The 72,089-nt window shown below is 39.4% G+C and overlaps 4 protein-coding genes across 7 annotated transcripts in view; 1 reads left to right on the forward strand and 3 right to left on the reverse strand.

The window, feature by feature from the left end:
* The window catches only part of U11/U12-31K (RNA recognition motif and CCHC-type zinc finger domains containing protein), a 13,304-nt gene extending 9,603 nt beyond the window's left edge, over positions 1–3,701 (forward strand). Inside the window, exon 3 of one of the 2 annotated variants that reach the window (XM_089152750.1) lies at positions 2,537–3,701. In XM_089152750.1, coding sequence (XP_089008876.1) covers positions 2,601–3,365 — 765 coding nt within the window. In that variant the 5' untranslated portion in view covers positions 2,537–2,600 and the 3' untranslated portion in view covers positions 3,366–3,701. The remainder of the gene's footprint in view (positions 1–2,536) is intronic. The other variant, XM_089152749.1, reaches the window with a different exon arrangement.
* Positions 3,702–10,817: 7,116 nt separating this feature from the next.
* On the reverse strand, positions 10,818–28,998 carry LOC149018551 (FAD-binding protein). 3 transcript variants are annotated; one of them, XM_089152754.1, is made up of 9 exons: positions 28,825–28,914; positions 24,511–24,568; positions 24,278–24,351; positions 24,003–24,070; positions 23,767–23,907; positions 22,859–22,900; positions 12,901–13,037; positions 11,238–11,339; positions 10,819–11,140 (listed from the first exon to the last, which is right to left on the reverse strand). In XM_089152754.1, exons 3-9 carry the CDS (start codon positions 24,349–24,351, stop codon positions 10,988–10,990), a joined length of 717 nt encoding a protein of 238 aa, XP_089008880.1. In that variant the 5' UTR covers positions 24,511–24,568; positions 28,825–28,914; the 3' UTR covers positions 10,819–10,987. The 3 variants fall into 3 exon arrangements, with proteins under 3 accessions (XP_089008877.1, XP_089008880.1, XP_089008878.1); XM_089152752.1 differs by having other exon boundaries at positions 24,511–24,611; positions 28,825–28,913; XM_089152751.1 differs by lacking the exons at positions 24,278–24,351; positions 24,511–24,568 and having other exon boundaries at positions 10,818–11,140; positions 28,825–28,998.
* Positions 28,999–38,800: 9,802 nt separating this feature from the next.
* On the reverse strand, positions 38,801–46,704 carry LOC149018552 (zinc finger CCCH domain-containing protein 1-like). The gene is made up of 4 exons (XM_089154382.1): positions 46,546–46,704; positions 39,934–40,699; positions 39,386–39,555; positions 38,801–39,256 (listed from the first exon to the last, which is right to left on the reverse strand). The coding sequence occupies exons 2-3, from the start codon at positions 40,648–40,650 to the stop codon at positions 39,517–39,519; spliced, it is 756 nt and encodes a 251-aa protein (XP_089010508.1). The 5' UTR covers positions 40,651–40,699; positions 46,546–46,704; the 3' UTR covers positions 38,801–39,256; positions 39,386–39,516.
* A 10,440-nt stretch (positions 46,705–57,144) lies between these two features.
* Positions 57,145–58,443, reverse strand: LOC149018553 (uncharacterized). The gene has a single exon (XM_089153911.1). It carries the CDS (start codon positions 58,441–58,443, stop codon positions 57,145–57,147), a length of 1,299 nt encoding a protein of 432 aa, XP_089010037.1.
* Between the last annotated feature and the right edge of the window lie 13,646 nt (positions 58,444–72,089).

A 72,089-nucleotide genomic window follows, 5' to 3' on the forward strand; every position in this document is an offset into this window, starting at 1 on the left:
TTCTACAGCTCCCTTCAAATCAGATCTAAATCTATGCTTCCTAAACTAATTACATAGGAAATCTGGAGATAAATCGGTGCCAAATCTAACAAGTAAAATCAAATTTGTCCCACGTGTATCTTTCCTAAAATAACCACAAGACTGTTGACCAACATAAGATCCATGAATATTTTGCAATATTTTGCAATATCTTGCTGACCAAGCAACAGTATAATATTGTTCTAACTCCATCTTTAACAGTGTGGATGTGAGATGTGGCCCTTAAATTATGCAATCCTAGAATGTGTGGTGTGCCAGTGTAGCGTACTACTCATTACGTTGAATCTATGTACTTTAGGTGGGGTGGAAGATTGCTGAAATTGAAGTAACATCAAACTAGGGTTTGGTTCCTAGGTTTTTGGGAAGAAGAATTAAGGAAGAATGGTCAGAACGGGCTGCAGATCAAATTTCCCTTATGGTGAAAAAGAGAATCTAATCCTAAAAGGAGAATTTATGATGTCTGGTTTGGTCTGTGGATGGTGTCCAGAAATTGAAGCATGTTAGGGTTTATGGTCTATAGAATTAGAAGAATGGTTGGGGTTATGAATGATTCAACTTATCGTTGTTGAAGATCCTCTTGAACTTCCACTTGATTGATTGTAGTTGTTATTGAGCTGTGGTTGAAGCTGGCTAACAGCTAGAAGACAATTTGAGAGACCAATTATGGAAGACTTGGGGGTTGCTTGAAGAATTTAGAAGGGTATAGGAAATAGAATAGCTCTCTCAAGACTAAACGATGCTCAAAACAGAAGTCTTATTCAAAGTCTAATTGAGACTCCCAAAAATGTTGAGATCCCAAAATTAGAGGGTAGACTCTAAACTAGCATTCCTAATTAAATCCCCGTTATGATTACCACTCCAAATAAAAATTCACCCTAAACTACCATGATTTTCCTGCTGGTATTGGGGGAGTTCCTACTCTTATTCCAGTGCTGGTTCTGGGCAGCCATATTACTAAGTGGATAGGGTGGGCAGCATGAGTGGGTTGCAGGAATCAGCTGCGTGTTAGTTTTCAGAATGTTGGTTTCCGCTTTATTCATGTTTTCTGTGACAGTTACACCTTTTTCTGTCTCTGTGATTTTCTTAGCATTTCAGATTGCTGTTTTCTTCTTTCCCACATGCACTAATCCCCCCCCCCCCCCAAAAAAAAAAAAATAAATAAATAAATACACAGTGGATTCTCAGCTGAGAAGCAATACTGCATCTTATCTTTGTTGCTCAAGAGAGTTTTGTCTCTTGACTCCTATGTCTAATTTCATGACAGTGCAATTATATGGAGATGTTTAGCTGAGGGTGCAATACTCTCAGTTTTTTCATTTAAGTTCTTGTTCTTATTACCAATTACCTGGATCCTTCAGAAACTTGGACCTGTTAATTCCTGTATCACTTTACAACTTCTCCCCTCATGGGCCATGGCACATCACATCATGAATCAGTTTTAGTGGTTTACTCCGCTGTTTATTTCTAGATGGGGTCAGTAGGTGATGTTGTAGTTGCGGCAGGGAGGGAACAGGTAGGGCAGTCAGGGGCAGTGGTGTGGCGAAGTCTGGTGAATGGTCTGGGCAGGGTGAGTCGGTTGCAGTGGCTGGTATTGTTGCTCTGATGGAAATCAATAATAAAATGTTGGGGGCATTTCAAGTTACTTATTCAATTGTTTTTGATAGGTTGTACACAACATAGGTTTTTTAAAAAAACCTATTCTACGTAAAAAATTGGTAGATGTCAAAACAGACTGACTTACAGAGTTACAGTTGGGTTCTATATCTTTTTTATGTCAAAGTAAATCTATGCAATTGTCCCCACTTCTGATGGGTTGCTTTGAGTTCCCTTTCCATATTGCAGAAATTGTTGTTTAAGAGTATTTCATGTCACTAATGTTGACTTTCTTTTTCCCCCTTCTTGCTGTTTTTCCTAAAAATGCTGTCATTCTATTCTGTTCCCCTCTTGCTAGAAGACATTGCAAGAATTCAGTCTGAAACATTTCTATGATGCCTTTTTCTCTAGAAGTCCCAAGGGTTCATCAGGTTAATTGGCTAAAAATTCTCACAGAAAACCCAGATCATGAGACAAGGTTTTGGAGGTTCAATTGATTCTTCCCATTCACCTAAATGGATTTTTATTTGTATGTAATTTTAATAAATAAATGTACAAAAATATCTTGATACTGAAGGATATAAAACACAATACATCAACTATGTACGTAAATAAACAGAAAATGACTAAATTATCCCTCATCTGTACACATTGCATTATTTAGTAATATGTGCATAGCTTAATAACAGCATTAGGTTAATTTCTGCTTCATCATCTTTGCATGATACTAGTGAAATGGTGCCCAGGATGCTAAGATGGTTCTTTTTTTGTGGATTTATTCTTTGGGATACACTGAACATTTGTTAAGTTGATGGATGATTTGCTTATTTTCTCTATTCTAGCCACACTAAATGTTCATTGGGAATTGATGATAAAGAGTTTCCTCCTTGTTTGACTTCCACAGGCTAAGAGCCTCTTAGCTTACAAAGAAAGAACTACAGTTGAAAGGAAAGCAAATCATAAGAGAGATGGTACACGATGACAGTGATGAAGATGAGACGTTTTACTACCGCTACTCTTCTGCTACTCCCTCTTCTTCCGGTGCAGAACATCACTCCTCCAACCCTGCAAAGAAATCTGGTGGCAGTGGCGGCTTAGCCCCATCGAAATCAACAGTTTATGTGGGCAATCTAGACTACAGCCTTACTAACTCGGACCTTTTCACCATCTTTTCTACCTTTGGCAAGGTTGCAAAAGTCACTGTCCTCAAAAACCGTGTCAGCCGCCAAAGTCGTGGTGTCGCCTTTGTCCTCTTTGTCTCACAAGATGATGCTCGCAAAGCTGTTCAAGGGATGCAAGGAAAGATCTTGAACAAAAGAACTATCACCGTCTCAATAGCTGCAGACAATGGCCGGGCCCCTGAGTTCATACGGAGAAAGGTATACAAGGATAAATCTAGGTGCTATGAGTGTGGTGAGGGTGGCCATTTATCCTATGAGTGTCCTCGTAATCAGCTTGGGCCACGGGAAAGGCCTGTGCCGAAGAAGGTAAGGACCGCTCAGACAGGCAAGGGAGCAAGGCAGGGGCAGAGAGATGGTGATGATGACTATGATGATGGTAGTGATGAGTCGGATGGTGCAGCGCGCTTTGAAGATGATAACTGGGCATCCGTTGTTGACACTAGAGGGGCCAGTGATAGGATGGTGAAAGAAGCTGAGGCAATTGGTGAGAAGAAGATGAAGCAGCAGAAGAAATCTAGTTATTTCAGTGATGAGAGTGGTGATGATGACTGACTCTTTTCCATTTCGTGTAAATTTATATTGACAAGATGTTAATAGAAGAACCATCTTTTTCTCTTTGTTTCCTCTTGATTTTTCATTTTGGTTAAATTTAGGTGATCAAATTTGAAGAGTAAAGTGATCTTAATTTGATTCTTGATTATGTCTGCTTGCACCTTAACTTGAATTACATGGAATTTATGAATGAGTTGAGTTGGTAATCACATCAGAATTCAAACCCTAATTTGGAGCACTTGATGAAAAAAGAGAAACACATCATACGCAACAATTGAATTCTCACACCATCTATAGTCACAGACAAGCCCAATTAATATTTACATATAAGCAAAGCAAAAAAATAAAATAAATGAAGAAAGCCACAAAAGTTGTATGGTCATGAACTCTATTTCAAAGAGAAAAGGAGAGTTCCGAGCCACTTCCTTTGGATGATACTCTTAAATAAAGATTTTAAGTAATGAACTTCAATGATTTTGATCTTCAGACTTCAATCCGGCGGAAGTATATTCTTACTTTTTTATTCTTAATATAAGTCAAGCATTTGTCCATTTGTAATAAGAAAAAAAAAGTTTGGGCATAGGAGGATTATCACCACAAGAAAAATCACATCTAATGGGGTTTACTGTCACTAATTAAAGCAAAATCCAAATAGTTGCGGCATATGTAATATCCCCTATTTTTTTATATATAAAAAACATCTTTGTACCCAAAAAAAAGTAGTGGCAGTTTTTTAGACTGTCACTAAATCGTCACCAAAGCTCTCTCCATGGTGAGCTGATGGGTCTAGTCTAAGGGTGTAAACTGGTCTGATTTGGATTGGATAGTGGTAAAGACCATATCCACACCGAGTATATTTGGACAGATTCGGATAATATTATGTTGGTTTTCTGACGGATTCAGATGATAATTGGATAATTAATTTTCTAAGTAAATTCTTCTAAATATGTATGAATACAAATCAAATTCAAGTTTTTGATTACCTATTAACATCTTTACCATTTTGTCTGTGAGGGCTTGGTTTGAAATTTAAGAATTTTAGCAACATTTGAAGTTAGTCTAGTCAAAAATTAGAAAAATAGTCACATATCTCAAGTAAAAAAATGTGTAAAAATAAGAAAAACAAATCAAAGTAAGTAATTTAATCGAATAATTTTATCGGATGGATAATCACTAGAAAAGAAGTATATCATATCCACATCGTATTAAATTGGGGGACCCCCAAAGAGGGGGGGGGAATTGGGGGCAATTTCAATATCCCCCTTCCAAACCCCCAAAAAAAAAAGTCTCCAAAACCCCCCCCCACTCTCCCCCCCCCCCCCCCCCCCCCCCCCCCCCCCCCCCCCCCCCCCCCCCCCCCCCCCCCCCCCCCCCCCCCCCCCCCCCCCCCCCCCCCCCCCCCCCCCCCCCCCCCCCCCCCCCCCTTTGTGAGTAAAAAATTATATTTTGAACATTGAAAATGATTACTTTTTAAGTAATATAAATGTTGTATGATGATAGAAAAAACATATGTGGAACTCCGTGAGCCGATCTACAGACTCACAAAGTCAAAATATTTTTTCACCCAATAAATAAATATTTTATTTTTCAAAAATATTAAAATATTAATAAAAATATCAATAATTATAAAAAATAGAAAAAATATGGGGAAAAATGTTTTGAAATTTATGGAATAACTATGCAAGTATTTCTCAAGTGTTGGCTGTGTTGCCCATGTGGCTTCATCGCCGATTTTGATATGGGCACAAGGCCTATTTTTTTTGTTGAGAAAATTGTAAAAATTCATTTTATATTTAAAAATAAGATGAAGAATTGTTAGTTAATACTTAATACCTTGTAGTTAATAGTTATATACTTATACAATTATACTTAGGTACATCATTACATATTTACATCATACATGATTGTTTATTTGTGTAGAGAAAATAATTTTAGAGTTGTTAAGTGACTTATGCCATCATTTTGAATGCAACAGTCATCATGTCTGCTAGTGGGAGTTGAAGGGAGTTGGTTCTTCCCAGGGTGGACGGGGACAGCCATGGGGATAGCCTGAGAGACCAACGGTAGGAGGGAGGACTAACCCAACATGGCAACTACTGTGTGGCTATTGATGGAGATAAAAATAAAACACAATGTAATTTTTGTGCGAAGAGAATCTACTCAGGTGGCATCAGCAAGTTCAGGGTCACATCACCGGGAGTTCAATGGATGTGACGACATGCACAGAGGCCCATTCAGATGTAGTGAAGGCACTTAGGGATTTACAGAAAGCAAAGGGGAAGAAGAAATGATCGGAGGAGAGTCAACAAAGCACTAGATGATGCAGTGCGGGGACCGTCGTCATAGGGAGATGATTCAGATGATCAGGATGTTGATCTTGTTGATGTGGTGAGAGATCAAAAGGAGAGGGACATGCAGCGGGCCATGGCTAAGAGCAAATGATTGCACCATCGGGGAGCGAGGATATGGCCGAGCTAGAGCTTTATGGAGCTAGTCCCGGGGGGGCGCCGGGGGCTAGACCTTCTGAATCTGGGGGGAAGGGGTGGTGTATTTGGCATGTTTCGGTAGATCATAGAGTCTATGGGGCCCTCATACATCAGGTCCAGCACCATTTGATTATCCACGCCATGGGGACCCGATCATGGAGCAGGATCCTGATATATTCAGGAAGAAGGGGGCCAAATAGCTCAAGATTTCTAGTGCATGGAAAGGTATGGCCAAGAAGGTTAAAAAAAGCAATATCAAAGTGGACCCAGCAAACACAACGCAGGGTCCATAGTACAGGCACATGATTGATACTATTGCAGATCCAAGCCTAGATATGAGGGTCCCAACCCTACAGTGTTGATGACCACCTTCCTTCAGGAGGAGAAGGAAGAGTTGCAGCAGTATATAGACAGTATGAAACCCTTCTAGGATACAAGGACTAGAAGCAAAAAAAGCGTGGATCCCAACAGAGTACACCAGATGTGAGAAAAGACGTAGATGAGTTTTGGCTGGTACAACCACTCTATTGTCCTTATGAATGCACCATCATGTCTGGTGGATGGACCCGATTCAACGAGAAAGTTCATCATCAACTTTATGGTATAATTGTGACAGGAGAACCATTTTTTTGAAATCAGTGGATGCTACTCTGGTCATATAAAAGACCATAAATATATCATGGGTCTCCTACAAGATGTGATAGATGAGATTGGTAGGACGAATGTGGTGCAAATTGTCATTGACAATGGCTCCAACTTCAAGAAGGCCGGTGAAATGTTGATGAGTTCACTAGACCATCATCTTTTTTGAACACTTTGTGGAGCTTATTCTATTGACCTAATTTTGAAGGACATTGGAAAAATTAGCATTGTCCACAACACAGTTGAAAGGGCTAGACAAGTAACCAACTTCATCTACAATCATAACACTACTTTGGCCATGATGAGGAGATCATGTGGAGGTGAGTTGGTGTGACCTGGTTCGGACAAGATTTGCGACAAATTTCGTCACCTTGAGCAGTATGCAAGAGAAAAAGTCGGGCCTCAAATCCATGTTTGCATCCTAGAAGTGGTTTGATTGAGTTGGATCCAAGTAAGATAACTATCTACTATTTCTTCTTATAAATTATTATACTATGAGTCTACAATTATCTTGTATATTTAGTTATCTACTGTCTATTGACTTAATGAGTTTGTGATAATTCAGCACGACCAACGGGTGCAAGGCACATAATACAATATCATCTGATGACTTTTGGAAAAGTGTTACTGTGGTGTTGCAAACCTTAGAGCCTATTATAAAGGTCTTGTGTATGGTGGACTCTTCCTTGAGGGGACCCACTATGCCCCAATTGTATGCATCCCTTGAGCGTATGAAGGTTGCTATCTAGGTAGCAAACCTTAGAGGGCACCGGGTTTTCTTGGATATTGTGGATGCACGATGGACAAGTCATCCGATGCATACCTTGCATAGGGCCGATAAGTAAATATCGTAGGTTGTTGACTTGTAGTTGTAGCCTTGTAGGTATTGGTAATTCATTCAATCCTAGCTCTAAGCCTCTAAGTACTAACTGTAAGCTTTTTTAATTGTGCATCCTATTTTCTAAACTTTAAATATCAATATAGTGAACATTTGGGGTTGGACACAAATCTATTGGATGCCCTGTTACAGGTGATTTCGAGGTTGGAGCCAAATCCGATGCTCCAATCATTTTGCCACAATGAGGTGAGACATTGGGAATTTCAAACGATTAGAATTTGTATTTACTTTTAAAGAATTTAGCTAACCAATCAATACAAATGATTGTATTATTGGAGATCAAGTTGTTTAGGGACGCATTTGGGTCTTTTAGTGGAGATGTTGTTGTACGGGGTAGAGAAACCAGTGATCTAGGTTAGATACTTAGATAGTTAGATCCTTAGATACATAAATGCATTATTATTATTATTATTATTATTATTATTATTATTATTATTATTATTATTATTATTATTTATAGATAAGTTGATTTGATGTTAAGTATTAAAGTTATGAGTTTCTAACTTAATGTTTTTGTGATAATGCAACTAAGTGGTGGTATCTCTATGGCAACAATGCATCAAACCTTCAAAGATTGGCAATTAGGATCTGTCTCAGACTTGCTTTGCCTCTGGATGAAGAGGAATTGGAGTACATTCAACATGATCCACTCCAAGAGGAGGAACCGGTTGGGAAGCCAGCATCTAAATGATTTAGTGTTTTATCACTACATTATGAGGTTGAAAATACAATAAGTCAAGGGGCATGCTGAGAATAGTAGGCAATACATTGATCTCGATGATATATTTGAGTTGGGCGCAGATGACCAAGATCCCCTCACTCAGTGGATGTTGGACGGGGGTGAGCTGGTGTTAGACCAACCTAGAGGGTGGCCTGACCTAGAGCTAGCTCGAGCTGCAGGGGTTGATGTGGATGAGTTTATGGCCTCTCGAGATGGTCAGGCACATGCAAAGGTAGCTACTCCTATTGATGAGGATTGGATGATGGCACCAGGCATGCAGGAGCGGCAAGATGACGATCCAAATGACACACTTGCTCCTAGTCAGACTGCGAGGGATGATGTGATGATGGTGGTGGTGGTGGTGGTGGTGGAGGAGGCCTTGAAGAGCGTTTGCATGTTTCACTACCAGAGACACAACAGCCCCCACTCAGATACACGGGGAGAGTCATTTCACACATGCCACCCAAGATTATAATCATGGTGGTGATCAACATCATGGACGTGAATATCCTGATACGAGGCCGAGCCACTACCGGAAGGGGAAGAGCCATGGGGACCAGCAATAGCACAGAGGTGGTTATTATGATGTCACCCTCCCGCATGGATCTTATGGTTTTTACAACTATGGATCCTATGGTTCTTATGTTAATCCTTTGGATCCGGCGGACAACTTAATAGGAGTGATGGGGTCCATGAGCTTGGATGAGTCTGTAGGCTCCACATATGGTTATGGGCCTACCGGTATTTATGGTGTCCCTCCTTCACATGAACAATATGGTATGGGTATGAGTATCCCCTCTGGTACTTTTGTATTATGGGCACTCGCAGGGCGATAGTTACTATGACCTTGGTCTCTCAAGGCCAATGTCTATTGAGGAGTCCATAACTTTATAGTCATTGGCACCAGAAGTAGCATCATTAGGCATGTAGCACCTTCCTTGGCCCTATTCTCACTTCCCTTCCATGGGAGTTCTCTTGGAGGCAAAAGATGACCGCTATAAAGCTACAATTGATGATTATTTGGAACACTATCAATATCGTATGAGATAAGATCAGTATGTAAGTTTGTTGGGGGATCATTGGAAATAACACAATCAAATGGAGTTCGATCCTCCAAGGCACAGTACTTGGAATTGAGAGTTGGAGATTTTAGATGATTGGATGACTCTATGTACTTGTATAATGAATTGTAGACTTTAGATGATTTGGTTTATATGAGTTCCAGACTTCTAGTTTCAAGGCTTTTACCCGCATACAGTCGGACATGGGTCGATTAAGAACATTGGTTTAAGTGATGTTTTAGGTCAAAATAGCACTCCCAATATGCTTATTGGCCTCAAATTAGGCTCCATGTCAAATATTAGACAAAAATGACCCCAAATGCCCGATTTTTCATCAAACCCCCTCAAAAAATCACCCAACGTGTCGACCTATGCGCTATGTCGGTGGTGTCGCCAGCCACCGACACGGCGACACCAGTTGACATGTCGGGCCTTGCTACTAACCCATATTTTTTTGTTTTGTTTTAATGGCGGGTTGGGCTTAAAAGACCTTCAAGGGGTATGAGTTTAGTGTTTAGGCCCCAATGTTGGGTTTAAATTGGCCCATTGACACCCCTACATCTAATTATATTACGAACAACCGGAGATTAGTGGGATATTTTTTTTTTTGGGGGCAATCATGAAAATTTGTCAAATATTAAGAAAGAATGAGTGAATGTCATCTTCAGTATCCATTTGAGTAAACTATTTCAAGCACTATTTTGAAAAAACCCCAAAAAAAGAAAAAAAAGCAAAAACCCCCAAAAAAACAACCCCTTAGATTATAGCTAGGTCCGGGCTGAAATCGGGCCAAAGAGAACACGGCACCCGGACTTGCCCACCACCAAGACTCTAGCGAGAGAATAGGACTAAGTGATGCACGGGACCGCCAGCATCCTCCAGCATTAAATGTCCGACAAGGCTCCAGCGAAGCAAAGGCCTCAAAGGCATTAAATGCCCTGTGACAAAAGAGTCCACAGGTGGCCCAAACGCTAGAGATGCACCACCCGTACATCAACCAGGGCAGGCACACAAGGCAAAGGGAGTGACTCACGCCACCAACAAATACAGCGATGTAAAGATCACCAAACAAACCACACGAAGCCACTCCACCCTCCATCTCACAACAACACCAAGGGCAGAAACATACAATCTAAGGAGCCAGTATATAATCTCTCATCAGCCAACGGGGAGCCACACACCTCCAGCCACCATCTCGAGTTTCTAACCCTCAGAGGATGATCTCATCATCTCTTGGGGTCTTGACCCTCAACGGAGTCCCTTATATGCGGCTTGAGCTAACTAGATCGCGGAGGTGGCTTCCCGTCCTCAGAGGCGGCCCATTTTCACATTGCTTTAGTCTCAAGAACAAGGGCTGGATTTGGAGCAAACCAAAGAGCCAAGATAACATTTCTTGCACCAACAAACAGTTATATTGAATTGTGTCGAAAACCATTAGGCAAAATAGTTTTTCCAGATTTGATTGAATTGTTCATGCCAATATACAGGTAGTACTTCCAGAATTTATTTATTTGGTTTAACCATATAAAGGAATTAATCACTGATGAATAAAGAGGTGTCTTGCATGAGTTCTTTGAAAATTATTATACTAGTTCTATTCCTGTATGTTTTGAAGACTTCGTAAGCTATTGAAGAAATTCATTACTAGCCTTTGTCTAAAAGAGAATGATATCAGGCATTTATTCAAAACATTTGTTACAAAGTCCCAAATGTTACAAAGTTCATCACTAACATTTTGAAAGCAACGACCAACACAAGAAGAAAGAAATTGGGCAAAACAAATGTTGATTTCCAATTGTTAACTTGGTAAGTGATCAATTTGAACATGCCAAGGGTCTTTGTGGAACTAGTTTCCATGCTTGATTTATAATGTCATCATGTATGAAAGGCCTCAAAGACCACATGAGGCAGTAACTCTGTAGCTCTGCTGATGATGACTTTAGACTTAAAGAACAGATGATCTTTTCCTGCAACAAAAAATTGATTTACATTCTAAAATTATTTTTCCTGTCAACATCATAAAAAAAGGATGGAGGCAAATTCAGATCCAAAGGCAGAGCTCACCTGCATCATGTAATCTTGTTTCACCATACTGTAAATAGTCCCCATTATAGAAGCATAATCTGTAAATTCAAGTTTATGAATGCTTTGCAATTCCACTTCCTCCTGAAACATAGAGAAAAGTTTGCTATGAGTCCAACAACAAACATATTGGGTTACATAAACCAGAAACAAAAGGTTGCATTTATCTATTTTTCCATTAGTTACAGAAAGAAAAAAAGAACTGAGAAAATCAGACAGGTTGACACCCCTTTTTTTTTTTTGGGTTGCCTAGTAAAGTAAAAAGAGAGGGTAACACAAATGTTATTTTTTTTTATGATTAGAAAGGCTATCCTAACATAGCTCACACCAAAGTTCCAATTAAAGCAATTGTCATGAACACCAAAGCAAGCCATGTTGGCTCCTAGGAGCCCATAGAACAGTCAGGCAAGTTCAAGGAACCCTAGCTGAGCACCATACTTACCAGAAAATATGCTCCATTCCTTTTAGGTTTTTTTTTGTTTCCTTATTATAAATTTCCCTTTTATTCCATTTCCTCCTTTGTGTTTCCCATTCTAACCCCTTGTCAAATTGTTTTGACCTTTTCTATTGTGGGAATAAAGCTGGTGAGTGATTTGCTGGCTATGCAATGCCTTGAAAACTGTGTCAATCATGAAACCTATTAATCTAAAATTGATTCCAATCAGATGAACAACAATAACCTAGCGGTCCGTGCATGAACAACATTACTGCAGCATTTGATATTCACCTACAATATCAATTTGAAAGTCAGCAAGCAACATAGTGGGTGATTACCTCCAGTTCGTCGGACTGTTTCTAAATGTACAGGAACAGGATTAAGAAGAGAATTATTTGAATGCCCTTCATCAGACACACAGAACAAAACAAAGAAAAGGAAGAAAGCCAAAGCAGGACCGAACAATGATAGCTTGTGTAAAATTTCCTTCAAGTACAGATGGTGCTTCTTTCCTTTCTCTCACCCACCGTCCCAGCTTTTTCATTTACTTTGCATTTCATCATGATGGTTTAGATAAGCCAAATGCCAAATTTGCAACTCAAACTCAACCGTATACCTCATGCATTGGCATTAAGCCGCACATGAGTTCAAGCACATGTGCTGTACTCTTTGATCTTTGTGCTTTCCCTTATCCTGAACTTTTTGAAGACCTTTTTTCTCAATTGCAAGCTGATTTTGTGCCGAAGCTTGACATGTGAACAAAGACCATCCGATGAGTAGCATTTGTGCCCCATTGAATATAAACATGGCTGGACCTAAGCAATCTACGGCAATATGTTCACAAAATGTACTCAAGAATTCTCTGTCCAATGAGTTTCCAAGCCAAAATAAACCATGTGTGCAATACAAATAAAGGCAGCTTTACTTTCTAAGGCAGCTTTACTTTCTTGTCTGCATTTATTATTGTTAATATACTCTTAAAATTGCACACAACTGAATGTTCATGCCTCAAGCAAGAAGATGCCATATTACCTGGGTGCACTGTTTCTTTAAAACTTTCAAATACCCCAGAAAAGTATAAAAACTCATAAACCATAAAATTTTCCAATAAATTAGGAAAATAAATTGTTAAATGGGTAAATGAAATGAGTGTTTATACTTTATATATCCAAAAAAAATGAAATGATAAGCAAAGAAAGGAATACTAACCTCTTCAAAAGATGTGCCTTGAAGTAACAGCCCACCATCAAAATGATCCGAAACATCTGATGAAATTTCATTTGAAGTTCGCAATACACTAATAATTTCATCTATGATGCAATTGAGTTCATTGAGCAGACCTTTTGCTGTCGCACAGAAAACAATTTTAACACCAGTACCTCATCCAAACAAAAGAAATACTCATTGAAAGATATAAAACCTTGCTGTGGGAGCAATCCAAGTCATTGAAGGGGCACCTGGCAACAAGGTGCCCTAGGCATGCAATATATGACTTATGTAATATAGGAATGATGATTTTATATAACTATACTTATATGCAAACCAACATAACAAACCAACATAACAAAGCAAGCATGGGATAAAACACAAGTAAGTTCATCACAAAAACAAAATAATAACAAATCAATGTAAACTGTAAAGTCATGAGTCAACAAAGGAGAGTTGCCACCTTGGATCCAGAAAAGAGTTTGGATGCCTAGATAACACCTCGACAAATATGCTACTAACTAAAACATCTCCCAAGAAGTAAACTAACAAGGTGTTGCAAAAAGGGTTCATTAATTGACTAGTTAAAGTGAGACTAAAGAATGGAGGAAATATCCCAATGTTATTCCAGATATAATATAAGGCTTGCCTGAAAGCCTAACACTGATATAACTATAAAGCAGTTGATTGTGCATTGGATAAAGTTGCAAGACTAGTAGAGCTGGGGCTAGCCTGCTCCTGCACATCTGAAGATGTTTATACAAAGACTGGATGCCAAAAGATTGAGAACCCTGGGATTCAGAAAGAATCAAGTATGAGAAAGGGTGTGCATGAATCCTTTTGTGTAAGTTCTTTCAAACCAGAAATGCTTGTTGAGTATATCAGAGCATTAACTATGTTTCCAAATGCTGGAGTTGATAGGCTAGAACTTGTCATACTCAGGTGCAACTACTGGCTGTCCATCGATCAAGGGGGATCTTCTTTGCCAACATTCCAACTGTGTGGCAGTTTGTTGGAGAATGAAGCTGACAGTTCAACCTTTGCAGAAAGAGAGAATTCAAACACAGCTGCTGAAGATTCTGCACCAATACCTGAGAATGATGATGTACAATCTGGGGAAGTTAAATTTAAGAGTCGTGGTGGCTCTTTCCATAAGTGTAAGCACATCTCAGAGGATGGTGTATGTCCTTTCAAAAGAGAGAAGCTTGTCAGAGTCGATGGCTGGGAAAAAGGTTACATTAGCCAATGATGGTAATGAATTGGTCGACAGGAAGTCAGTTTCCTTGTTGCTGGGGAAAAAATGTAAATCTGGTGATTTCATTACTGATGATTCAGTGATTCAAAATAGGCAAAGAAGTATTTCCTTATCAGGAGCTGCTGATACTGACTCTGCTCGGCCCAAGGAGTCTTTAAAAATTGGTGAATCCATCTGTAGAGTAGCAAATAACTGACTGGATCCTCTCCAATCCTTGAGTGTAGTTGTGAAAGGCTATATAAAGCTGCAGTTAAGGGGGATCAGAACAGAGATACTTGAGATGGTGATGCTGTATCTCCAAGAATTCCTGAACAAAGAAGACAGGTAATCCTTCCAATGGAGCACTCATCCCCAGAAGAGATGCTGTCCTAACTTCGCTTGGCTGCCGGGACCCATGAAAGGCTATAGTTTTCTGACTACCATAACAAGTTTCTTCTATGAATTTCAGGAATTTTGTTTGCCTTGATAGTCGGCAAGTTCTTGGAAGCACAAAATACCTTTAGAGAAAATGGCTGGTAAAAGGAAAAAACCACCCAACTCTAACATGGACTCTGGAATCATATAGTTTTGAGGATATGCAGGATTCTTACTGGACTGACCATATTGTCCAGATTAGTTCTAAAGAACAACAATTGGAAAAATCCCAGATGAGAAGAGGAAGGCCTAGGAAAAGATGTTCATGCTAACAAATGAAGGTAACAATTCTCATCAGTGCATTCCTGCACTGAACATTGAGCAGCGAAATCCTGATTACTATGCTGAACAGCCAGTTGAATTTTCAGTGGACAGTGTGGGTGCCAATTCCAAGGACCACAACTCACTAGCAGCACTAACATTGAGCTTCTCTGAGTCTATTGCAGATTCTATTCCTTCAGAAAAGAATGTGAATATAATGTTTAAAGACTTCGAGCCTCTGAGGGAATCAGACAGAGAAGTGCTGAAAACTAGTAATTGTGCAAGAGTGGCGTTCAAGAGGCATACTGATGCAGCGATAGCTCTCAGTAGAGCGGGGAAATTTGGCATTTTTGGACCAGTGCATGTCAGCTACAGATTGATGTCTCGGCCATCAACATCTGCTGAGGATTTGGCTGTTGAGATGCAGTTCTTAGAGTGTGCGGTAACACAAGGCATAGAGGGTATGACACCTCAACTCACAGAAGAACTCGCACAAGGCCTAGAAGATATGGTACTAGAAGGTATAGAAGATGTGGAATCACAAGGAATAGATGATATGTATATGGTACCACCACTTATTGAAGATGTAGCACCTCAAGGCATAGAAAATGGAGAATCACAAGGCATAGAGGACATGGATATGGCACATTATTCATAGAAGATGTGGCACTGCAAGGCATGGCAGAGGTACGGCACCACAAGGCATAGAAGATGTGGAACCACAAGGCAGAAAGGATTTGGCACCACAACGAGTAGAAGACACGGAATCACAATGCATAGAAGATGCAGCAATGCAACACATAGAAAATGAGGTACCACAAGGTATTGAAGATGGGACACCACTAGGAATAGAAGATGCGGCATCGCAAGGAAGAGAAGATGGGACACTGCAAGGCATAGAAGAGGGGGCACTGCAAGACATAAAAGATGATGCACAACACCTTAGAGAATATGGGGCTCTGCCAGGCATAGATGGTGTGTTACCTGCAGGAGGCAACAAAGACATGGCACCACAGGCCATAGAAGATATGGTACCACAAGGCCTAGAAGACGTGGCACCTGCAGGAGGCTGTACATACTTGATTTTTTTATGTTGCAGATATCATTCTGCTTGAAGATTTCAGGTCAGGTGGTGGATTCAAGAATGATGTAGATTCCATGTAAAATGTTGAAGAGCCACTGAGAAGGGGGGAGGGATGTTAAATGAAGGGCTGCTGAAGGTGATAACTGTTGGATCAAACGTATTTTCAGCATCCTCTTTGTTTGAAAGACTCATGGAATTCATTGCAATCAATATATAAGACAAAAAACTATGCAAGGAAAACCACAAATAGAATCCATTACATAAAATCCACAGTTACAGACTATAATAAGCATATCATCACAAGGCTTCAAAAGGAAACCATGAGATAATCACTTATATAAAATGCACGATTATAGACTAAAATATGCATATTAACCTCCAATGTGTTTCCCCTTGTCTGAATATTTTACAGATAGATATTCCCCAAGGCTTACTGGAGGTGGGATAAAGTTTATGTGAAGACCTTAAGGAAAAGATATTAGGCAAGTGAAAAAGTGAAAACAATACCAAAGCCACCTTTTCATATTTCCTCTATCAGTGGCTGAGTGTTAGATTGCCAAAAATTAACTTATCATTTAAGGCAGAAAAAAAGGAGCAATAATTACAGGATATGTAAACCAAAATTGACCTGTTTATTTGATCACGCCCATCAAACTACATTCTTCAGCCTCGTCAGGGAATTAACATCTCATTTAAGGAATTAAAAAAAAAAAAAAAGAAAAAAGCGCTAAAATTACAAGAGATCTAAACCAAAATGGACCTGTCTAGTTGACCACAACCATCAAACTAGATTCTTCAGCTTTGTTAGGGAAGGCAAAAAGCCAGCACCAAAGCATATCAGAGTTGTGATTAAGGAATAGACAAGTCACAGGATATAATTAAACTTCACGCAATCATCTTAACATATCTATTAGCACGAGATATTAGAACCATCATAACGCCAAATCATGTTTTTTCTCCATGTATTTTCTTATAAAGTACATTAATCAAAAGGAATAAAATTAAAGGAGAAGGCATGGCAGTGTGAGAAGGCTTTAAATATAAGGTTCTCAAGAACCTTAATTAAATGCAACAAACATGAATATTTTTTGAGTGAGAAAAGATTTATCAAAAGAAATTGCAGTATAACATAGAGAAACAAATATAAAGTTAACAACAATAACGCAATAATACTCATTAGTCTCCAACATTAAAAGATTGATCCCCAAAATGGTATTTGTATTCACATTGCAATCTATCCATGTGGATAAACAGATACATTCAGTTGTATTCTAGAAGAACACTAGAATCTCAACTAGAGCTGATTAGAGGAAAAGTCTAAGTTGTTGTTCTAAAGAGACAGCATACTTCTATTCTAGAATCATATTGTCAGTTGAAAATGAATATAACGTTCACAGATTTTTGTGGGTTTGATGGTTTAAAAGACTAGGATCTAAGTAGCAGGTTTTCAGGAACTCCAAGCAAAAACAGGTTGTGTAAAATTATGATCCCTAAAAGTGGGGTCTATAACAGTGATCAAATGCACTGTTGAGGGGAAGGGGCCTGTGGAAGAAAACCAGGACAGAAGCTAATAGATTGGAGCTGCATCGATGGATTCGTAGCTAGGCTTCCTAGAGAATCAAATAGGGTTTACAATGGATCAATGCAATTTAAAATAAAAAGGGGAAAAGGGGTTAGGTTTGCTGAATCTTCTCACTTCGGTTGCAGCCTTCACTGGCAGCAGCTTGAACGGTAGATCAATGGTCAAAACCTCAAAAGGATGATGGATATTCAAGCACTTGACTAATTCCACAGTCAGACTAGGAGCTTGGATTTTAAACACCAACAACCTGGACTTTAACCACCAAGGAGCATGCACCTTAGACTTTAAACACCAACAAGGAACACAATCTAGATGTGAAGTGTTAAGATAAGCATGATTGACCCCTTCAGTGGTAAACACATTATGTTGGGTCCACCATAGATTGGATTAGATTTTATTTTATTTCCTTAGCTCCTATTAAATAGATTAGGATATTATTTTCTATTTTCTGCACTTTATATTTTTATGTAGCTTGACTAGCAAGCAATACTTGGGAGATTTGTCAAGCAAGTCTATTTTGGGATGGTAATATTTGAAGATCTTATAACCAGATCTAGGATATTTTGAAAATCACTCTAATCTGAATAATAAATACACTCTGAAGGGGAGAGCTGCATCTGGCACAACTCTCCATTCTCTCATCCTTCTCCATATCTTCTTCGCCACCATGTCTTCACTCTTCCTTCAGCTCACTATTATTTCTAGTTATTTTAATTTTAATTCTGTTACATGGTACCAGACTGAAATTATAAATACTTGTCGGTCTGAGAGTCGTTTCAAGGTTTTCTTGTTTGTGGTGAAACCCTAATTCATATAAGAAGAAGCTAAGCTTCTGATGAAGATTGACGAATTTACATGACAAATCACAACCGATATCAATTCATCTTGCTGCTGTTGTTGCAACCAATTTGGTTTCATAGTCTGAAGATAAATCTGCTGTTGACCTGCGATGGGACTGTTACTCTAATATATGCTCTTCCTCTGGAATCCCACCCCCCTGTTGCTGGTTGCTAAACTGCTGCTTGAAAGCTCTTCTCTACCCTTTGCAACTGTCACTTGAACCAAGTTTGGAGGATTGCCCATGGGATGATTTTTTACCTATAATACTGCCTATGGCAACTTTGTTTTACAGTAATTTGGTAACCAGCAAGCCCTTATCTTATTGCCATCTTATTTGCTCCTTTAGATCTTGTCCCACTACGGAGCTACCTAGTTTTATTCCTAATACTAAGCCGGACCAGTTTCTATTTTTGTTGGTTTTGGCTTCTGTATGCCTTTGGGTTTGGAATAAACTGCTAGTACACTGAGTATGCCTTTGTTCTACTGTTTTTACCTCTTGTGTGCCTCTGGATTAGAAATATACAACTACAATAGCACAGTGATTGACATAAACTGCTGATACAATCTTGGTTTTGCGATATATTGCTGGGTCTTGAATTTGTGCAAGTACCACCTCTTGCTTAAGATACATTGCTGGCACAACCTTTGTTCTGAGTTATCCCACTAAGCTATATTGCTGATACAGTCCCTGTTTGAGTTATATTCAATGGCTGAATCAAAGTCCACTTCTGATATTCTACAACTTCAGATGTTTTTTTTTTAGGGTGTTTCTGTGATGATCTACGGTGCTGGAGATTACCTTGAAGATCAATTTTGATCCACCAGTTAAATAAAAACTACAGGTTGGATTACCTAGTAACTGCAACATTCTATTTTTTATTTATATACTTAATTCTAACTCACTTGTATGAGGTTGAATTGCTGACATCCCCTGATCAAGTTAATTACTAAGTTGCCATTATCTTCCTTGGTGGATGACAGGCCATGTCAGTTTGGTATTTTCTTTGTCATTGGGTGGGATGATTGAAGATCGAAGATATATCTAGTTTTATTTACCATTCTTTTGAGATTTGGTTATTAATTGCCACGCACAATGCTACATGTGAAGGGGAGATTAAAAACTTACTTTATCTACTCCAGGCTTGTATTTGAATATGGTACTTTATAGCAACAATATCAACCTTCTTGGTCCGCAAAAACTTATATTGCCTTTTTTCCACCTACTTGGTCCGCAATAAACAATACATTTTTTTACCTACCTAATTGGTCCACAATAACCCATACAGTCTTTTATCTGTCTACTTGGTCTATAATAACCCATACCATCCTTTTACATATCTACTTGTCTACAGTAACCCATATTGCCTTTTACCTACCTACTTAATCCTCAATAACCCATATTGCTTTTACTTACATAATTGGTCCATAGTAACCAATACTATCTTTTACCTACTATATTCTTACCTATTACTTGCCTTCTTGCAAGAGCTTATATGTTAACATTGGAGCTACAATTTTTATTTATTAGTGTGGAGATTCCTTCCTACTACCGACATTATTTGGATAGTGTCTTTGATGATCCTGTACTTATGGATTCGGTTCTTCATCAATACTGCCAATTGTTCTCATTAAGTAATTATTGGATGGTTCGTTCGACATGAAGAATTAGAGATTGTTTTTTATAAGTTGCTATTGATTATCTCAAGAATGAAGTTCCCTTGGTGTTTATCAGTGTCTGCTGTTGCTACTTGTGTTTAAGAAGATGGAGGTTTTAATATATGTTCCTTTTATTCCAAGCTGGAGCCTTTGATATGTATACTCTAGCTTAAGGGGGAGTGTTAAGATATAATTTACCACTTCAATCCACCATAGATTGAATTAAGATTTTATTTTATTTCCTTAGCTCCTATTTAATAGACTAGCTTATTATTTTCTATTTTCCGCACTTTCTTTTTTTATGTAGCTTGACTAGCAAGCAATGCTTAGGAAGGATTTATTTCCCTTCCTTCTTATTACTCCGGACTCAAGGAAGTCTATTTTAGGACAGTAATATTTGAAGATTTTGTAACCAGATTTAGGGATATTTTGAAGATCGCTCTAATCTAAAAACTTTCCAATAATGAATACACTGCTGAGGGGGAAAGCTACATCTGGCACCATATCTTCTTCTCCACCATGTCTTCTCTCTTCCTTCAGCTCTCTATTATTTCTAGTTATTTAAATTTTAATTCTGTTACATGAAGCACTAGACAAAATCTCACACTGGAGAAGAAAGGCACCAGCAGCTTGCTTAGCACAAAGTTGATTAAACTTATCTGTTCTATTGCTGCCAACTGATAGGGTCTAAAATAGAGAAGGGCCTTAAAGCCAATTACAATGCCATAATTATACTAAGAAAAGAAAAGTCAAAATAAGCATAACAGTGACTTTAGCCTATGCATGGATGTCTGAGGATCCTACTCGCAATCTAATTAAATCATGTGACCTTTAACTGATGAAATACCTCAAGTGAACAATTGAACCAGCATTGAACCTGTTGAATTTCTAAAATAAATAAATTATGTAATAAGAACTAAGTTCGTGTACTGCCTAATTACCCCAACTCTAAGCCCTCAAAAGAGGCCCATAACATGTGAAACCCTAGCAATCGACAACAACAACAACAACAACAATAAGCCTTGTCCCAACTAAATGGGGTCGGCTACATGGATTCTTGCCCTCCAATCAGTTCTATTCGAGGCCATGCTAGATACAAGGCCTAAGCTATACATATCATTTCTCACCACTTCTCCTAAGGTTATCTTAGGTCTACCCCTAGCTCTTCTAGTTCCTTCAATATGGATTATATCACTTCTCCGTACAGGAGCATTTATAGGTCTCCGTTGAACGTGGCCGTGCCACCTCAAACGACTTTCTCTAAGCTTATCACTTATGGGAGCAACTCCCAGCCCAACTCTAATATGATCGTTTCTTATCTTATTCATCCTAGTTTTGCCACTCATCCATCTTAGCATCCTCATTTCTGCTACACTGAGTTTATCTATATGATTCTTTTAACAGCCCAACACTCGCACCGTACATCATAGCTGGTCGAACAACGGTCCTATAAAATTTTCCTTTAAGCTTTAATGGAATACGCCGATCACATAAGACCCCGGACGCACCTCTCCACTTCATCCACCCTATTTTAATTCTTTGGGAAACCTCATCTTCCAAATCACCTCTTTTACTTATGATTGAACCTAAGTACCTAAAACAATCACTCGAGAAATCTCTTTATCGTCAAGTATCACCACCTCATCATCCCGCCGATCATGACTAAAGTTACAAACTAAATATTCGCTTCGATCTACTAAGTTTAAAGCCTTTGATTCCAAAGCTAATCTCCATGATTCTAATTTGGTATTAATCCCCACTGGGTCTCATCAATCAACACAATATCATCCCAAAAAGCATACACCGGGGACCTCATCTTGAATGTCTTTGGTTAATTCATCCATTACCAGTGCAAATAGATATGGGCTTAAAGTTGACCCGATGTAGCCCAACGTATCGGAATTCATTACTGTCCCCCCACGCCCAACACTAGTCACCGAACCATCATACATATCCTTAACTATATCATATATTTACTTGCAACACTTCTCTCTAGTACTTGCCAAATTAACGCCAGGGACTCTATCATAAGCTTTTCTAGGTCAATAAATACCATATGAAGATCTTTCCTACATCTCATACCTTCCATAAGTCTCCTAATTAAGTAAATAGCCTCCGTTGTAGATCTTCCGGCATAAACCCAAATTGGTTCTCCGTAACATAGTTAAGTGTCTCAAACGGGTTTCAATTATTCTCTCCCATAATTTCACGATGGCTCATCAATTTAATGCCCCTATAGTTATTACAACTTTGAATATCTCCTTTATTTTTGTAAATTGGAACCACAACACTTCTCCTCCAATCATTTGGCATTTTCCCTGTGCTCATAATCTTATTAAACAACTTAGTCAACCAAACTAGTCCATGGGTTCCTAAGCTCTTCCATACTTCAATTGGGATTTCATCAGGACCTTGTGTCTTGCCGAGTTTCATCCTCCTTAAACCCTAGCAATCGAGGGCCCAACAAATATAAATACCCCAACTGCTGGATTATTCCGAGGTAAAAAGACCTAAATGAGTTATGACTTATGAATCAGAATCGATTTTGGTATGCATAACTGAATACAGATAGATACCCAAACCCCATGATTGAAGTATTCTTTTAATGAAGGACAGACCCTAAAACCTTCCACCTCCCTCTTCAATTTCAAATCTGAATAGAAGTACCAACACATGCTGATTGTTTTCTAATTCATACATCATTCAATTTAATTTTAATTTAATAAACAAAGTAGGGCTCTTCATCTTACATCTCCTAGGACATGTCTTGGCTATAGAATCCTCCCATGCTTGGTATAGAACCTTTAATATGATGTCATGCAACTTGCTAGGAGAGGGGCAAAATACAGAGAAGGTAGTAAACAAGTACCTTTAGCTAAATAATCTTGAAGTCCTCGTTGGCTATCACGTACTTCTATATGCATGTCAAGAGAAAATGTATAAGTAAAAAAGCAATAATAGCACCTATTCCCCAAAAAAATATCATCCATCCAGTAAAACAGGTCGGAAGTCCTAGTCCCTTTTTCTTTGATCAATATGATGATCAAAGTAAGGCTGGGGGAGACAGGAAGTAACATCAAATTTAAACTTCAAGTGAAACAACACCAAAAAACTACTTGATCGTAATCCTTGCAGTATTTTTAGCAATTGACAGACCACTAAGGGATGAATAAATCTTCAAAAGCAGAAAAAGCTTAAAAAATACTCATCGGTAGCCATTTATGCATGTGCAATGGTGTGTTGGGTGAAGAGTGGGCTAGTTTTCCCACAACATCATTTCTCAACAAGGCTCCTAACCCCTGCTCTACGCCTTCTCCCCCACACCGCCAAAAAACCCAAAAAAAGTGACCATAAGAAAGGGGGAGAAAGAATACACTTGGAGAATATATAGTTAAAATTAAGAATGAAGAGCAAAGCAAAAGAAGAACCAGGGACGGACCACCAAAATTTTGTTGTGCTTCATTTGTAGTTGAATACTGCTGTTAACATAGTAACTAATTATCTACTGTACAAAGCACTTGCAAGCTTGACAATACACTTAGCAGATGAAATTTGTTAATGGCCACGACATGCTATTTATATAAAGTTCACCAGCTCTTAAAGTGCTCCAAGAACTTCAGTGCCTTTGCCAAGGGAAGAGAACTGAAATTGCCACTATTTTAATCACTTTTAATTTGGTTTGAGCCAATCCACCAAAACCGCTCAACCCATTGTCATGTGATACTTGTCAATTCTAAGCATCAAATCATTAAATTTTAAAATGACTGAGATCCTTACACTTGTTTATGTTTTGTACAGCATCATGACCATTTATACATTCAGCCTGGACATATGACTTCAATCTCTTAGTTTCATTAGCTTTTATAATAGCACCCGCCACTTCAGATGTCTTGTATACTGCAGGCCTCTGAAGCATCTCTGTTCCAAAAGACATAAATGAAAGGAAACATGACAGAACTCATAGTCGCACTATAGCAAGCGCAAAAAATAACATGAAGTATATGAGTTCTCACCAACAGCTTCACGAAACCCAACAAGAAACCTACTCCCAACTGATACAAGCTCCTCAAACTTTGTGACCCTGCATAAAGTACAACATTGTTAGAGCATAATTTAGTTTGATTAAAAAAAATTAAATGAATGATGTGTCCCACTGGAGATTAGATTAGGCAATCTCAGCAAAATATTAAGCGTGAACATAGCCCTTTCCAGATCCTCCAAGGAAACAAGAATTACAAGTTAATGCAACCACTGATTTGAACAATTAAACAATGCACATTCAACATACTGCAGCATAAACTCTGACAAAATAGAGGATGCCTTATCCTCCAACTCCAACACTTTTTTCTCTTTATTATCCATCTGAGATCACCACAGCCAAAAAAAAGAAGTGCAGGATCTAATCAGTTACCAAGATGCTAAAAACTCCAAAATCAGATGTATTAATGATCATTATTTCAAACTCCAATATCAGACGTATTAATGTCATTATTCCAAACGGGTAATTTGCTTTTCACTTACCAACGTAGATGACGATGGTCACAAGTATTTCCTGGAATGGTTTAGGCTGACCTTAAAGCTACAATCAACCTCACCCCAATCAACAACATTTGATCAATAGCCTGAAACAACTAAAGCATTAGAACAACCATGCAGCACAAATCAAAAGTGATGTAAACAAAGAAAGGCTAGAAAAGGAAGGGATAAAGTGATACTACAGCACAAAGAAGGAACTCCAAAAGAGAGAGAGAGAGAGAGAGAGAGAGAGAGATGGTTACCCTCAGTTTTTCATTAGAGAGGGCATTGGATAAGTGAAACAGGTTAGGGTATCCCAGGTCCAACCTAAACCAACCTGGCTTCTCGGGATGACTTTCCATAAGACCATCATTAAGAGAAACAGGCTAATCTCCAGGTCGTTGTAAGTAAGTATAGGAGAGGCAAAATGCTATACCAAAAAGTATCCGTCTGACTCAGTTTGAGAATGTAAAAAATCAGTTAAAAGAATCATAAACAGTAAAAGGCCAGAACAGGATATACTTCTCTAGTCTAAGTGTATGTTTCAAAATTTCAGGACTAGAAATGATCTCATCCACCTTAACGCTCGAGCAAAATTGGGGGCAAAGAGCTGCAAAGAAAATTGAAGGTGCTGCATGTGGCTACAGTTAAACCATGTGCAAGTTTAAAAGGTGTAACCCTAATATTACCTGGTCTTCAAAGTGTGGCCCCTCAGTATAACCCACAAGTCAGATTGCCAGGTTATTTAAACCAGGCTGGGAAAGGTGGTTATACTGCAGACCGTATCCAAGCCAGAATGTTTGATTGGTCATGAAGTTTTTCAACTGATTTCAACATTTGAGTAAGGCAGCTAGGATCAGTGAAGAGTTATAACTAATTGCTTGAAACCAATTCTGGAAATAACTGGTACAGTTTTAATAGAGAACAAGAAGCAGCAGAAAGGAGCTTTCAACCAAACAAACAACCTACACTTATATTTCTTATGAGTGGGAGTAATTTATTTTTAAAAATAGTTCTTTATGTGTACTATTTACCTTCGAGGGATTTATCTCATTTACTTTCAAACATTAGAAAGAGCGATCAAGTTTAATTAAAATCAATTTCAGCCAACAGTTTCATGTTCTTCCTTATTTCCTTATTCATTTGGCATTGGAAAAGTTCTTGGAGCAACCGATGCAGGACTACTATCCATCATTGCTCAAGCAGACATTGAAGCAGATCATTTAATTTGTGCATCAAAAAGGGCCTTATGACCCAAAAAGTGGCAAACAAAAGGTAACGACATCTATTGGACTAACTCTCACATAAAATAAATAATAAAAAACTAAACAACAGAAACCAATAGAAATGTAAAGAAGACCAAGCAACCAGCAGAGAAAATGGATCCATAAACAAGTAAACTCAATATCAGTGTAATGGATGATTCAAGTAACTAGGCAAGCAAAAGTCTTTAGTCCTGACCCATGTTAGGTCTGGTAATTCAAAATCACATAGAAATTAAAACCATTACACAATGGATAATGATTATTATCTCAAGTCCATGAGATTCTGAGTCATAGTTCTTTGCTACCAGACTTAAAACCATGAATTCAGGTGAAATGCATTTGGGTCATCCTCATTTTTTGCAGTTTCCTCTTCTGCAGTTTCCTCCTCCCTTTTTCTGGGTAATTTTAATGAAAGAAAAGAAGTGTCATAACCAGTGCACAAGGTTCGCGCATTTAGGCTGTCTTTGGGATGATTTTCATTTTTTTTTTTTTTTTACCTTTTTTAAAAAATCAATACTAAAACTCATTTTGGATCAAAATATGAAAATCATTAGGCAACCAATCCGTAAAATAGTTTTTTCACCGAAAAGTACATTTGGCATTACCTTCCAGCAATTTTTTTTTCTTTCTAAGTTTTAAAACTTCTATTGGAAAAAAATACATATAAATCCTCCCCTACCATCAATTGTAGGTCATTCTTCATAGCATTTCATAAGTTTAATACCAATCAACACATAAAACACTAAACCCACAGGTCCACCAATTATATGTCATACCGAGTAACAGTAAGAAAACAGTTAATGCACAACCAAAACATATAAACCAATCATCAATCCTCATAGGCTTCCTTCATTTGGAATGCAATTTGTATCCAATACGCTTCCCATTGTCGTTGTTGCGTACCACCTACTACATTTGCAATGTCAGGAGAGAGTAACAAGGAAAGTCAAAGTAGGTTATTTTCTAATAGCTCTAGATGACAGAAAGGGAAAAAGAAAGATACGGAAACTAAAATGGATAAGGCCAGTTAATTAGAGCATCTATAGGAAAGTGGATAACCAAAATCAAGCACCACAAGAAATAGAGCAAAATAGGACGGATTGGTATGCATGAAATTAAGGAGAAGATTAAGAGCTTTAAAGTTATCCTAGCAGACAAGAAAGCATTTGAAATGCAGGTGTCTTTAGGACATGAAAACTTCAATTTCTGACTGACCTCAAGGGATTTGAGGTGTCTTCTAATGATCCAAGCTAGATTTGTAGGGGAATGAAACTAATGATAATTCTGAGCTTGTAGAGAATGGGTTATCAAAAGCAAAACACAAGAAGCTATACACACCACATGGCTTCATTTTTACACAAAAAGCTAACCATTTGCAGAGCTGGAGGATCCATTTCTTGACATTAAATGAAGATGATAGAACAGTAAAAGAATGATTTCATTCAATAACTCAGAAGGGGTTACATTAGCATATATAATGACAAGAGGCCAAACTCCAGAATAATTCTAAGCTGTCCAGCTGTACATTACTCTAACAACAGCTAGAGTGACTAGAGAATGGAGAGAAAACATATACTGTGGAAGATTTTGGATGCCTGTAAGAAAAGGCCAAATGTGAAGGTGGTGATGGCATTAATGTTAACAGTCAAGAATCTAAAGAACCTGTAAAGAAGAGACGCAGGGGCTGTGGGGCTCAACGACTGAAGCTCATCATTTAAGGTACAAAATGGTTGCAGAATACAAGGCCCAAAAGGAAGAAAAATGATGACCAGGATCAGCTCCTGAACCTATTGAAAGAAAACAACAGTTTTCTGCAGAAAGGGTACCTCATTCTGCAAATACACTTTGTTATGTTTCCTCATGCTTACCATATGTTCTTCATGCTTTTACTGCTGTAGAGTATAGTAACATTTGGTGTATATTCCAGATTCTAAGTGTTCGACCTTCTCCTGTGAGACCTTATGTCATGATGGATACTTCATTAAGGATGAGAGAAGCTCTCTCCCTCTCTTTTAGCATAAAAGTTGTCTTATTTGAAATGTTAGTTATAGGTTATAGGATCGCATTGCATTCCTATAATGCTGTTATAGAATTTTTGTTTTTTCTTTCAAGGGGTTTAGTTGATGATCAATGGATGGTATTTAGGTTTTGGACAATATTCAAGATAACAGATGTCAGTTTATTTGTTTTGTTTTGTGAAAGGATTCAATGCAATGAAATTATAATATTATTTTGTCTCATAAATCTTGGAATGTATCAGGATGATTTTACCCATCAATTGGCAAGGATCATTAACCCAATATGGCGTTGAAAACTTTCCAAGAAAAAATAACTGCAAAATGTGGGGAAGGGGTGGCAAATTGAGATCCACCAGACAAAGGAGTCATGTATCTATTCAATTATTGATTAGCTTCAATGGACGCCTATCTGTTGTTCCCCATTCCACGCACCAGTGAGTATGACTCCCTCTACCCACTACAAAAGAGGCCCTCATCCCACAAATTTCAGCAGACGATAAAATCTGTAGAACACTACAGAAGGTTCTTATTCACTCTTAATCACCATCTCTCTTTGTCTCTCTTCCTTTCTGGAAATCGATCATTTAAGTGCTTCTTAATCCCCATTTCATAGATTCTTCTCTCAGGGCAGAATTCTCAGTCTCTGTTTTCCATTCACCCACCAGTGACAAATGACCAACAAAACAGGCAATCAAAGCAAGCTAAGCCGATGTATCAGAACTTTAGAAGACGATCCTTAAAGACCTAAAATCCTAGAGATGGTAGCACATTAAATGTCACTAGAGGAGGAGGTGAAGCAGTAACCAGTGGAGGACAAGGAAGCGTTTACAGTGGAAACCATGAACGAAAGAACATAAGCTTGAAAAGCAGAGAGCTAAAACAAAAGAAAACCCAAGATGAAGAAGATGGCATCAGCCAGACAAGGTAAAAGAATCACAGGGTTTCATCCATAGATTAGTGTCTTCATATTGTAAACAAACCAACAATCACAGAGTCTCATCCATAGAATAGATAAACAAAGAGAAATGGAATCAAACCTTGACTGTTCGCACGCCCGAAATGAAGAAATACGTCTTGAAGAAGAATTCAAGAGATGAGAATGTCCTGACAAGTCAAACAGGAGAAGCTGAACAAGAGAGGAGCAACGTCTTTGGGGAGAATACATACCATTCAGGGGTTTATGGAGAAATAAAGAGGGAAAGAAAGAGAGCTTTCACTAAAAGGATGTAATTTACAATTTTAACCCACATATCATATCATCTCATACTATCCTACTATCATACTATAATATCATACTATCATATCCCCACCTTTTTTTTTTTTTTTGGTAATAATCATATCATCACATATCATATCAATATTATCAGCTATCATCTTATAATATAATATCATATCATATCATATCATATCATATCATATCATATTTTTTTTTTTGGTTAAAAGTGATTTTATTCAGGAGCAGAGCTCGAAGAAGAAAGGATACAAAGATCTTTCAACCACGGAGTGGAAACAGGCACTAAAGTCGTGCTCCTAGCCGACATTGCCTTCCTAGCTAGGTTATCGGCAATTGAGTTTGCCAACCTAGGAACATATTCAAAAACACATGACTCAAATCTACTCTTCTGAAACAGGATATCATCTAAAATGGGCCTAATTGTGATATGAGAGGACCACTGATCTTTAGAAGTAGGGCTGATAACTACCATACAATCTGATTGAATTATAATCTTATCTAGCCCATGTTCAGCTGCTTCAACTAAAGCTCTTCTAATTGCTAGTGCCTCCCCTTGGGTCCCAAAGCTTTGAAATTCTGATATGGCAAATACCGGTCTTCCCCCGGAAGTCCCCGCAAATAATTCCTAGACCTCCTTTAGGCTCACCTTTCTTCCAAGATGCATCACAGTTAATCTTGAGCCAATCTTGATGAGGGGGAATCCATACAATTGCTTGAGGTTGAGGAGGCCTTGCTGTATTTGTCTTTCCATATTTACTTTTCACTTTGTAGAACTCTTCAAACGCATTCAAAGCTTTTAGAAGCACCTCAAAAGGAGTATCTTGAGTCTTGGAGTAGATGAAGCTATTTCTAGACTTCCAAATTGACCATGCAATAAAGCTGGCCAAACACTTTAGTTGCTCTGCTCTCTCCTTTCCACATGCTTTCCAAATCTCCCATGAATTAACCCACCGCCGCATATCAAAATCTGATGAAGTAGGGATCCTTGTTGATGTAGGGCAAGCAAACCATACAGCTTTGAAAAAGGGCAATGCAATATTATATGATCAATAGTTTCTTCCTTGCAGCCGCACCTTGGACTTGAAGAGTCAATTGTTAATTTTCTAACATAAAGTCCTTCTCCTGATGCCACGCCTCTTGCACAAGATCGCCATAGAAAAGACTTGATCTTTGGCAATGTAAAACAGTTCCAAATGGCCTTCCATGTTGACGGAGATGTTGCTTTCCATTTACTTATCTTTGATGAAGAGGGCAACATATCTTTTTCTCTGTTCTTGATGTCCTTTAACATCAAGTATGCTGACTTGACTGAGTATATCCCATTATGAGCTGCCCCCCATACCAACTTATCTTGAGTAACAAAAGCTGGAAGATGAATTTGTAAGATAGCTGCTGCCTCTCTTGGTGGAAAGGTCTCTTGAATAAGGCTTGTATTCCACTCTCTTGACTCCTCTAAAATCAGATCTGCCACCTTCTCATATGTTCCCATCGTAAGCATTGTTGCTGAATTTTAAAACCTGGAATGGAAGGAACCCAATTGTCATTCCATATTGAGATGTCTTTACCATTTCCCACCCTCCAAATCAGCCCTTGTGACAAGAGACTTTTATTCCTTCCCAAATACTTTTCCACCCCCATGATGAATTTCTACCCAACCGGCTTCTAACACATTAGTGTTAGGGTAGTAAATTGCCTTCATTAATTTGGCCCATCCGAGTTTGGTTCATCAAATAATCTCCATGTCGCTCTAGATAACAATGCTGCTATGTAGAGCAGGTCCCTTAGGCCTAAACCACCTTCTGATTTTTTTTGAGTGATTTTATCCCAGGCTAGCCAATGGACTGTTTTTGAATCACTGTTTCCTCCCCAAAAGAAGTTGGCTACCAACTTTCTTGATTTGTCATTGATGCTCTTAGGAATTTTATAATGCATACCTATATAGTTGGAGACTGGTTGAGCTGCAGCTTTTAGTAGGACTTCCCTTCCAGCATGACTTAGGTAGCTTTGAGCCCACCCTTTCAACTTGGTAGACTGCCTCTCCACAACACACTGAAAGACTTCAGTCTTACTAACTCCCACCTCCATAGGTATTCCTAAATACCGAGATGGACCATCTCCATATCGAATCTTTAAAATTCGACTGAACCATCTTCTCAAACGAGAAGGAGTATTTGCACTAAAAGTGAGAGCTGATTTTTGATAATTTATCCGCTCACCAGTAGCTGAACAATACAACTCTAACACCTTCTTCAAGTTGAAGACCTTGCTGACGTCAAGTTCTGAAAAAAATATGCTATCATCCGCAAACAGGAGGTGAGATATGTTTGTAGCTCTTGGTTTAATTTTCAGCCCAAAGATTCTTTGATTCTCCTCTTCAAACCTAATGTAGTTACTTAGTGCTTGTGAACACACCACAAATAAAGCCGGCGAAAGAGGATCTCCTTGCCGAATTCCTCTAGATGGGTAAACTGCACACCTTTCACCACCATTGACAAGAAAGGTGCCCTATCCTGTTGTGACCAGCTCCATTATTAAGTCCACCGCTTTATCACTGCATCCCAATTTCCTCAATAAAGCTTCAAGAAAAGGCCATTCAATGCTGTCATAAGCTCGTTTCATATCAAGCTTGGCTGCCATATAGCATTTCTTACCTTTTCTCTTCTTCTTTAGGAAATTATAGACTTCATGGGCTGTGAAGACATTGTCTGAGATAGACCTATTAGGCACAAATGCAGCTTGAGCTGTATCAATGAAATGAGGAAGCATCACCTTCAACCTAGAAGCCAATATTTTAGAAACCACTTTAACAGCAACACTAATCAAGCTTATAGGTCGGAACTTATCAATCGACTCCGGTTGAGCAACTTTTGGTATTGGACAGATCGAGTCAAATGGATGAGTTTACCCGAACCAAAAAAGAAGTAACAAACTCACAAAGTTCGGACCAAGAGCTTCCCAAAAGTGCTGAAAGAACAAGGGAGGGTATCCATCATAACCTGGAGACTTCAAAGGGTTCATTTGAAAGAGGGCCTGCTTTATTTCATCTGTCGAAGGAGTAGCTTCAAGAACATTATTATCCTCGAGAAAATACGCTAACGGGTTGAAGAATCTCCGAGAGCCTCATGATTTACACCTTCAGTTTTGAAAATCTCCTCATAAAAATTAAAGACCTCATCATATATCTCCGTCTCTGAATCCGTCTAACTGCCATTTTGAAGTTTCAGCTTTTGAATTCTATTGTGTTGACGCCGGATGACTGTGCTAGCATGAAAAAATTTAGTATTTAGGTCACCTTGCTCCAACCATGTGATCCTAGACTTTTGCCTCCATAGCTCTTCTTCAAAACCCGTGTAGTCAATAATCAATTTCATCACTTCCTTCCTTCTTTCTTCAACGATCTAGAATTTGGTCTATCTTGCATCGCTAATTCGATGCACTTGGATAATCTAGCTTGAACTAGACCAAAACCTCCTTGTTCCACCATTGTATGCCCCCACACATCCCAACATCTTGGTTTGCAGATAGAAGCCTCCTTTTCAATTCTTGGCTTAGCCCAACTATCCTTGACAAACATATACAGTCATGTTGAAGCCACATGGAATGAAAGCAAATCAACCACGAGAGTTCCTTGGTGTTGATTATAATTGGGGAGTGATCAGATGCTATAGCAAGGGAAACAAGGACAAATGCTTCAGGGAACTCCAATCTCCAATTAATATTGCAAAAAACCCTGTCTAGCTTTTGTTTTATATTTCAAAAAAGACGATGATTACTCCAAGTAAATAGAGGGCCATGTGAATCAATTTCCACGAAACTACATGCATCTACCAACTCTTGAACCTCTTTGTGTCTCTAGAACCTGGTCTTGTACCTCCCAACTTCTCACCCATGTCAAACCGAGTTAAAATCACCTCCACACAACCAATTCACCCCTACCTCTGCCAAGATTTGCTAATGCATCCCACACGCTTGTCTATGATTCCTCCTAGATCTCCATATACACCGGAAGTAAAATGGTTTCCTTCCACTAGGTTCAACATAAAAGAAGATATGAAAGTGGTGTTCTCTTCCACATTATACCAAACCCGATAAACCAACGACTCCAGTAAAAATGATGAAATTTTAATGATTTACAAACCGCCCATCGCCTCCACTCTTTGTTCGATAAGAAGATGAAATCCAAAGGATTTTTTTTAGAGGATTAAACAACGATAGGGGGCCTCTCAAACCCCGCCCAGACAAGAGTTTCATTGCTTCCCGTAATGGAGCTTCCCATCCATTACGGGTTCTCCTCTAAAAATATCTTGTACTCTTCTTCTCCATGAGCTTGCAAAACCAAGGCATTTTCACACTCCCGCCTTTTTGTCGTTAACGTGGAGAGCATCCACAATTGACTTTTCTTCGTTTCATTTTCTCATCATATGCCCTTACCTCTCACCATCTTTTGTTCAACCAATGAATGTAAGAGATTTGGGCTAGTGGAAGGGGTTGGTATCATCCAAGAGGGGAAACCATTAAAGTTTGGGATGGGCTCATTTGGTTATGAAGAAACGGGTTATGGGCCTTCATAAGGTTTAGCTCATTTGTTTGGCCCATTTGTTGACCAAGGTTTCCATTGGAAAAGGTATTTGACGTGGAGGGCAACATGGGAATATGAGAAATAGTTGAACGGGGAGGTTATGGTGGTATGGGTTAAAAAGAATTATTGGCTTGGGGGTGGTTGGTGGGATGTGGCATGTGGTTAGGGTCCATAGCCGAGACAATAAAGGGATGTAGGATGATGCTCCATCCGTTAGCAACATCGGAGTGGGCACCAAAGGAAAAGTGCGCTTCATCATCCAGAGAGAAAGCGCAAAATGCAGATTTTGGTCTAAAGGTCATGGGGTTGAGATCTTCCCACGGATTTGTTCTTACTCCTCAAGATCGTTGGTTAATGGGTACACGAGCGAGGATGGGTTTTGCTTGTAGAGTCACCTATGTCGCGAGAAATGGGGAAGGTGAAGACCGCAAGAAAAGGTTTTGATGACTACTACTGTCGGGTGTGTCACGCTTCATTTATGAGCTGTCGGCTCCTCCCCATCTCCGCACCGCGTGAGTTCGTGATACCGGAATTCTCCAATCGCTGAATCTTCTTTGACTCCTTGTAGCTCAGTTCTTTTGTTTGGTTCACCAATCTACGATCAGGTGCAATGCCTCTTAAGTTCAGTCTGTGTTTTCCGTTAATCACATCAGCATGGTTTCCTTTATTGAGTTTTCTTGGTTCTTGAAACAATAAATGGCATCGAGCTTCTTCATTCCAATGATACCACAAATCTCACAAGATAATGGTAATTTTTCATATTTCAAAAAACATTTGTCACCCACCCGAGGCTCTCCTTAGAGGAATCATAGCTTTGAGAGGTTTCGAATATTTACCACCGCATCTCATATAGTGCACCTCTCTCCAAATTGTTGTCCCCGGATTAACATCACTTTCAAAGGTTCTCCTAGTGTCTCACTTAATTGACAAGCAAGTTCAAGAGAGAACAAGTCAAAAGGGACTTCATGCATCGAATCCAAAATCAACCGAGTCAAAAACCATCTCTTATCATCTTTCCAAGCTTCAAGAACAATCAAGTCCCCCTGCAACAAGGTCCTTCAAAATAACATTCTCCATGCACCGCATGTTGGAACGAACATAAACAGGTGCTCCTCCATGGATGTAACGTCTACATTCATCTTTGTATTCCATGCCTTCGGAAGGGCTTCAATCAGACTTGTTACGACTGTCTTCCTAGAACAATTTTCCTACAAGAGTATAGCCCATTCAATCTGGCTGAGCAATGTCACATCAACATCAACCGATCATCCTCAACTGTTGCATGTTTTAAATGAGTTATTCTCCATGATGGTGGAGGAGAAGGATGAGTGAATATACTAGAAAGGGAAGAAGACGGTTAGGCACTGATGAGTGAAGATGATAAATGGGGACGATGATGGTCTTTTGTTTTTGGTAAAATGGGGAAGAAGATGGTTGAACGCAGAAATTTAGAGTTTGATGATGGGTTGAATACAGATCAGGAAACACTCCACAGGGAGGAAAAGAAACACTCCATACGGAGGAAGATGAAACACTCCATACGAAGGAAAGTTTGACTTGGGGGAATCAGGGCTTCTCTCTTGTACCATTTTTCTCAAATGGATGAATCTCTCGACTCATGTATATCTAACTCCATGGCAATAACCACAATAGAGATAATTTGGCTAGTTGGGGGAAGTCTTGGCTGTCTTGATTCATTATCATATCATATCATATCATATCGTATCATACTATCATATACTATATTATACTATATACTATCATATCATATCATATCATATCATATCACTATATAAAAGTAAAACTTCACTTCAGTTATGGTATATTTTTCCCTAGACCAAAATACCCTTTCCTAAATGCAAAAAACCCTTGCCAAAGTATACATACCCTTCCAAACGTAACCAATTCATAATGGGGGAAAATCCCCCCACACCCAAACGAAACGACCCCCCCCCCCAACCTCCAAGTTTAATTCCAAAGCCACACGCGCCAACAACCTCTTGACCCTCTTTCGCGTTTCTACAGATCTACAGAAAAATTAGGTTCGAAATAAACTCTTCCTATTAATGTTTCAGACCTTGTAGATTGCAATGGATTTACATCCTCTTTCATTGTATGCTCTCAGGTCCCAAAATCTTCAAAACCAGTGCTGAAGCACTTTACAGCGTGCCTCTGGTCAGTGCCGAAAAATAAGAACAAACATTTTTTGTCTTTCTCTGCACAGACCATAGAGTGAGCACCATCATGCTGCACTTTTTCCACCCCACATGTTTTTTTTTTTTTTTCCACCCCACCTTTACAAACAAACACAGCCTTATGAAAAGAGTACCTCTAATTTACTCGTTGCTTCCTATAAGGGAATCATATAGAGATGGTCAACATCCAAGACCATTATTGGTGCATGAAACTCTAAATGGCCATGCAACTAGGTGCAATGAAGAATTTAGAGTTGAGAGACACGTATTTCATAATCTTTGTGCTTTAATGATGCATCGAGGATGGTTAAAGGACTCTCACTATCTTAGATTAATGAGCAAATTGCTATGTTTATGATAATAGTCATCTGCCCGAGGAGTTGAGTAATAGAGACGTTTAGGATATTTCAACACCTAGGGAACACCGTTAACCGATTCTTTAGGACAATTTTGAGAGCCATACTACTTTTAGCTAAAAAAAAGGTTCAACCACCATCTTTTGATACAACTCTTGCTGAAATTGTTACCAACCAAAATAGTATCCATATTTTAAGGCAATTCTTAAAACATTTGCATTTCATACATTTTAGTAATATAAGTCCACAAAGTCATTTTTATTAAAAAATTCATAAATCGATTTATTCGATTTGATATTTTCTTCAGGATTGTGTTGGTGCAATTTATGGAATTCACATCAGTGCAATAGTACCTAGAGAAAAGCAGACGAGATACTGAAATAAATAATGTATTACAACATAGAATGTGATGAGTGCATGCACATTCAACATGAAATTTACCTTTGTATATGGAAGAGGGGAAGGTAGCGTTAGAGATTTTCGCATATTTGAACAAATAAGAAAAGATGTGAGTTTACAGTTTGTACATCCACCATCTAATAATATTAATATAAAGCTCCCCCCTAAGGAAGAAAACGTGGGGGCGCGCAACGGCCCGAACAAACCCCCCACCAAAAAAAAAAAAAAACTAAATGGAATACCATTTTTTTTTCATATATTTTATATATACTAATCTAATAGAGCATGATTTCTATTGAAAGTATATTTGTAGAAAAGTATTATGTGGTGGACTTGAAATATGCAAATTAGCTTAGATTTTTAGTAGCATTACAGGGTGAAAATTTTCTCGGGATTACAGGGGTTATAGAAGAAGACCTAGGTCTACCCATAAATTATTCAATTATAGACATTCTTCACTTAAGAATGTCATAGAGTATAGTTTTGCAATCCTTAACAATAAGTTTAATATATTGAGGACCATATCCAATTATCTCATTAGCATCCAAATTAACATTATGATTGCTTGTTGTGGTCTTCACATTTTATTTGTGAAGAGCATATTGCAAATAAAGAGTTTGCAAAATTCTAGAATAATGGTGTCATGGTGTGAAAATTGAAAATCATCTAAATCCATCTCATCAAAGGTATGATGTAAAAACTCTTTGAGAGCCTGTTTGGTTACATGAGTCTGGAGATATCAAATATCTAAAAATTTTAAAATCCATGGAGCCATAATTTATAAAATTAAATGTTTGGTTGTGGAATGAAATATTTGGATTCATCCTAAAAAACTATTTGATCAACATAATTTTTGTGAATGTGCAAATGTATAGCTTTTTTGAAATCTCCGGATTTCACCATTTACCCATAAATCTACAGATTCACGTTTTTAGTGTAAAAAGGTGAATCTCTAGATTTCATGAATCTAGAGATTTTTACAACCAAACGAAGTATAATTCTCAGATTCTGAATCCGGAGATCCTCAAATCTCTTGATTCATGTAACCAAACAAGACCTAAAAGTATGAATAAAAAAACCAGCTCAAATGCAATGAACGTTGCTAGAATTAACATTGCAAATGAAATGATAAAAGGCATTGTATGCCTGAATACCTTTGTAGATTTTTCCTATAACTTACTTTTAAATTTGTATGGGTCATATACTCTTTTAAATTTGAATGTGTCATATACCCTTTAATTTAGAACTTTTCTTAATGGGTAGTCTTGTTTAAGATCCTCATTAAGTTTAATTTTTACTTTTTTTTGGGATAAAATTTTACTTTGAATTATAAATGTGTCTTAAACTCTTTAAATTTAAATTTCACTTTATTTCAAGTATATGATTATCCTTTATAGTTAATTAAATGATAATATTATTTTTGTAATTATTGATACTTGCTCAAAATAAAATTTCACCAAACACAAATTTCTAAGAACAAGTATATCTAACATGTTTTTGTCTTAAAAATATTTTTTAAAACATGTTTTTCAAACATTTTTTAAGAATATAAACACCAAAAAATATGCTTCTAGCATAGAAACATCATCAACCACACACTAATAGACCACACATGCTTGAATTTTCCATTTTTTTTTTTTGAACCAAAAGAAATATTATATGACAAGAGATCTGCCTGGTCAGAACAAGGGATTGGTCGATAATGAAAAAGGGTGGGGACGACTACCAGACGCGCGACAAAGATAGTTTCTTTGCACCCAAAGCAAGGAAATCAGCTATATAATTTTTCTATCTATTAATAAATACAACTTGAAACAGATCAAAAGAAATACTAAGGACTGAAATTTAATGAAAAAGACCTTTGCATAACCAATCAAAACTGTAGTTTTCTTCAGCAAGTGCAAAAACCACAAGTTTGAAATCAGTGTGAATACAAACTCGTCGAATTCCAAGGTTCACAGCAAGCAGAATTGCATCCCTAATTGCTTCTAATTCAAGCAGGGCAGCAGAAGCACTGTAGCAGGCAACATATTTTGCCACTAGAAATGAACCCGATGGTGTCCAAATAATGCAGCCTCGACCCCCTTGAGAAGAGTGGGCATCCCAAGCAACATCGGTGAAAATGAGGTGAGAGTGAACATCCTCCACAGTTCTAGTAGAAACCTGGCTAGAGGGGGAGGGTGAAGAAGAAAGCACCAGAGCATTCTGCACTGCACTGCAATTAAACTTGAAAATTGGATTAGAGTTTTATTAAAATAGGGGGTTTCCCCTTGAAATGTGAACTTGTTCCTGCTTTTCCAGATGAACCAGGATAAGGAAGACCATAATGTGTCCACCCATTTCATATTTCAAGAATTTTCCAACTAACAGCATGCAATATTTGTTTATGATATACAACATGAACTACACTTCCCATAGCTTTTAACTTTCCTGGCCAAGAGTGCAACAAATTAATGCACTTCAAATTTGAGACTAGTTGTAACTTTGGAAACAGAAATTTGATTATGTGTTTAGACAATAAGGTCCAGAAGCTCAGAACCATTGCCATTGCTGTATGAGAATAAAATTCAGAACCATTGCCATTGCTGTAAGAGCATACAATCAAATGTCCAAACGGCACCAAACTTTCCATGGCGATCTCCATTTGCAAGGGTATCTTGATATCTTTCGCAACTAGTGGTAGCTTTCCATCAACAATGGCAACACCTGAATCATCATAACTAGAGAACATCAAAACTCTCAATGTAAATAGAACCAATCGCCTAATATTCCAGAGAAATTGGAAATTTAGAAGTCTGTTGTTCCTAGACTAAACAGGCTCTCTAGTTCATTTACCTGCAGGAATAAGGATTATGAAAATTCTGATCTGATTAGACTGAAGCTACGAACACGTTAACAGACTCAATACTTTACAGAAATGGAGTCAAACGGGAAATTCTGCAAAACGTCACAACATGCTCGCCAGTTTAATGATTGGAGGTGTAGAGAAGTTGTGAACCATGGACCTGCAAGAGTATCCAAATGAAGAATCCGAAATCAATTGAGATTAACCAATAACTTGCTAATTTACTGGCTCCATCCCTTTTGGAATTTGAGGATAAAAAGCAGTTGGAAGCCCACTACTCAAAACTTAGCCACAACAAACAAAAAGGTTCAACAACGGAAACATATTGAGATTTTATTTCTAGTTGCATCACACATGGATATGGATTTGTCCCAATCATCTGGATTTTGGACAATTCTGTTCCATAATGAATGGCCTGGAAACCTCTAAGCCACACAGCAATAACAGTTCAACCATTTCTACCAACCGAAATGATTAACTGGAAAAAAAAAAATTTAAATGATAAGTTCAAGGATTAAAGAAATGAGAAGGATATTACCTTCAAAGCAAAATTCCTTTTCCTTTCCTTCTCAGCTTCCTCCCATTCTTTTTGCATCTGCCATCCAGACTTATAGTTTCCTCTGTCATGCATAAACTTACAAGCATCCCCAAATCCACAATAACCAGTCTCCTTGTAATCCTTGCAAATATCTGGTTGATAATCAAACCTTGCTGAAGACCTAATATGAGCTGATGCTCTAAGAGGGCCATGAAATCCGCTAAGCTTCTCTCCAGAGACAGTGTGTTCTCTTCGGAATCCAGCCTTGTGATCAGTATATCCATGAATACCTTTATACAACTTATCATCCCCAGGTTTGGATTTCCCTTTAAGAGCTTCTTCTGCTTTCTTAAGGACTTTCTCTCGGAGTGCTCTAGCATCTTTCGAGAATTCAGTCTCAATTTCTAATGTTGCTGTAGCCTGACTATCATTTTGAACTTGAATTTCCTTTGAGGACTCAAACTGGAAGATAGGAGCATCATGATCTTTCTTTGATTCACCTGATAGTGACTGCTTTAAAGACTCAGTCGAGAAGTGGAGCTTGTTGTCAACCTTTGCCGTAATCTTCTTTTTCTTGTTTATCAAATTATCACTTTTCTCTTCTTCATCCTCATCCTCATGATTTCTTCTCTTTCTGATGTTTTTGTTTTTCGAGGGTTTTCTAAAAAAACTGCAGACTTGTTCAGAGGGTTGCAGTTGTTCACTGGAATCCGCCATTAACAAGATACGACTGAAATAACAAGAATGAGAAAGGGGGATTCACAACCTGGAAGAGCATCAGTCAGTCAGTTCAGGATCGGCAATCATATGGATACAAATGCGTAAAGCAATTAACATTTAACAGGCTAGATGGCAATAATGCTTTTCAAAAAGCTGGGAGGTAAAAAAATTACAACAATGATATGTACATGTAGAATATGGCTATTATATAAGCCATAATATAGGCATATATATAGCAAACATTTAAAACATAATATGAGATGCATTTGACAGCTGGAACAGTGAGATGCTCTTCGATTGCATGCATTATGAGATGGTTAGCAAACCAAAAGATTGGTGTAAATTTGAGTTTCCTAATGACTGGACTGTGCAGTTTCTCTTTTCTAGTCCTATAACCATGTATAATAATGAAAAGCAAGACTACATGAGTTGTGCAAGTTACAGTATTTATGGGGAAGATTTGGTGTTTCCATTGGCCAAACAGGTGACATGGGAAATTTTTGAGAAAGACTCCAACTTTCCCAAGGTTTAAAGTATCGAACATTGATACTGTATCAGAGGTATTTCATTACCTCATCTCCGGTCAGTCCATATCTTTCTATGACCCTCAAGACTAAGAGACATTTGCTTTGTATCGTATTTCATTGTAGATACATATCAATGAGTGTGGAATTGAATGGAAATTATCAAAATATGTAAGTAAATGGTCTAATTTAAACATAACACAACAGATACAAATAATAAATAATCATTCTATCATGCACACCAAGAGGACTTGACACCACTTTAGATCAGATTTTATTTGTTAAAATAAAAAAAAAAACTAATTCTTAAAAAAAAACATAGCAACAACAACTAATAAATAATCATTCTATCATGCACCTATTAATTAAACCTGTAGTTCATAAACACCAAGAGGACATGACACCACTTTAGATCAGATTTTATTTGTTATACTTATGAAAGATCTTATTCTTTACTAACACATTCATTCAAGTTCAGTAACCAAGATTGTACTAATGAATACTTCAACTCTGTGTGTGTGTGTGTTTTTAATTATAAGAAAAATTAATAAAAGCAAAGAAAGAAAGGCATTACAGTGATCCAAAATGTTCCTGGCATGTAGTAGTGTTTGTTGACTGGGCATATAGTGTGTTTTTAATTCATAAGAAAGGAAGGTTAAGTAATTAGCAATCTTTTAGGGGGGGTTTCCCCATGTATAACATGTAGTGAGTAAGGCTCTTTTTGGTATCAATTCACATTCTCTATTACGAGGTTTTTTCATTATTTTAAGTTGTTTGGCATTTATTATCGGTTTTATTTTTATTTAAAATAATAGAAAATCTTCCAAAATCAATAATGAACTTTTTGTCTATTATGAATTATGGTGAAAATTTCATTCTCTTCATTTATGCACATGTTTACTTAAAATTTCTACAAAAATAAATTTGCTTAAATTTTATGGTAAGAGAGGGTAAAATAGTCAATACACATTTTTTTATAAAAATCATCATTTTCCCCTCTTTTATACTTGCTCACTATTATTTAATAATAATTTTTTATTTTGACACTAAACTTATTTTTCATTCTATAACTTATTTTTAACAAAATTCACCAAATAACTTATTTTTAACAAAATTCACCAAATAAGGGGGTAACAAAATTCACCAAACCATTTTTCCCATTTTGTATTACATGTAGTGAATTATTGTAATTATTATTTTAAAAGAAAAAAAAAAAAACAAAAAACTAAATGATAACATTTTTGTAAATAGATGGCACAAACCTAAACAATCAATTTAAAGTTTTACCTCTGGAACCACATTACTCTATGAAAGCCTAAATTCAAGATTTGTAGAAACACTTCCAAGGTAATCAACAACAGTAATTGGTGCCATGCAAATGTATTCATTTGTATTCTCCACCACCTTGTACATGGATAAACCAATCACCTATTGGTCCATTGGCCTTAAGGCGCTTTTTGGTATCAATTCTCATTCTCTATTATGCCTACTCAATGCCTATTTAAAAGAAATGAGTAAAAGAATTCATTTTTGACCAAAAATGAAAAATGGTTTGGTGACTTTTGACAAGAATAAATTATGAAATAGAAAATAAGTTTGGTATGTCAAAATGAAAAATTACTTAAAAATGATAACAAAAATCGATACAAAAAGCCCAACTAATCAAAACATTTAACAATTAAATAATTATAGGAAAAATGCATAAAAAATAAGCATATCAGCTGAAACAGCCTTAATCCATATAGAAGATCAGATCAAACCCAACTTTAAGACCAACCTTGAGAGAACACCCCAAAAACCTTAGCTAATAATAATAGAATGCTGAAGAGATGAACTTGGAATTCTAAAGTGATCCGGTAGAAGATCTCCAAATAGCATAAAGTGAATGTTTGGTTTTTTTTTTTTGAAATTCTATTCCTTTCTACTTTATTGCTTGCTTGTGACTGTTGCCACCTAAAAATCTATTGGCTCATGGCATGCTTTTGGGGCCACGCATAGTCTCCGTCCTTAATTTTTAGTTTTTTTTAAAAAAAAAATCTCCCTATCCTTATGACCAAACTGTCCTTGTTGTGCTTGGTTAAATTCTGATTCCAATAAATAACAGTAAAACCAAGGAGTTCTCCTAGGTATGGTGAAGACTTTGAAAATGGCTTCTGTTTTTTAACTTCTCTATTAGTGATTTTATGCCAGTCATGTGATCTTTTGATTTTACAAATGTGTTTTCAAAGGACAAACAATTAGCACTTGGCAGTTGAGAACTTGGGATCCATTGATGGATTGCCACATCAGTAAAAGGTTTATGGTCATGGCCAGTCCAACAGGGCAAATTGCCTCTAGAAGGTGCTTAGTCAACATGTAATAAAGGTTAGATGACAGAGCCTAATCAAAGAAAATCAGTAACACTCTACCTCCTGATGAAATTTTGTGTACGAAATAGAGATAAAGTTCAGAACCCCACCCAAAAAAAAACTGATGATAGGAAGCAATTTTGGTTTCGAAAACGACTTTGCTGAGGAATCAAATGGTTCAGACTAGGGCACACCTTATTAATATCCTCAGTCAGGAGGGAATGCCTGGGGATATTTTTAACAGGACAGGAGAATCAGTTGCAGTGCCACCAGGTGGAAATCAAATCTGATCTTGCTTTCTAGTATTCGGTATTTTGATTCAGAAGCTGAGCAAAAATTATATGATCTGATGGCTTCTTGCTGTCCACTAATTAACAAATAAACAAGAATGATATGAATCACATGCAGACATCACTAGTAATAACAACAAAAAGAGGGAGGAAACAATACTAGAGATTAGAGGGAGTGGAAGATGAGGGAGAATAAGGGATTTGAGGAAAACAAAAATTCTATAGAAAAAGGATCAAAGGAGAGAGATCAAAAAACCTAACATTCAACCTCAAGAACACAATCTAATGTAAATCCCATCACAAACAAAACAAAAAGAAAAGATAAAAGATCAACATGAGTAAAATAACAAATAATCAGTTGCTACTTGAGAAGTGAGGAGTTCATTCTTGCTAAAGCAACATTAGGGTTTGAGAGTGAGAAGTGAGAAAGGAAGAAAAAAATATGCTTTCATAAAAGGAATGTGCATTGACCATTTTACCCTCATCTTAACTTAAAATTTTTAACCTGCACATAAATGAGGAGAATGAAATTCTCATCCACAATCCATAATGAACAAAAAGTTTTTTTTAGATACAGTCAGGGGGCAGAAGCCCAAAAAAACAAGAAGGAGAAAAAAAATCAAGGCCTGAGTAGCCAGAAAATCTGCCTTTAGGAGCTCCTCCAGATCAGGAGGAGGTTACTGAATGATCTTCAAAGCATCATCCTCTAAATGGATAATCCTTGAGCACCAATCAGCAGCTCTATTACCTTCCTTCCCATATGCATGAAACACACATGACAATGTGATAAGAAATGCTATCAAATCTCATTAACTAACCATCCATATTTCCCTTAAATAAAAATAAAACTGATAATAGATGCCAAACCCTTTAAAATAATGAAAAATTCCCATAATTGAGAATGATAATAGATACCAAAGCCCTAGTGAATAGTTGGTTTATTACTAGTCTATTACAATCAATTATCCCTTTGCTATTTGGTTTTCAAAAAACATAGTCCATAGTTGGTTTCTTTACTGGTCTATTACAATCAATTATCCCTTTCTATTTGGTTTTCAAAAACCATTGACTATACCAATTGATGGACTGAAATAGAGAAAAAGGATCAACATATAAAACTCCAAAATAGATAAACATTAAAAGCAGAAATTTGGATTGACCCCACAAACTCTTGTAATAATATTATAGCTTGAACAAGTGGTTATGGACAAGAACTCCCTCTTGTATAAATTAAAAAAAAGGGAGCACCAATACCTTAACCACCAAACCATATTACTTACTACTGCAGGAGATGTCACAAAAGCGAAGCTAAAGAGGAGGAGACTAGCAACTCTTAGCGAGTGGTCGACATAGGTCGAGCCATGTTCCACCTTTGCAAAGAAACCCTTGTTTGATCCGTATTTCACCATTTGGAAGCTGGTTCGTTCGCAACAACATGTATCAAACCATCCGAAAAGGATAAACGCTATGTATTAGACGAAACAATTTCACCATCTCTAAAAATATCAGCTGGTTCGCGCATAGACATAAGTTTCTTTTTCGAACAAATTTCTCTAGATTCCATAAAACAATATAAACACTATGCATCGGACGATACAAAACGATGTAGGACGTAATTTTTTGTTACTTGAAAAACATAATTATTTATTGGTGTGTGGTTCAATACATATCTATACATAAGAACCAGCTTCAAAACGGTGAAAAACGGATCAAACAAGGGTTCTTTGCAGAGGTGGAATGCAGAACTCAACTCTCTCGACCTACATTGACCGCTCGCTAAGAGGTTCTTCTTCTTCGCCCACACTCCCTTCTACTCTTTCTTTCTCATTCTCCTACAACCCCACCACCCGCTCGCCCCACTAGGCTTCCACAGCAATCACTAGCGTTCAAGTATAGAAGCCCATAAGAGAAGGATACCATCACATGGTCATGTGTGTTTCACCCATATGAGAAGGAAGGTAATATGCATTATCGTAATTATAATCTGAATTTTGTCACTTGGTTGTAATTTTTTTTCTCCTATTTGGTCATTTTTTGTTTTCTTATGGTTGGTACAACCAGCCTTGGTGGCCAGCTGCTTCCTAGGAGCTTTTCCTCCAGTTGATTTACGGGCAATTTGTTAGTTCACAAGTTCTCAACCATCAGATTGTTACGTACTTACGGTAACTCTTCCGTTTAGATGAAATCAACTTTTAAGTAAAGCACCCAAATCCATGTAAATTCGCTGTTTCACTACTAATGCAGATGAGAACCCAGGTCCACGCTGTGTAATAAAACCACAAGTCTACCGGATTTCAGAGAAGAAAAAAAAAGACCCAGTCCTCAAGAAAAGGAACATCAACCCAATCACCAGACAGACCCAAAAATAAAGACAACCGAATTCTCTGAAAATAGACCTACGCATTGACATGGCTTGAACAGGAGAAAACACTCAATGATTTAGCAATGCACGCCGGAAAATGAACAAAAACAAAAAACGTGCAATGATAAGTCCCCCATAACTATTGATTAAATCTTCAAACGGACAGGAACATGAATCATCGAACCCCTAGAAGGAGCGAAACAACCATCTATTTCATAACATAACAAACAAAAACCGAGCATTACAACGATCAAAGAATCACAATAAGAAGATACAAATAATGAACGAACTTCAAATAATCGTACAATGAATCAATCAAATTATAAGAAGATAGGGAGATACATCTTCTAAATTAAAAAGAAAAATACCTTACAAATTCTTCCGCAGGAAACGGTAAAGAGGCGACCAAACAGAAAACAACAGACTGGCTTCTTGGCTTCTAAATGGTTGAGGCACTCGTGTATCTAAATTGAGAACAAGGTTCGAGGCCGGTAAAGAGGAAGAAAATCAGAAACAGAAAATAATAGTTGAAAGCGTAACTGTAGAGCCCTATTTATTAGGGGGTAAACCGTAAACGGATCGAATTCAGAGAGTGGTAATATAATATCTACATCCGATTATGTTCGGACATATTTTAATAATATTATATCAGTTTTCAGCGTAAATCGACTCCTTTTCCGATTTTATTTGTGAGACTATGTTTGAAATTTAAGAAATTAGTAACTTTAGTAGTTATTTTAGTGTTTACCAAAAAAAAGAAGAAGTTATTTTAGTATAAAATCTAGAAAAATAGTTACATATCTCAACTAAAAAATTATAAAAATAAGAAATATATATTCAAATAAGTAACTTAATCAGATAATTTTATCGAACAGATAATAATCGATAGTAAAGGGGTATACCATAACCAACGGGGGTTGGTCCAAGTGGTAAGCAACTTGGTTCGCTTAAGCAAGGTTCTGGTATCGAATCCTTGTGGATGCATAAAATCCCCGCTGGGAGATTCACCCACCACAGCCAAGCGTGCGACGCGGGTCGAACCACCGGTTTATAAACCGGGGTTGGCAAAAAAAAAAAAAAAAAAAGGGGTATACCATATCCTATTGGTTGTGGAAATTTTAATTCTGTAATTTCTGCATAGTTCCTTTCTAAAGAGAGAGGAACCAAGTAAAGGTGTCAATTCAATACAAAAACTGTTTACAAATACCGAAACCCCACCGTTTAAACCATATCGTATTGAACCATTTCAAATTTTGATACGGTTTGACCAAAATAGAATTTGGGTATTCAGTACGGTACGGTTTCGGTTAAGGTATCATACTGTCGGTATGTGCTGTATATCGTTCCAGAATACCAAAGAATTTCGGTACCAAATTATATACCATAATTGGGGTTTATTGTGTAATTTACCTCTCAACGTTATAACCCTAACACTCTAACAGAGTACAGAGATCTTCGTTCTTCCTTCAATTCCTCTCTATAACTGCATTCCAAACCAAATTTTGGCAAACAAATGGAGTCAGCTTTCCAGATCGGGCGACTGCAGTCCGATCTTTTTAAGCTTCATGAAGAAGTCAAAGCCAAAGATGCTGAGATCGGACGCCTTCAGGACAGGCTTTGGGAAGTAGCCTGAGTGAAGAATACGGAGATCTTGCAGCTTTTCTCTTCTTTGGACGTTGCTAACAAGAGCAATCGCAGATTAAAGCGTGAAGTTGAAAGGCTCTCAGGAGCACTGAAGGAATCCAAGGCGAGAGCCACCAAACCCCAAAGGCAGGCAACTCCTTCTTTACCCAAACATATCCCTATCGAGGTCAGGAGGGCTTGCATCTTCAAATACTTGCACAGTAAGCCTTTTGATGATTTGTTGGATATTTTTCATCTACAGGCTTACCGAGAAGGGCAGAATGATGTCTAGAAGTTGATCCTAAAGAGAGATCCAAACTTTGATACGGCTCCTCACCAGTAGCACTGCCATCCCGAAGTAATTGGAGAATTGGGACTCCCCCCTCTCGACTGGGCCGAAGACTTAGAAGATATGCCGACTGAGGACCCAGATATATTGCAATATCTTAAGAGCAAATTGCAATGACACCCCAAAATGGAGGCTTTAAAGCACTGACACCCCACTTTATGTTTAAAAAACACAAACACCCCAATTCATTAAACACACTAGTCCATTTTGTTAGTGAAACCGTTAGTCCATTGTTTGTTTTTCTTTAATTCCTAAAATACCCTTACTAAAATATGAGAAAAAAAATCTAAATGAACATGTAAAATTACCAAAAAAAAACCCTTAGAAAAGTATTTAGAATGATTCTCCCTTCACCCATCTTCTACCTCTACCCCTCTGTCTGCCTGTTGGTGTTAGGGTCCAACGTCGGCCATGGAGAGGATGCTAGGTCCAGTGTGCTTCTTGACGAAGTTTTCACTGGCAAACTTGGCAACACTATTGGATCGATGGCAGCTTCTCGTGTCTCCAAGTAATGGAGAAGCTCCGTCTCCACCACCGAACTAAATTCCAGTTATTCTATTCCCCTGGTTCTCAAGATCTCATTCAAGTAAATCCATGTTTCTCCAAATTTACGAATCGATCTCATGTTGCTTTGATCTGGTCTAATCTCTATCAGGGTTTCTCTTAGTTTACTCTTTGGAAGTCTGGGTATGGGTTACATTAATCTCACACACTACTGTTCTGTTGACCAGGAAAGAATGAACAGAGTAATTGGTGTGATAATTGCCTTTTATGCTATCTAACATTCCCACCAAGATGCATCTGCTCTGATCTTACTCTCTGCTCCAAATGCATCTGCTCCAGAACTCTGCCCGCTAATCTTCAATGAAAATGTATTGTAGATTTCATTCCACGTTGTGTAGAGTGGAGATCGGCGGGCTTGTTCTTCAAAACGAGATACTGTAGACTCAACCTCCCTCCGCATCTCTCCTCGTCTCAAACCCTGGTTCATCGTTTACGCCCTTCACCATCGCAACTGACTCACCTTCTCTACTCACTCTCCAACATTGGATTCTCCTTCTCCTTCGATCCACTCCAGAAATTGCATTGATTTCACTATTGGGTCATAGTAAGAGATCTAGGGTGTCGAACGGTGAGAGAAATAGGGGTGGGCTGTGGTCGCCGACGAGGAGGTGTCACATCCACCCAGCCGGTACCCTATCTGGCATACCCGAGTGTGTGATCCACAGTCCATAAGATCCAGTATCGAGAAAATCAACCTCCCACATTCACAATAATATAATCAAGAACATGACTAAATCAAGGTTAACAATATTATTTAAATGAATCAAGGTAAAGTAACGAAATAATCATCAAAGTGCGGAAATGATACCAATAGATATATATAATCAAAATGTAGAGTGAGGCGGAATCTCACTCCACGAGTACAGCGGAAAGTAGATCGAAAGTCAAAGAAGATTACAACCGGTTCTAAAGACAAGAAAGAAAAATATAATCAAACTAAGCTAAAGTCTATTCTACTTTATAAAGAACGTCTTCATAAACATAGACTTCATCAATCACGCTCAGACGCTCCCACTCCACAGTAGGGCTAATCTTGGTAACAAGTAAGACCACTCGAGGAATCCTCAACGTAATCTCCATAGTTGCCAACACCTTGCTTGTAGTACGCTTTTTCAGCTTGCGCTTCCTCATATTGACCTTCATAGTCATCAATGCCTGTAGAGTAATCTAACAAAAGATGTTGTACAAAAGGAGTGAGTTTCAAAAGAAACTCAACAAGGCAAGTTATTCCATAATAGCATAAACAAAGCATAATGTGATATGATATGAGACAAACAAATGCAGGTATGAGTCTAACTCTATGTATGCTGGTCTCTATAGGCAGACATGCTTTAAGTCACAGCACCATACTTCTTTACGTAGGTCTCAAATCACTCTCCCTCAACCATTCCGATATCTTGGGTTCTCCATTGGTAATTGGGTCCTGCATCCCTCATGGACATTCCTTGGTTAGGGGTTTAGGTCACCTCTCTCTCACATCACCATTGGTCTAAGTATTGGCACATGTCAGGGTAAACCCTAGCCCAATGCAAGTCTTCTACTTAGTCATATCAACTCAGGTCCAGATACGTCCATTCCTCACCCCGGGCGATCCTTTCCGGTATCCTTTCCACTAAAGTCAGCATAGTCCTAGACTACGGACTCATCAACCCTATAGGTCATCCACATATAGTAAACGGGAAGCTCTCATGTCCTCTCACAGGTTGGTTATCAGTCTTGAACGGCCATGAGCCCAAGTCTATCCATATGCAACTCTACCCATAAATGGCCCCCACAATGTGATTCATGTCCCCTCACAGGTTGGTTACCGGTCTTGAGCGCCCGTGAATCCCCATTGCTACCACGGGTCATTCAGTCTCAATACCATTCCGAATTGGGTCTGATATAACAGGGAATATCCTAGCCAAACACTACTAGACAAGTCCTAGGTATGACAACCAATAATCCGGGAAAGTGTCAAAGGGCAACATTGGAAATATCCCATACTATCCCCAATGATGTCCAAGGACAGAAATGTCAAAAGGACATTCCCCAATCCCAAGTCATACCTAAACAATCACAATCATAATTCAGTTATATCATCCACGACAGATATCTCATCAAATAGAAGAGTATAATAAGACAAGATCAAATGAATAAGCAATATACATGAGTAAGTATTCATACATGATCAAGTACATAAAGTAAATAAGGAAATAAGATCCTACTGTACTTGCAGCATTCATATCATAATAGAAACTAACATAACAGTAGCAAATCTAAGTAGTTCCCAAATTAGAAACTAAATCTATGCAATCTATGTTAATATGGTAACAACTGTCCTTACCATAAATAGATTCGAATATATTCCGGATGGACAAGAGGATGAATCCAAAGTTAGCAAACAAACCCTAGAATAACATCATACAATCATTAGGAAGTAGTCCTAAAAGAATGAGCATCAATCGAATCGAAACGGACGAAGAAATCCAATTCTGTCACTGCGGGTTGATTGGCTGGGTTGATTGATTTAGTCGACCCAGTCAATCTGCCCAAGAGTAAATCCGAGTCCAAAAATAGTATTTTGATCCGAAACCTATGCTATACAATTCGGAATGCTACAAAACTTGGAGAGAATGTCTAACACAGTAGTCTAAGACTAAAAATCATATTTTAGACATCAAACAAAGATTAAAACCATTACTTACTAATTTGAAATCATACTTTCTATTTTGGTAAAAATCATGGTTTTCATTGGAAACATTCTATGAATGAAAGAGATGAACTAGAGATGATGAGATCTCATTCTAGTACAAGAACACAGTAAATCAGAGGTATGAATAATCATGGAGAGGCATCTACAATGCTAGAATAAATCAAAATAAGAATATGACCATAGTTTAAGAAGAAACCATAAGAATCATATTAAGAATGAATAAGATGCTCATGGCATAAGAGAATGAAAAGAGATTGTAAAAGATATGACTACAAGGTTGCAGCATCTTCATCGTAATCTCAGTTCAGAGAAGAGAGTGATCATAGAAAGAATGAATCAATAACACAATAGATTGAATATTAACCTTTGATTGAAGAACAAGAGAGAGGATTTGCAAGTTTGCAAGATTAGGTCTTCTTCAACACTTTTGGAGGCTTGGAGATGAGTTCCCTTCGTTCTCTAAGTGTTTTGGAGGCTAGAGATACTAAAATCACGAAGTCATGAGGTATATATAGCAAAATATCCTAAACAACACATTTTGCTCGAGTTCAACATCTCTGGGTCGATTGGCTGGGTAGACTGACCGATCGACCCAAGCAGTTGACCCAGGCAGTCAACAAAGCCAAAGTCAGGGAAATGAGGGCCTTCCACTACTCGGAATCAAACGAAACTTTAAACACATATTCTATAACTTACCTAACATGGAAAAATGGCTTCAAATCATATCCCACCAAGCTCTAAGGTCATCAACCAATCTTCTCTTCATCAAGGCGTAGTCTCTTTTCTATATCCAACACTGTCTTCAAATATGGGGCATCATCTTCAATCTCCATAGGTTCGGAGTCAAACACTATATGTTCTACTGATATGGCCCATAGTTGACTTTCATTTCTACTTCGGGTCTTCGGACATACAAACAAAAGAGTATCTGGGTTAAGGTTAGGGCTGGGTTTCACAGGAGGGGATCTGATCGTTGCGAGCAGTGGACGATTTTTAGTGGCGGTGACTATTTTCCGATGTGGGATGGGAAGAATATGGGTGAAGGGAGAATCATTTTAAATGCTCTAAATATAAGGATATTTTTGTCATTTTATTCTTTCATGATTTTTTCTTTTATTTTTGATAAATGAAAATAAGATTGATTAGATAATAAGTTTGATAGAAAAGGGTATAATAGTCTTTGCGATAATATAACTAACCACTCTAACAGGATAGGACCTATGTGTTTTTCAAACATAAAGTGGGGTGTCAGTGCTTTAAGGTTTCTATTTTGGGGTGCCAATGCAATTTGCTCATATCTTAATGATTCTCCTCCTTTGACCCCTTTCAGGGACTTGGTCTACAAAGAGGCTGCCCGAACGTCAACCAGGCTGCAGATCAAGCTTTGCCATTAGTCAAAAAGGGCAAAGAGGGTGAAGCCTAGAGCTCATCATTCCTCCCGTTCTTCGTTCTTCTTGCTTTTTGGGGGGAAGCGTACGGAATTCTTCGCAATCTTCCCTGGAAAAGCTAGACGAAGGGTATGGGATGCGAAGTTTTCCTCAAGCTTTTGTAGGTGGGAGCTTATAGAACTCTTCGCAATCATATTTAGGAAAGCTAGATAAAGCGTATGGAATTGCGGAATTTCTCCCGACTCCCTTTCGACAAATGCTGCCTTGGTTTTTCTTCCCGGCTTTGTTCAACACATGAGAGCTGCTTCAATTTTTCTTCTTGACTCTGTGTTGCTTCTGAGAAAGCTGCTTTGGTTTTTCTTCCCGACTCTCCTTCGACATATGGAAGCTTACGGAACTCTTCGCAATCAACGATGATGATACTTAGAATTCATTGTTTTTCAACCGAATGAAGATTTGACCTTAACACTTGTTGTCTCATATGTATGTTTCCTGAGAACTTTTTGATGTTGTAAAGGTTGGCCCCTTCTGGTCGTTAAAGAAATAAAGATTTGACTTTATCCTTAAATTTTTTCAATCACAAGAGATGTTCGGGTTTCTCACCAAAGTCTTCTTTTGAGCAATTCCTTAGAATTATTTCTCGAAACCAGTTGGAAATGAGGCCCTTACTTTGGAAGGTCGTTGTAACAACCCCTATATTTCTAACCCGAGATCTGTAATGCAGGTTCGAGAACCCGAAGGTCTCGTCGGATAAATTTGTGGAGTGTCCGGATTGAAGTCCATGATCCATACCCTGAACCCATGGATCTGGATCCTCTGTCTGAAGAGCCTGCCTTGCTTGGTAGTTGGACTTCTGGAAGACAAGTTTTGTTCGGAGATGTCCGGAATGAATGTAAGATCTCCCCCATCTCTTCTTTAGGGTTAGGTAGTACTTGGATATCAACCCCCTAGCAAAAGCACCCTTGTATGGCAAAATACATGGGGGCGGTTGCTAGTGGCGGTCAATCAAACCAAGCGACCGCCCGGTCTGTTTTCGAGGTTTCCCCTATTTTGCCCCTGACTTCTATAAAAGGTAACCCTCGTCCAATTTACGAATATTTTATTCGTGGTTACCGTTTTTGGAGGTTAGAAAGCTGCGGAGAAGTGCCGAAAGTGGATCTGAAGTGCTGGCAGTGATCTGGAGATCAATCCTTCCCCGTTCGGTATGAGAGTGAGGTAATGGATTCACCCTTCATCCTTTATCTCCTTTGTCTTTCAATTTCGTGTTAACCCATCCCCTCATCATGGTGGTTACCCTTTTGATCAATTGTAACTCTCTTTCCAATCTTCTTGATGTGATTCATCCAAAAACGAAACCCGGCTTTTGTGAAAAGGATAAATCCAGTCAAGGGGAGAGTTCTAGGTAATCCAATGATGGTAATTGTTAGGTTTCCTTCACCCATTGGCTATAGGAGTGTTAGATTCGAGATTTAGGCCATGATCACTCGAAATCCGGATTGAAAACGGGTGATCAGAAGCCTGAGTTTCGGATTGAAACTCTCTGTTTTTCGGGCGGTCACTAGTGGCGGTCGCTCAACCTAAGCGACCGGCACGAGCGACCGGCTGGTAAACAGTGATCAACTGACTTTTGGTTTTGATCCAAATTGATTCAATTGACTTATGCATTATTGTAACCCTGGATATAGGTGTTCTCTGTTTGAAGGGAAAATCTTATAATAGTTTACGGATTCCATTTTACGGACAATTTACTTATATGCAGGTAAGGACATTCAATCCTATCTTTATGAATAGACTTGAACATGCTAGTCCAGTGTTTGTTAGTATTAGTCTTTCATTATGTAAGCTGCTGTAATCATATTTTATATACTGATATTGTCATATTACTGTTATTCATCTTGTTTACATATATACTTTGTTGATTATGAATGTTATATACTGATGATGGTTAGTATGTGGTTCTGATGGATGAGGTATTCCTTTGGGATATCTTAGCTTGGGATATCAGAAGGTTGTGGAATGGGACACATGCCTGCTGATGTCTCCAGCACTGTCATGACTATTGGATGACATTCTTAGGTAGAGTCTAGAATTGCATGGCTAGGTACCCCACATGCTACTACCCTTTCGGTAGGGGGATTGAAACCGGATGAACCGTGATGACAGTGATGTGACGTTGGTCCACTGTTAGTCATATAAATGGTAGGGTTGGGCTCATGGACGTCCAAGGAACGGACCGGGTGTCGTGAGGAGTCATGAGAGCGTTCCGCCCCAATAATATGTGGATGACCATAGGGTTAAGGAGTGGAGTCCAACAGCGACAGCCAGTCCGTGAGGATTCTCATTCCTAGGTTGCGAAGGATATTGAACAGAGTTGGTTGGTGCCATAAAGGATGTATCATTACCAATGGTCGTGGTGAGAGAGTGTTGACTTAACCCTAGCCATGGTTTGAGAGCCAGGTGTGGACCTTCCATTTTTCCCAGGATCCCTAGAGAGGTAACCAGTCCTTGCCGGATCAGAGTGACTAGACTTACCTAGAGAAGGGCTAGTGTATATCTTAAAACATGTCAGCTGTTAGAGACTTGCATAGTTAGAAATCATAGTATCATCCATACTTTGCACTCATTCATATCATTTATGCATTTATGCTTTGTTGGATAATTGATGGGAATTGTAATTGTTCTTACTGAGTTCTCTAGAACTCACTCCTTTATTTGTATATGTCTAATTAGCCTGCACAGAAGGAGGAAATGTATCGGAAGATGGACTAGTTTCCTATGAAGGAACCATCCCGTATGAAGAGGATGTGGCACCGGCAATGGGAAATGGAGATAGCCTGTGCGGGAGCTCCTGTGAGTGCATGGAGTGTGCTTATCGCACCTATTGATGGACAGAGACGAAAAGTGGTTAGACAGTTCGCACAGCGAATGGAGAAGAACTGGAGGACCCCTTTTCTTGAGATTCATGAAAAACATTATTTATCCTTAAAAAAGGAAACTGGAAAGAAAATAATCTAACTCTTTTGATTGCTTCCGCTGAACTCGTATTCATTTTAATTCATTATTCTTTCATTTATTATTTTTTGGAGTATTTGGGCTCCTGTAATTCTTTAATTCATTTATTGAACATTTATTGCTCTTGATTGTCTATATTTGTATTTATTATTGTTGATAGACTAAAACCGTGGATCCTGTGACGGATCACTCCCACGGGTTGTCGGGCAGGTAACCAAGACCGGCGAGTGGGGTGTGACAGTCTTAGTCAGTCAGAACCGAAGCCTTTGCTTTGGAAGGTCTTAGTCGGTCGGAACCAAAGACTTTACTTAGGGATTCCTAAGAATTCCGCTAAGCGTTCGGAGGTCCCACTCGGGTTTTAAACCGATGCCTCTACTTAGAGAATCCTGAAAATTCTACTAAGCTTTCGAAGGTCCCACTCAGGTTTTAAACCGATGCCTTTACTTAGGGATTCCTGAGAATTCCTCTAAGCGTTCCGAGGTCCCACTCGGGTTTTAAACCGATGCCTCTACTTAGGGATTCCTGAGAATTCCGCTAAGCTTTCGGAGGTCCCACTCAGGTTTTAAACCGATGCCTCTACTTAGGGATTCTTGAGAATTTCGCTAAGCATTCGGAGGTCCCACTTGAGTTTTAAACCAATGCCTCTACTTAGAGAATCCTGAAAATTCTACTAAGCTGTCGAAGGTCCCACTCGGGTTTTAAACCGATGCCTTTAGAAGGTCGCACTCGGGTTTTAAACCGATGCCTTTTGAAGGTCTCACTCGGGTTTTAAACCAAAACCTTTTGATTCTCCATTCAAGTACTGATATGTAGTAGCCCTCAATCAAAAGATTTGTTGTTTGAAACTTGAAATTGCATTGAATGAGGGAAAAACTACATCAGAAACGAAAATGGTAAGTCTTTAAGGATAGTACTTCTTCAAGTGCCTTGCATTCCGTGATCGGTCAAGTTCCTGCCCAGTGGTCACATTTTTTAGCTTGTATGCTCCCGAACTGAGTAGCTTGACTATCATGTACGGTCCTTCCCGAGAGGGATCCAGCTTCTTTTGATTATGAGGATCTGAAGCCAACGTGTTCTTTAGACCCAAATCTCCCGATCGGTATTGGCGACATCAAACTCGAGAGTTATAGTGCGATGCTATTCTTCGTTGGTACTGTTGAGTTCGAGCAACTGCTTTTGTTTGAACCTCATCCAATAAGTCGAGACTGTCTAGTAGACCTTGTTCATTTGCTTTTTCCTCGAACTCTCTTTCTCGTAGTGTCCTCGCCATGACCTCTACGGGTGCTAGTGCTTCAGATCCATACGCCAGTTTGAATGGAGTTTCTCCAATTGGGGTTCAAACTTTGGTTTGGTACACCCAAAGAACATTTTGTAGATCTTTGACCCACAAAGCTTTGTCTAACTCGAGTCTTTTCTTTATTCCGTCTAACAACGTTCGGTTCGTGACTTCCACCTGACCGTTGCTCTGTGGGTATGCCACCGATGACATTCGGTGATGGATCTGATAAGTGCTGCAGAATTGCTTAAACTGGGGATTGTCAAATTGTGTTCCGTGATTGGTAACAATGACCTTTGGCATCCCGAATTTGTAGATTATAGATTCCAAAACGAACTTCTCTACCTTTCTCTCAGTGATAGTTGCCAGAGCGCTTGCTTTTGTCCACTTTGTAAAATAATCAATTGCCACAATAAGATATTCCCGTCCGCCAGATGCCTTGGTGAGTTTTCTCATAATGTCAATTCCCCACATTGCAAACGGGATAGGATCAAGAATTGACGTTAGGGTTTCAACCGGTCCTTTTGATACCATTGCATGGATTTGACAATTGTTGCAAGCACGAACATACTTCATTGTGGCTTCTTGCAGCTTTGGCCAATATAACCCGAGCCTCAGGATCTTGTGAGCTAGGGCCCAACCGCCCATATGTGCCCCACAAATTCCCTCATGAACTTCAGCCAAAGCGGTTCTTGATCCTTTAGGACCTAAGCATCTTAGGAGTCGACCAACATAAGATCTTCGGTACAACCTTCCATTCTGCATAGTAAATCTCGACGCTCGTACCCGAATCTTTTGGGCCTCCTTCACGTCCTTTGGGAGTTTGTCATTCCGAAGATACTCTATGATCGAGTCCATCCAGTAGCGCTCAGCTTCGATATAAGATATCTTCTTTTCTTGATTGCTCGGGATGGCTAACTCCTCTATGTAAACCGAAGGGTCGAGTGTCTTTTCCTTGGCGTTAGCCAATCTTGAGAGTTTGTCTGCCATTGTATTCTCCTTCCTCGGGATTTGACACACCTTCAGATCTTTGAATTCTTTTTGTAACGCCTGCACAATTTCTTGATACTTTTGTAATTGGGGCTCCTTAACGCCATACTCTCCTTGCACCTGATTAACTATCAGTTGCAAATCACTGCATATAGTGACATGAGCTATCGCCAAGTGGAATCCGGCTATCAAGGCTTCATATTCGGCATCATTGTTGCTTGCTTCAAATGCAAATCTCAATGCATACCGAATGATAAAACCTGTTGGACTCTTAAGTAGAATACATGCTCCAACTCCATGCTTATTGCTTGAACCGTCAACGTATATCTCCCACATGGTTGGAATATTCGGTTCACTTTCTTCTTCCATTGGGGTCGTGGTTTCCACGACAAAATCTGCTAACGCCTGAGCCTTGATTGTTGTGCGAGATTTGAAATTCACCAAGCTCTACCGACCATGTCACCATTCTTCCCGACAAATCAGGCTTATGAAGAACTTTTTTCAAAGGAAAATTTGTTAATACCTCTATTGGGTGTGCTTGAAAGTATGGTCGAAGTTTCCTGGCCGCAATCATCAAAGCCAAAACCTACTTCTCAATCTGGGAATACCGTGTCTCTGCATCTAGGAGCACATGGCTAACATAATAGATAGGCCATTGCTTCCTTTCCTTCTCCCAAACAAGAATTGCGCTTATAGCCGAGGGTGAAGTGGCCACATAAACCTACAAAGTTTCTCCTTTCTCCGATCGGGACAATAGAGGTGGCTTACCAAGAGTTTCTTTCAAGCTTTCAAATGCCTTTTGGCATTCGTCCGTCCATCGGGCTTCCTTGTTTCCCCTTAAATCCTTCAAGGCTTTGAAGAAAGGAAGGCACTTCTCTCCCGACTGCAAAATGGAGCGGTTCAGTGCAGCTACTCTTCTTGTTAAGTGTTGCACGTCCCAAACAGTTTTTGGAGGTTCCATGTTAATCAAAGCTTGTATTTTGGCTGGATTAGCCTCTATACCTCTTTGAGATACCATGAAACCCAAGAACTTCCCCGAGGATACGCCAAATGCGCACTTCTCCGGATTCAGCTTCATTTGATATTTTCGTAATGTGTCCAGAACGTGCGACGCTTTTAACCAGCATATCATCAACATAAGCTTCCATATTCTTCCCAATAAGGTCTTTGAAAATTTTGTTCACTTGCTCTCGATAGGTTGCTCCAGCGTTCTTTAAGCCGAATGGCATAACCTTGTAATATAAACTTTCACGATCGGTCATAAAAGCAGTAAACTTTTCATCCTCCTAATTCATAAGAATCTGGTTGTATCCCGAGTATGCATCCATGAAACTCAGGGTCTCATATCCTACTATAGCGTCTATCAACAAATCTATCCGAGGAAAAGGATAGCAGTCTTTTGGGCAAGATTTATTGAGGTCAATGTAATCAGTACACATCCTCCACTTCCCGTTAGCCTTCTTGACCATCACCACATTAGCTAACCAAGTCGAGCATTCAATAGGTTCAATGAATCCCGAATTCTTCAACTTCTCGACTTCGCTTCTGATAGCCTCATGCTTTTCGATTGAAAAGTTTCTTCTTCTTTGGATCACCGGCTTGGGCTGCGGGTCTATCCAAAGCTTGTGTTCCGCCACTTGCCGATCTATCCCAGGCATGTCTTCAGCTAACCATGCGAATATATCCCTGTTTTCCCGAAGGAAAATCTTTAATTCTAATTGAACTCCTCCAGCTGCTCAGATCCAAAAGGAGTCGTTTTCTTTTCATCCTTAGGATCCAGCTGGATTCGTTCCAAATTCTCTACTGGCTCAAGTCTTTGCATCTCTTCCTCATCCCGATCATCACGTATCTCAATTGGTAATGCAATGGCCTTCTTCGGGTCCTCCTTGTCCTTCAAGTAAGCTACATAACACTGTCGAGAGATTCTCTGATCAGAATACACCTAACCAATTCCCTTATCAGTGGGGAACTTGATCTTCATGTGCCTTGTTGAGACCTCCGCTCCTAGCTTTGTCAAGGATGGTCTGCCAAGTATAACATTATACACCGAAAGTTCTCAAACCACCAAGAAATTCACCCAAATGGTAGTTTCCTTAGGGAAATTTTCTACTGGAAGATCCAGTTGAACCAATCCTTCCACCACCGTAGATGATCCAGCAAATCCATACATATGTGTGGATGATGGCTCCATCAAGTCCTCTCCGCTCTTCAACTTCTAATAAGCTTCGTAAGACAGAAGATCTGCGGAAGAGCCGGTATCAAACAACACTCTGTGTACTTCCCGACGTTCAATATCCACCTTGATGACTATGGCATCATCGTGAGGTGTGCAAATACCTCTTTTGTCCTCATCATCGAAGGTGATCGAACTTTCACCATTCAACCTTTTCCGCTTTTGCACCTCTCCAGTTTCGACGAACTTAGATTTCGACTTCAGCTTGCAAAGTGACTCTAGTTCGGGTCCCCCAAAAATAATTAAGATAGGAGATTAGCTAGCACCGACTACTTCCTTTCCTTTCTTTGAATGGGAGGCTCAACTTGTACGCTCTCGGCTTCCAGAACGATCTCTCTTTTCGACTGCTATTCTTGGCTCTGGCAGTCATCCTTTAATGAAACTCGAGAGATGTCCTTGAGAAATCAATCTCTCAATGTTAGCCTTCAGGTGTCTGCAATCATTAGTATAATGCCCATAATCTTTATGAAAACGGCAATACCTTTCCATGTTGCGTTCTCCAGGCTTGGACATGCCCTTGGGAGGCCATTTCAATATATCTTGTCTCTTGATAATATTCATGATCTCCGACCGAGGAGTATTCAATGCCTTGTAGTCGCCCTGATCGGGAGAACACTGCCTCCATGCCGGACATGGCCTTCGGGCCCGATCGTTGTTGGGTTGCTTAGGCTTCTGTCTCTTCTCAGGCGCCTTTTGTTCTTTGGTGGAAGCCTTTGTGTCCCCTTGACATGCATCCAGAATTTCCATCACCTCCGCTTGCTTTTGACACCTTTGCACCAGTCCAGCATAAGTGGTTGGCATGTCTTGAAGTAATAACTCCAAGAGTCTCCGATTTGTGAGTCCTGTGAACAAAGCAGTTTTAGCTACCTATTCATCTAGGTTCTCAATTTCCATAGTAACTTTGTTGAATCTTTTCAAGTATTCCCAAATTGATTCATTCTTCCTTTGCTTGATAGTAAATAGAGTTTCCTCCGTCTTTTTAATCTGGATTCCACTTTGGAAACGACCAATGAATTTTCGCGCCAATTCCTTAAAATTAGCAATTTTTCTCGAAGGAAGATTTGAAAACCACTTCTGCGCCGCACCGGTCAAAGATGAACCGAACACCCTACAAAGGATTTCGTTTGAATTATACGGCCACAGCCATAGTTTGCTGATAATAGCTGATATGAACAACAGGATCTCCCAAACCATCAAACGAAGAGAAAGTTGGGAGCCGGAAATTGTGAGGAAACACAAATCCAGCAATTGCCTCAACAAAAGGGGTCTTGATGACCGAATAAAAGTCATCGGCCATCCTCCCTCAGGAGAGCAATCCTAACCTTTGATTAATATCTGCCAGCTCTTGGCCAATGTGGACCGAACGTCCGCCACCAGTCCGATAACTTTCTTGACCCGAACGCTTTGAGGTTGGTGAGTGAGTACGTACTCCCCTGCCCAACCTCGTTACGGATCCGGTTCGGCTTGATTGCGGTCGATCGTACTAGATCATTTCTCCCGGGTAACTCTCCTATCCACTTCTCTCTACCTCGCTCTTGGTTATTCCCGCGCAAGTTCGGGCCATAATTTTGGCCTCTGCCGATTGCCTATCTCCATGCAGGGAATGCCCTCGTAGTGCCGGTATAAGCGTTTCCGCTTCTCTTGCACACCTCCTAGCCTCCTGATTATCAAGAGCCTGTGGAGCCACCACCTGCCTGGCCAGTGTGCGAAGCGTTTGGTTCATCTCCAAGAATTGGAGCTGCATTTGATCCAACTGCTTTTGGAGAGGATTCGGAGGATGTAATGATCCATGTAATTGATCATTACCCCTTTGGCCTCCATCTTCTCGTACTTCACGAGCTTGACTTCCTTCAGGGATATCTTCCGGATTGTTCCCGCCAGGAAGTTGAATGTCAGCATCTCGCTGAGCCACCACAGCCGCTACTGTTGACCTGGTAACCATGACTTTCTGAAGCGTTTCCCACAGACGGCGCCAAATGATGCGTCCAAAATCTGCTTAGCCCTTAGATCACGTGAGAATGACCTGCAAAACAATCGTCAGATGTGGCCCGACCGTGGGGGTCGGGAGTCCACCTCCAATGGCTAAGTCAGTTGATGAACTACTCACAAAGGCTCTGACTAGATGTAGAGCAAAAAGTATGAATACGGTATTTGGGAATACGATTTAGATACCTTCTTCGTACATTTGTGATGTCTTATATAGAGTTTACCTTTAAATCCCGTTCGTTGAACTCGTACGTGCCTTCTTTTGGTGACCGTCAAATCTAGACGGGTTAGTCCCGTTAGTAGGGTAATGGATAACTTCTCTTGATTGCACGATCTTGATGCATGGTCGTGGCCGTTATCAAAGCTGGCATGATTGTCCATCCTGCAAGTGTTGATAACCATCACTTTGACCAGTTATTGGTCCCGAGAATCTTGGACTCGTGCATGCTAGCTGATAGCGTTAGGTTTCTTCCTGTACACGCCATCTCTAAACCCGGTTTGCTTGGGCTTGAATCGGTCGGTTCGTCCCCGACCGGGGTCGAGGGTTGAACCAAGGACGGACCTGGTTCAAGGATATTTTTCCCATATCAAATGGGCAAAGAAATATTGGTTATCAATTCATGCGCCCTCTTTCTCACTAACATCTAGCTCATGGGCTAGTAGAGTGTTTGCTGAGAAAATACTTGCCTTCATTTTCTTATTGGCAACAGAAAGTTGCATCAAATTTTCCTTTGCTTTAAAGTACACATTCAGATGTGATCATGTGATCATGTGATCGTGTGAAGAATTAAGATGAAAAGAGAGCAGAAAAAAAAATGAAAATGCAGCAGCACTCTTTTGACAGAATCAGTTTTATCCTCAAAATACATTTTGTCAAAGGGTCCGGGCAATGGTCTTGAACTCCTGCAAGCAAGACTGAAGTATCTTTTGGAGCTTATGAAGGGATTGGCGTTCATTCTCAAGGGAATCAATTATACCTGGTGCCACAAACATATCCATGAATTTATCGTCATTCACAACAAACAAATCCAAGTTTCAAACAGGATGTGCCCATTTAACTATTAAAGGGCTTTAGAATTGGTAGTTTTCAACCAAGGTGAATAAGGAAGCAGCTTAGGAATTGCGGAAAATTCCATAATAAAAGAATGGGTTCCATACCGATTTTTATACCGAACCGTGCACTTTTTTATACCGTTTTCATACCGTACCATATAATTTTGGTACGGTACGGTTTCGGTATGAGGTTTTCAAATTCAATACCGTATCATACCGAATCGACACCTGAAGAACCAGGTTTATGCACTAGTTGTTAAAGACGATTTGTGCTGCAGTATGGTACCCGTCATGGTATTAAAGGATACTTAAGAAGCCCAATAAGTTGTTGAGCCCATTCTTGATCCTGGCCCTTTTGAATGGGCCAAACTCAATGAGCATTCTTTTTTGTTAGTTCGGTTTTCGGTTGGGAAACTATGGGGTTCAAGCAAACCCAAGCTTAGCCCATTCTTATACATCATTTGTTTTGGTCAAGCAATGATCACTTTATCATTAAAAACAAAACTAGCACGGATGTGTTTCTAGCACAGTAGTAGCAGCCATGGGTGGAGCTACATCAGGGCAATGGTCCTCCCCCCCCCCCCCCCATAATCCTCTTTTCATGTGTGAAATATTGGCCCCCCCCCTCCAATTATTTGAATTCTTTTATTCTCTTCTATAAATTTTCCCCTCTGAGCCTCTTTCCTTGTGTGAAATATCAACACTCTATTGGAGAAAATTTTTAATGACAAAGATTATTGATGGGAAATTCATTATCTATGTGAAATATTGGTACTTGGCCTCTCTTGATGTTGAATCTTGGCTTTGTCCCTAATGCCAACCTCTTATTAGAGGTAGTAAGACTAAGGAGGTCTTTTATTTTGGAGTCCAAGTCTTCTACTCTAATAAGTAGAGGTTTGTGCTCTCTTCATACTTTTCTACCACACATTAGAGTAGAGCCATAGAATAACATTTCAACGAAATTTATCCGAAATTTGTTGAATTTCAGCCAATTCAATGGTAGCTGAAATATTTCATAGGACAAAAACAAAAAATACAAAAAATTGCCGAATTTTCGGCGCCGAGAAAGCAATATATCATCCATACACTCTCATATTTTCCCCAAAAAAGTATAATTTTTAAAAATCAAAATGCATTTCATTCATGTTTCATGTAAGTGTCAGTGTCAGTTTCAATTTTAATTATTAATATTTTTGAAAAAGCAACCTCTTTGCAGACTCTCATGGTTCAAAATTTCATTTCAAAATTTCACCAAAAGTTTGCACCCTGAGTAGAGCTCACTTCTAATTTTTCTCGTTAGAATTTAGAGGCGCCCTCCCCTCCTCTCTAAATGTTTGGTGAAGATATGTGAGTGGAGCACAAACTCTATCCGTCTTGGTAGAGAATCCACCTTTTCGGTTTGAAGCTCCGTCCCTCCACACCTTCCCCCTCCCATTCCCTGAGCCTACAAGGATGGATAATGAAAAAAAAAAAATCATATTATGTTTGAGGAATCTTTTTAAATATTCTATCAAAACTCCATTTGATAATCTTTTCCTTTTGGTCCAGACTGATCTTGAATATCATAGATGAATGTTGGTGGTTAGAAGTTAGCAAGCTAAAAGTCAAGCTTTTAGATAACATATCAAGGAAGGAACCACATCATTTTCATGGAGTAGTAGTCATTGTTGGTGAAAGATACAACCTTATCTCAATTTTGAATGTGAAGGACACCCAAAAAAAAATATAACATTATCTCAATTAAAGTGGCATTGCTACAATCGTGCGCATTAAATATACAGGACAGTTCTGCGAGTGTTTTTTTTGGGGTGAAAAGGTGCTTTATATTAAGCTGGGAAAAAAAAGAAAATAATTACAAGCGTTAGTAGCGTTTCCCACCAACATCCTGGTGAACAAGTCGAGCCAGATCCGAGGGAAGATTGCTAGGGCACAAGTGAGTTTCCCCAAGGGAGTTCACTTAGCTTGCTAAAAAGTCAGCACAAAAGTTGGATTCTCTTACATGATGCGTGAATACACACCGATGAAATCCTAGTTTGATATCAAGAATGTTTTCAACAATACCTCTTGCTACCCATGGGCTTTGCATGCTCCCAATGAGGATTTGAACTGCAAGTTGTGAATCAGATTGGACCTGTATTTGTGGGTGTCACATCCCGCCCTAAATCCACCAAGGGGATACCCTATCTGGATTACCCGGGGAGTGAATTACAGTCCTGCTGATCAAGTTTAGGAACGATCATAGTCACTTAGCACAATAATATAATCAAAAGCAAGAACAATTCCTTGTATCCAAATAATTTAATAATAAAAGCCAAAAAACACCCCGGGGAAAGCACAAAAAAAAAGGGGGGGGGGGGGGAGGAGTATAAAAAAAAAAAAAAAAGGAAGGGGGCGGCGGGGGGGGGGGAAACCCAAACCCCCCCCAAACCAAAAAAAAATAATACCCCCCCCCCCCCCCCCCCCGCCCCCGCCCGGGCCAATGATTATGCCCCGGCCCAAGCCCCGGGGCAAGCCAAGCCAAGCCCATTCCCGCCCTAATGGCCCTAATTGGGCCGGGGATCGATGGCCCGATTAGCCCCGAGGCCCTATCCCCGAGGCCCGGCCGGCCCCGATGGCCCGTCCCTGGCCCAACCCGACAGCCCAAGACCGCCCAGCAACCAACTTGGCGAAAACAAAGTAAGACAGTAGAATAAAATACAAAAAAAAAAAAAATCCAAACCCGGAAAAAAAATAGTAAAGAGAAAAAAACCAAAACAAAATATGAAACAAACCCAAGATAGAGAAATAGATAAACAAACTAGGAAGCATCGAGAAAGTATGGAATATAACTCAAGGGAAAAAGAAAAAGAACTCAACAAAAAACCTAAGACAAGGTCAAACACCAAACCAAGCCCCCAAGTTTTTTTCCGCGGCCCAACAACAAAGAGTTAAAAACATGAAAATAATAAGTAGAGAGAAGAATGAAAAAAGGCAGAAAGCAAGCAAATAGAGAATGTCACACAAACCAAACAGAAACACGAGACAATCAAAAGGAACAAAAAAAAAAACCAAAGCAAGAACTTAAGCCGAGGTAGGTAGCACACAACGCAATAAATGATAATCAATACAAAAAACATATCAAAACCTGAATAAGTAAACGACGATAATTTAGTACAACAAAAAAAAAAGTACATAGTTAAAGAAAATGAGTAGTACAAACATAGCAAGAAAAAAAACACAAGAGAGTAGATACAGATGAGAAGTTGGGGAAGAAAAAAACATGTAATAGAAATAATAAATCTCGCCTTAAGCAAAAAACAAAACAATAAAACTAAAAATACGAAAAAGTAAAAAACCAAAAATAAATAAAAAGTAATATAGTCTAATAACAAAGTGACAAAGCAAAATCAAGACCAACAAGTTAGTATGAAGACGGTAAAAACAAAGTAGACAGACACGCAAATAAAAAGAAGAACCAAAAAGGTGGATTAGGGCCAAAACAAATAGATGCAACAGAAGAGGAAAAAAACACAAAACAGACAGCAAAAGAGGGCAAGACCACCCAAGTAACAAAACCCCAGAGGTGGAGGGCAGAGCAGACCAAACCAACCCAAAAAAAGGCCAAACAACACAACCAAACCCAAAAAACCAAGACCCAAACCAAAACCAGACCAAAACAACCCAAGACAGACCAAGCAAACGGCAAAAAAACAAAACCGCCCAAAAACACCCGATGCAGCAGAGTAACCCACGCCACGAGAAACCCCAACCCCCACCAAAACACCCAAGCCCACCTCGCAAACCCCCCAACAAAAAAAAGAAAAAAAAAAAAACAAAAAAAAAAAAAAAAAAAAAAAAAACAAAAAAAAAAAAAAAAAAAAAAAAAAAAAACACCCACCCAAAAAAAAAAAACCAAGCCAACCCCAGGCCCACACAACAAGGAGACCCAAAAAGCAACAAAAAACAAAAAGGAGGAGTGAAAGAACCACAAGGAGCACCAAAAAATAAACCAAGAACAAGCCAAACAGAGCAAAGAACGAACACAGACAAGAGGCAACCAGAAGGGCCAAGGAGACAGCAAGCAAGACCGACCGGGTGCACACCTCCACAACGGAACCCGAGGAAGAGAAAGCACAAAAACCGGAAGGAGGTCAGCCACACACCAGCAAACCGCACACAGAAAGCCAGCCCAAGCAAGCATCACCAGGCAAGCGAAGAAGCCCACCGCCCCGACCCACCACACAGAGCAAACCCGGAGGACTCACAACCCAGGTCACCACAAAGAAACGAGAAGCCCACGCCCCACGAACCGCGAGCCCGTGAGCCCAAGCACCAACAACCACCAAAAAGGCCCCGACCAAGCAGGAGTCCCCACCGGAGACCCCAAGCCCACCAACCAACACACCACGGGTGGTCCAAGCCCCGAGGGCGACACGACAAGGATAAACTACCACCCAACTAGACAATCCAGAGCACCAAAACCCGAAAAGGAAGGCACCTGGAGAACATCCCAACTACCCCCGCCCAAGGACAAAAGTAGTAGGACAACCCCAACCCAAGCAACGTAACAACACATACCAACCACACTCAGCACCAAGCAACAAATAGTAATCAAACAGATATAAACAACAATAAACATAAGCAAACAAAGATAAAGTAACACAACAAGAGTATAAAGAAAAGCACGCAACACATATGAACACCATAAGATTGAAAGAAAATCAAGAGATCACAAATAAAACACAACAAAGAGACAAGAGGAGAAACCACCACCAGGGAGTGATGATAAGAGAAACCAAGAAAGTCCAAAAGAAGAAGACCCTAAACAAACACAAAAAAGAGAGAAGAAGTCGGAAGAGGACGCAAACGGATCAAAACGAGCAAGGCCGCAACAAGTGGAGGCGTCGAGGTCACCAAAAGCCGAGACAAAAAGTGGAGGCAAATGGGCCCAAGGTGGACGATCGAAACTGGAGGGATGAAAAACAATGTAAGAACAACCTAGCAAGTAACACAACCAAGGTCCAAAGAAAACCCCCAAAGAGGTCCTATGCTAAAGACAAGAATCCAGCACATGAGAAAGATGAAAAAGGAAGCAGAGAAAGGGGGAATAGGTTAGGAACAGGACAACACAAGCCAGAGATAGACTAATCAACCCACATCTCAGAGTATAAGAAATCAAGGAACAAGGAACAGGAAGAAAAAGGATCAAGATCAAGGAAGCAACAAGAAGAAGGAAAAGCAAGGAAAGGAAGAGACGCCAGGCAAGGCAAGGCTGCAGCACCTCCAGGTCCACAGAAAAGAAGAAGGAAGTGAGAGAAAGAGAGCAAGAGAGAGAACAACCTAAAGATGGTAGTTGGAGAAGAGAGACAAGGACGAGAAGGTCACACCCAAGCAAGGAGGAGCCAAGAGGAGCCCCAGCCAGGGGAAATGAGTAAAATACGCAGGTCGAGGTCACAGATAGATGAAGGAAACCAAAAGCACCCGAAGGCAACGTCGATGGTCCGGGATGGCACACCAAAAAAACAGAGTCAGCAGAAAATCCAGAAAAGTTAAGCAACCCAACAGGACGGAGGGCATACAAGGTAAATGAGTGAACCCACAAGTCAATCAAGAAGTCAGTTCCAGAAAACCGACAAGCAGTGAGGTCAAGGTCCACCAACTAAGCTCACCCGATCCAACAGATCCAGACAAGCAGCAACGGACAGGGAGGAGGAAGGGCAAAGGAGGGGTCCCACGAGTCCACAAGAAGAGTCCAGAAAAACGGAAGCACAGGATTCATGACAACAACACCCCCCCCAGACAAAACAACACACAACCCAAAACACACCAACACGCCGACACCAAACAAACCAAAAGGCCACAACACCCCCCTTCGAACCACAAACAAAAGGTCGGCCGCCAATAGGATAAGCCAAACATACGATTACCCTAAGGAAAGGTCACATGCTTCTAAGGTTTCAAAGTAATAATATTGAAATTAAAGTCCGACTTTTAAGGTCTAACATTGAACTAGTCTTTCTTTATCCCAAAATAAATAGGGTGTCCGGGCTAGGTTTAGGCTGGATGTTACATGGGTACCCATTATATGTTGCCCTTTGTACCCCACATAGTATTGCGTTTAACTCCATGTGTAGAACATTAGAATCCTCACAGTTCCCCGCCGTAGCAAATAGGACTTGGCCATCAAGATTTCTTCCAATCACACCATATCCGCCATGGGTTCACACAGTTGAACGATCGTAATTTATTGCAATCCAATTATCTGGAGGTTTAGTCCACTTATGCATCGAGATCGAACCATGCTTGAATTTAGCCTGAATTTGCCATCGATGGAAGAAGTCCCTACTATGAGCAGTATCTTCCACAACTTCTTTGGAGTGCATGAATTGGTGACTTGTGTCGAAGATGATCCGAGCTAGGAGGGAGGGGATATGTTGTCACCTCTGAATAGCGTGTGATTTTAGGCCTGCCGATCCGGTAGATTGTCGCCGTGAAACTGAAGCAACAAATCTTGCTCATAAGGGATGATCCAGGGAGGTGGGTGTGTATCCATTGAAGGTCTTCCATCCAGGTTGGGCATACTTGTCTTTGATATCCATTCCTAGCGAGACTTTCTTTCCAGATGAACTGGGTGAAAGTGCATCTAAAAAGAAGATGATTTAAAGTTTCATTTTCATTACCGCATAGGAAGCATAGAAGCTCTACTTGTAAACCCTAGGATGCCATCACGTCTTTTGTGTTTAGACGTTGTTTACATGCCAGACAAAAAATGAAAGAGAAGCGAGGTTGTGAGGCGAGGTGCCATATTGCCTTTGCCCAAGGAGTTTCCGTGCTTCTCTGTTTGATACAATGCCATGTTGATTTCAAATTGAAGTCGCCCATTTGCTAAAGGCTTCCAAATAGGAGTGTCTAGCGGTTATCTAGGATAAAACCGAGTGTTTATAATTTCTTTCCACCTATTTATAGTTTTAGCAGCATTGATATCATCTCTCTCTCTCCAAGAAACGAAGAACATAGGAAGGCTTTCTGAAGTTATTCCTCTCCTTGGTTTTGGATCTCGATCTTCTACCATTCATCCTCAACGGCATTTGGGTTGTGGAGTCTATTCCCTTTCCATGTGATTGTGGAAATTAACCGGTGATGATTTTGTGGAGGCACGAGAACATGGATTCCAAACTACTTCCACTACAGGTCTTTCTATAATTGGGAAAAACGAATCCAGGTAAGGATAATCTCCGTTCTATTATAGAATAGAAAGATAACCTACAATTTCCAAAACTAAGATTCATTTAAGTAAAAACTCTTTTAAGAATATCCTATTGAGTAAATCTTTCATAACATCTGACCATTTGAGAAATTTTCCCTTCATAAACCTCGATTGTTTCTCCTTTTTCTCACTCCCAACCAAGGAAAAGCGGAAGCGGGGCGGGCCGAAACCCGAAACGCGAAAGCGCCGAAAAAAGGGAAAAGAAAAGGGCGCCATCGGCAGTGTGGAAGGAAGAGAGCGGGAGAGAGAGACGCGGAGAGAGCGGAGGCGGGAGAAAGAGAGACGGGAGAGAGGCAGACAATGAGAGAGAGAAAGAAAGCGGAGACGCAAAAGCGAGAGAGAGAAAGAGACAGGAGAGCGCAGAGAGAGAGAGAGAGAGAGAGAGAGAGAGAGAGAGGAGACGCAGAGCAACGAGAGAGAGAGACGCGGAGAGAGCAGAGCGGGAGAGAGACAGGAGAGAGGCAAAACAGCGAGAGAGAGAAAGAGACGCGAAAAAGCGGGGGGGGGGAGAGAGAGAGAGGAGAGAGAGAGAGAGAGAGAGAGAGAGAGAGAGAGAGAGAGAGAGAGAGAGAGAACAGGAGACCGACGGGAGAGAGAGAAACGGAGAGACCCCGAGGAAGAGAAAGAGAACGGAAAAGAGAGAGCAGAAGAGAACGCGGGAGAGCGAGAAGAAGGGGCAAGGCGGCGCCGGAGCCCCAAGGAGGACAAGCGAGGAGGGGCCGAAGACCACCACCCGGGGAGAGGAAGAAGAGAAGCGGAAACACCCGTCCCACCCCTCACCGGAGAAAACCCACCACCCCAAAAGCCAGGCAACCCCGCCCCACGGCAAAGGGGGGGGAGCCCGTACAACGAGGCGGGCCCCGCAACCACGATATCAACGGGCGAAACGCGACAAAGAAGCGCGCCGGGAGGCGCGCCCCGCGCCCCGATATTGCCCCGGGGGTGCCGCACGGGCCATGCTCCCAACAACTAACCATATCTTCTCAAATTTTATTATCATTTCTTACTAATTTTTCATTTTAACATACCAAACTTATTTTTGATTCTATAAGTTCTTATGTCTATAATAGTTACCAAACCATTTTTCATTTTTTACCAAAAACGATTTTTTGTATTCATCCCTTTTGAATAAACAAAATAGAGAAAGAGAATTGACACCAAAAAAGGCCCTTACTCTAAAATGAATATACTGTTAATTTAATAGAATGGCAATAATTTCATGTTCACAATAGGCACCACTTCTAATGCAATTTCAACCACGACCAATACCTTGTTCACCTCCATAACCAAAACTATGTAGCTTTTTTTCCAATTTAGCAATCGTTAGCTTGGGTGGTGGAAATAATGACCCTTAATGGTATTAATCTATATCTTATAGTATAAAATGATGAATGGAAGAAAAAGAAGGAAGTCTTTTTTGGTAAGAAGGAAGAAGAAGGAACTCATCAAATTACTAATCTTAAAAGCCTTGTCCAAGATTAATGATGGCTATTGATA

This window comes from Hakea prostrata, chromosome 4 (genome assembly GCF_041222555.1).
Source record: "Hakea prostrata isolate BN-2017 chromosome 4, UWA_Hpros_2, whole genome shotgun sequence".
NCBI classification, from domain to species: domain Eukaryota; kingdom Viridiplantae; phylum Streptophyta; class Magnoliopsida; order Proteales; family Proteaceae; genus Hakea; species Hakea prostrata.

What these genes read in the sequence shown, in the direction of transcription:
- LOC149018551 (XM_089152751.1), bottom strand. Translation starts at nt 28,952, where the DNA reads ATGTATTCTCCCCAAAGACGTTGCTCCTCTCTTGTTCAGCTTCTCCTG. An exon ending in TGGGTTTCGTGAAGCTGTTG is followed by an intron (nt 23,908 to 24,002) that starts GTGAGAACTCAT and finishes CTTTTGGAACAG; the next exon opens with AGATGCTTCAGAGGCCTGCA. An exon ending in AACAAGATTACATGATGCAG is followed by an intron (nt 11,141 to 11,237) that starts GTGAGCTCTGCC and finishes TTTTTGTTGCAG; the next exon opens with GAAAAGATCATCTGTTCTTT.
- LOC149018552 (XM_089154382.1), bottom strand. Translation starts at nt 40,650, where the DNA reads ATGGCGGATTCCAGTGAACAACTGCAACCCTCTGAACAAGTCTGCAGT. An exon ending in AAAGGAATTTTGCTTTGAAG is followed by an intron (nt 39,556 to 39,933) that starts GTAATATCCTTC and finishes ATACTCTTGCAG; the next exon opens with GTCCATGGTTCACAACTTCT.
- LOC149018553 (XM_089153911.1), bottom strand. Translation starts at nt 58,443, where the DNA reads ATGGAAGAAGAAAGTGAACCGAATATTCCAACCATGTGGGAGATATAC.